Source organism: Diabrotica undecimpunctata, chromosome 9, assembly GCF_040954645.1.
Source record: "Diabrotica undecimpunctata isolate CICGRU chromosome 9, icDiaUnde3, whole genome shotgun sequence".
NCBI lineage: Eukaryota > Metazoa > Arthropoda > Insecta > Coleoptera > Chrysomelidae > Diabrotica > Diabrotica undecimpunctata.
Genome location: NC_092811.1, coordinates 96,324,973 through 96,397,061, shown reverse-complemented (window position 1 = coordinate 96,397,061; position 72,089 = coordinate 96,324,973). Strand labels below are relative to the sequence as shown.

The following is a 72,089-nucleotide window of genomic DNA, read 5'->3' as shown; positions in this document are numbered from 1 at the left end:
GAATAAATGTCGCCCCAAATATGGGATAGCCTGGGACTCTAATTGGATGGAGAATATACAAAGTCAAATATGAAGTGAAACAAAGGATAGAAATATAAAAAAATGCAAAAGGTATAAAAAAATCCTTACTCTTAACAGAAGTACTAAATCACTAACATCTTAAAGCTGTCCTTATTTGTTTATTTACTTCGTCAGATTGATTCCTGTATTAACATCGATCTGGCGAAAACCAAGCTTTTAAATGTATCATCGGGAAATTTTAGTACTGTTATGTGAGTATACTTACAAAAAAATACGGTAGGCATAGTATTGGCATAAATTAAATTTTAACGACAATTGTAATATCTTTTTTGTCTATTTGTAGTGGTTAAGTCACTTGATAAGATAGGAGCCTGAAACTGGTCGTCGTGAATGCAGTAATAAACCAGTTGTAAGTATTCTTTATTCTTTTTTTATTTGGTATTATTTTATATATTATACATTTTATAGTTTATATACTTAAATATTTTAAGTTTAAAAACTTAAAACTATCATTAAATGAGATTTTATTCTCGTTTTATTAAGTAGTTATAACTTTTCAGCTTCGAAAATGTTGCTAAAACGTTATGATAAATTTTTTAAAATCATTTTACGAAAATAAAATTAAAAAAATAGTATTCAAAGCATACATAAAATCAAAACTCTTTTTTTCTTTCAATTTTTTAAATTTAATCCCATATATTATAACTTTAATTCCTTCAGCCGGAAGATTTTTAATCCCTTTTCTCAATCTATTGGACTCACTTATATTAAATTTTTTACGATACGAGCAGTATTAAACAATTTCATTTAAATACGAAGTCTTACATTAGCTACAAATATATACTATTCATTTTTCCTTGTCCTAGATGTAAGCAACATAAAAGGACATTTCCATATATTTAAGCTAATTCGTCACAAATTACACTTTTTAGACCACACTCCATACGATAAAGAGTAACATAAGCTGCCTAATGCATACGTCATTCTCTTAAACATGACCTTCAACAACACCAGTAATTTACATCTTTTATATCCAATATTAAATAATTATAGAAAAAAATTTTTAAATCCCAACACCTGGATTGCTGTTATCATTTTAACATCATCAAAGTTTTTTAATCTTTTGGCTGTAGTAATACTATGTTTAACTAATATTGTTTCATGGTACATTGACATTTTGTTTTTGACACCGTTCATGGGTATCTTATCAATCAGTTACCAGCTGAAGTCCGTTTGAAGAGGTTTACTCTCCGGACACTGGAACTCACTTAAGCATGGGTGTATGTTACCTGAAGTAAAATTTAATTAAAATATTAAACATCATATAATATTATCAACATCATGTACAATCTTTGGTAACACATTTCATTTAAAAGGGTTTTTACCCAAATATTTTGGTGGCTCAGGCATGGTAACCTGTAAGTATAACCATTTTGCTTTTTCTTAACCTTAGTCAAAATTTTAAACCACGTTTGCTGTAATTAAATGGTTTATACTTATTTTAGGTATTTTAACCCGATTATGGAACAGTTGTTCCGAAAACGTTCGTGTTTTTAATGTTGCGCTTTTAAGGGTTTTTATAAAATAAAATATACCCACACACAAAGATTAACCTCTTTTTCTTTTTTTCTTCTTTTTCTTCTTCTTCCTTTTCTTCTTCTTATGTAGAAATGACTGCCTGTTTTTCAATTTGGCTCGAGTAAGTTGTTGTTTTATCGTTTTCGTGGTCTTCCTACTGATCACCTTCCTATTGGGGAACTGTCTCTTGCCGTCTTTACTACTTCGTTTGTTGTCAGTCGGCTTATATATATATATATGATTATTCAATTCTACTCTTCTATTTCTTACTTAGAACTTAGAATAAACAACATACTTTTTGGCCACAAAGGCCAACATAAATATACATTTAATAACACGTGTGGACAAAGGACATTGAAAATAATCGACGTAAGATGCCTCAACTCAGTAGATGTACGAAGCGGCCATAGCCTAGTATTATGTAAAATAAGAATCATCCTGAAATACTTCACACCCAAGTGAGCAGCGCCAACACAAACAAAAATCAAAGTCGAAGGACTAAATACGGAATCCGCAGAATAATTATATAGTAAAAGAATATCAAACAAGATCGCTGGGAATGAAATATTAGAACTCGATAAAATCGAGGAAAGCTGGGAAGACTCAAAAATAATATAATTAACGCAGCAACAGAATCACTTGGAGAGAGGAAAGTAACAAACACTAACAAATCAAAAAAGAAAACACCATGGTTTAGAGAGGAAGTGAAGACAAAATGTGAAGAAAAGAAAAAAGCCCTTTTACAATACAGAACACAACAAACACAAAAGGCATATAACCACTATAACCGAATTAGAAATAAAACGAATACTTTAGGTAGACAAATAAAAAAGAAATACAAAAAGAAATATGGAGAATGATCAGAGGACAAAGGAAAGAGATTAATGAACTAATAAAAACGAAACACATTCAAAAGGAAACATGAGTAGACTACTTTTGATCCCTATTTGCTAAAGGTGACAATAATGAACCACCAACACCAGAGGTGACGACGAACGAAGAAATAAATATTGAGGAGGAAGAGGTAATGGAAGCATTAAGAAAATTGGAGAATAGAAAATCACCAGGAGAGGACAGAATACCAAACGAACTCCTAAAGTATGGAGGACTAGATCTGACAAAACAACTATTTAAACTAATGCAAAAAATAATAGAACAAAACAGAATTCCTCAAGAATGGAGATCAAGCATCCTAATACCTCTCTTCAAAAAGGGAAACCAATCGGACCTGAAAAATTAGAGAGGAATTAATTTATTAAACATAACACTAAAATTAACAACCAAAGTGATAACAAATAGCTTTAATGAAATTATAACACTAGCAGAAGAACAACAAAGAGACAAGTGCAAGAGAAATCATTAGAATGCAACAAACCGGCATATATAGGTTTTGTTAACCTTAAGAAAGTATTTGATCGGGTCAAATTAAAGAACGTTATCCACTTATTGTACGGAAGAGAGATACCTCTAGGAATACTCAAAACGATCGAAAATATTTACCAAACCAACGCAATAAAAGTAAAAGTGAAAGAAGATCTAACCGACCCTACTGAAGGTGGCAATAGGATAAGACAGGGAGATTCCCTAAGTCTTCTATTGTACAACCTGATTGTGGATGAAATAATAAAAAAAAAACTAAAAAATGATACCAAATGAGAGAAAAACAACTTAAAATAATCTGCTTTGCAGACGACGCAATACTACTCTCTCAAAGTGAAGGCGATTTACAACGTATGCTGCACCAATTTAATATATTCGCCAGCAAATTTAATATGTTATTTTCCCCAAAAAAGATAAAATGCATTGTTACAAGAGGAAATTTACTCAGATGTAAATTGGAGCTCGAAGGTCAGATAAACGAACAAGTTATGGAGTTTAAATATCTAGGCATCATATTATCTAGCTACGGAAGATCGAAACTGAAGTGGAAGTTATAGTGAATAGGGCATGCAGAGCCGCAGGCTGCCTGAATGAAAAAATATGGAGAAATAAAAATATCGGGAAAGAAATTAAAGGCAGAATTTACAGAACAGTCATCAGACCAATAATGACATACGCAGTAGAAACACTACCTGACAAAAAGATGTTATAAACAGCAGAGATGAAAACACTTAGAAAAAGTGATGACAAGACACTATGGGACAGAGCTAGAAGTACAGATATACGACGTAGATGCAAGGTGGAGAACTAGGTATGAAATCGAAGAGTAGAATGGAACGATCATATAAGCTGAATGACGATAAATAGAGTAGTACAGATGGCAAGAGACGGTTCCCCAATAGGAAGACGATCAGTAGGAAGACCACGAAAATAATGGAACGACAACTTACTGGAGGCACATTAAAAAACAGACAGTCACGTCTACATAAAAAGAAGAAGTTTTTGACCGTACAACCCGAATGATAATAAATCTATCACGAACCACAATTTCAGTTTAGGGCGATATGATCGCAGAGTTTAGGACTGTACAGTGGCTTCCATAAACATATCGGCAATGACAGAGCTAATAGCGAGCTTATTACAGGTTCAAATGCTGGTCTAAAGAATCTGCTTTAAAGATTTGCCAGAATCAAAGGCTTGTCACCAGATGATTCCGCAAAACAACAAGAGAGTATTGCGAGATAAACTATTTATCAACATAAGAAGGTAAATAGAGACACATATCTAAACTTACACAATAATGACTTAAAGGAGGTCATTAACGATGAAATCAAGATAACGAAATTTGAGGATTCAGGAATAGGTACGACCAGCATGAGGCTTAAATTAACAATGGAATAAGTGGACATATTTTACTCCGGGATTTTAAGAAAAATTTATGAAAATAAAACTTATTCACCCAAAACATTAAAAGAGGATAATTAATCTCAAGTAGTCAAAACAACAAGAATAAGATGACAATAAGAAGTAAAAAGGATAAAAATGTAAATACGGTTACGTGTTTAACTAGAGTCTCTCACCATTATCCTATACGTATTTCAAGATTTACCTCTCATGAGGGAGACTTGTAAAGAACAAAATGAACAGAAACGCAATATAAAAGGATAAGTTATAAGCCAAGAATATAATTTACACAGAAAGAAGAAAAAATCAGGAAAAGAGCACAGGATCAGTAAACTGTTAATCCTAAATAATTGGCACTTTATTATATAAATCTTTATCTAAAAAAATACATATGTAATATCTCCACTTTTTAATTATTTTGCAAAATATTTTATCTGCTATCTCTAAAGTGAATTATTTATCAACACATACTTAATTGTTTTCATTCTGTTGCGTAAAAACGAACAATCAAAACAGTTCAAATAAAAAACTATAAAAAATATTTTGGAATTGAATGTAATTTTTAAATAAATGTGTGAAACTTGATTTTTTTTTAATTGTAAAATTGCAAAAATAACATTTTCTACAAAAAATTGGTTGCAAAAAACATTTAAAAGTGGTTTTTATATTGCCATATTTTTTGTATATGGATATTTTTCTGCGAATTTCAATACGTTATTGTCTTTGCTGAAATTGTAGGTAGTTACGTATATTTTGATTTTATTATTTATGAGTATGTGTACAACAATCTACTTTATCACAATGAAGGTAATTTAAAAATTGATCATACCAAAGCTAAAAGTAAAGTACCTATAAAACGAACGTTATATGAAAAAAAACCTGAAGTACAGAAGTTATTAGAGTGTTATCAATAAGGAGAATAAGGAAATCTAATGATAGATCCCTTTAGATTTTTACTAGGTGGACTTTTCTACGAAACAGGAATCTCCTTCTTCTTCCTCAGCTTTTTCCTTTTCAGGAGTCGCTTATTCTTCGTAGCCACTCATTTCTGTCCAACAGGTTTTCTTCATCTAAACCTTTCTCTCTCAAGTCCTCTGCCATACAGTGCTTCATCTTTTCCTCTGTCTCCCTCTACCTCCCCTTCTATCAACTTCTAACAGCTCTATCATTTGTCCCACATAGTTTTCATCTCTACGTCTAGCCTGACCAAACCATTGAAGTCTCCGTTTTTGAATACTTTTTGAGACTCTTTCCCCAAATAAGTCGTTTCTGATCCTGTTGCTTCTAGTCGTACTCCATATAAACAGTAAAATTTTTATTTTATCTACCTCCATCTTCTTTTCCTGAATATTCTTTACCACACACTCTTGTTTATCTTTCTTTTTCTTATCATTCTTTTTCCTCCCAATCACGAATACTCGGTTTTAAACCTGCTAGCCTTAAGTCCTCCCTCTTCAATATCCCTCTTCAACATCCTAACTTATTCAACACGTCTTTGCTCTCCTTTTCTAACTCGGTATTATCAGCAAAGAGCATGCACCAAGGAGCCCTCCCTTACTTTTTCTGTCAGTACATATTTAACAAGAATAAACAGGTAACGGCTCAGTAAAGAGCCTTAATGTAAACCAACCGTTACTGGAAAACTTTCTATCAATCCAACCGCAGCCCTTACTTTGGCGTACGCTCCCTTATCTTCTTCTTCACGTGCCATCTCCGCGACGAAGGTTGGCAATCATCATGGCTATTCTGATCTTATACATATCCCTTAAGAGCCTTACGTACTTCTTAGGGACCCATATCTTTCTCATACATCTCTATAACTCTTACTAATGAACTGTGTAGTATGCCTTCTTAAGATCTGTAAATATCAAATAAAGATTTATTTTCTTCTCGCTGTATTTCTATATCAACTGTGTCAAACCAAACAAAGCATCTGTTGTCCTCCTTTCTGGCATAACTGTTCTCTTATCCATATTTCTCCATTTAACCTTCGCTCTACAGTTATCTTCCAAATTTTAATTGTGTGTGATATTAAATTTATCCTTTTATAGTTCTTAAAGTCCTAAATGTCCCTTTTAATCTTATACAATGGTACCATTACACTCTCTCTCTCCACGAATTGGGCCTCCTTTCTTTCTTATATATCCTAGTCATCATTTGCCACAAAATACCAACACCTTCCTCTCCGAGAGCTTTTCAATCCTCCACGGGTATTCCATCAGGTCCTACAGCCTTATCATTCATTATTATATTTAACTCCTTGACAACTTTATCTCTCGCTATCCCCGGTATTACATTTTAATTTGGGATCCCGCACCCTCTGCTCGTTCTATGGCGTTCTTCATTTAGCAACTTTCTAAAGTACTCATATCATCTTTGCTTTATTTTAACCTCGGTTCTTAACACTCCTCCATCCGCACTCTTAATCTACCGCATATGAGTCAAGTCCTTTGATGACTTATTCCTTGCTGGCATGAAGGCGGAATAATCAGTTATAATACAATATTCAAGTACCATATGCAGATACTGTATGACAGTAGGTATAAAAGTAGGTATAAAATTAGATGCCAAACCACGCTGGAAAGCTCACGTCAAAAAAAAAGTAAAGAACTAAATATAAGATATAAAAAACTGTATTGGATGGAAGAAACTGTACTCGGTCGATCTATAATAAGTTACTACTTTACAAACAAATATTAAGACCTCTATAGACTTATGAGGGCCCACTATGACAATATGCTAGATCAAGCAATATAACAATAATACAAAGATTCTAAAAGAAAATACTGCAAGACACTGTAAATGCTCGTTGGTAAGTGGCAAACAGTGACCTCCATAAGGACCTACGAATCGCAACTGTGGATATAATCATCAAGAAGATGACAGGAGTAACGACTTCATAGGCACGAAAATATTGAGGCAATCCAGCTCCTCGATACTACTGGGCAACCTAAAAGACTGAAGAGGACAAAGTCTTTTGAACTAGTTTAAGTGATAGTGAAAAGCAGAGTACAGTGCTTGTGCGGATCTACATGTTAGAATACTGCACATGTTAGTTGAGATTAGAGAAGCTATAGTGTAAGCTCCTAATTTTAAGGAACAGTGGCAATTTAGATTGAATTTAAATTACTCATTGGTCACTTATGCTTATACTTTAATAGTAATACTCATCATCGAACAGATGATTATTAAAAAAAAATTAATTTAGTTAGTATATTTTACAATAAGCAAGGAATAATTATGAACTTAAAAGTTATCGCAAGGTAGGGTAAACAATATCTGGAGTTGTTTTAATATTTCTTAATAATTTTTTTACATTTAATTATTTTACATGCATTCGAATTAAAATTAGATTAACCTGGCGACTGTCTGGTGAAATTTTCTGAGAGAACCTGTGTGTTGGGGTAATTATCACCACATTTTTTTTATTTATAAAATAGAGAAAATATTTTATTTTTACATGCAACCTTAAGCTTTTAAATCATGGTTATATTGTTATATAATTTTTTTCAAAGTTAAATAATCTAAAAAAATTTCCATTAAAAATTCAACGATTTAAAAACTATACTAAAATTTAGTTTATATTTAAACCACTACCACAATTTTTGTTACCAAAATTTTTATTAGAGGTATAAAATAAAAAAAAATTTTTTAGCAAATACAAATTTGGCATAATTAACAATTATTTGCACATTTAGATATACAAAGAAAAATGTCACATTTCACACATTTTTTTGGCACTTTCTGTTCTTTCCACGGGGAAACCACACTCCACATCTAGATGTCGTTCGTTGTTTCTTGTTTGGAGGTTCTTCACAGTCCTCTCCGCTATCATTTCTTTTTAGTTTAGCTCTTATGTCTGATGGTATTCTTTGATTGTTACCTCTTTTTTCAATATGTGGTTTAATTAGTGCCAAACCAGGTTCTTTTAAAAAAATCTGCGTTTTAGTTTTTCAGTTGGCTTGTTATGTTGATAAATAACAACTATTTATTCCTGCATTATTAAGCAGTGAAAAAAAAAGTTAGAGGCCATCGCTTGCTATTACGAGACACATTATATAACGCAGACATTTCGTCAACTATATCTACGCCACCTTTTGTGTGATTATAAAAGTCTATAATCTCAGGTTTATTTGATTTGTGGTGAAATTCTGTATCATGATGAAGTGAAGAAGCTACTAACACTATTTTATTTTTCTTCGGGACAAAGGACACCAAAGAAATGTCTTTTTTAAATCCGAAAATTGCGTGGTTTTTAGCTCTGTTTTTGGAATTTAAAAAGATTGTAGGTATTTCCCTCTTGTTTCTACGAATAGTTCCAACAGATGTTAACCGATGTTCATTAAGCAAATGTTCCACTAGCGGTATGCTGGTAAACCAGTTGTCGAATGTAATGTTGCGATTAGTACCACGGATTGGATTTACAAGCCTGTTTACTACATCAAACTGTCTATTACTAAATTGAAAAGGTCCTTCAGGCTGTGAGCCAACATATACCTCTAAAATTGAAAATGTAGAATGTTTTGGCATCCACTAAGGCAAATATTTTAATGCCATATTTGGACGGCATATTGGGGATATATTGTCGAAAGAAACAACGTCCCCGAAAAGATTCTAATTTTTCATAGATCGTCAAGTATCGACTAGGAATAAAATAATGTTGACAATTGGATACAAATCGATCGAAAACAGCTCGTATAGCTGCCAGTTTATCTACTCTTGTTCGTTTTTCTTTATTTTCGATATTATCGAATCGTAGGCACTTTAAAATAATATAAATCTTTGCAGGGACATTGTTAGCCTGAAAATGTCAATTCCTATTCCATCTATAGCCCACAGATCCTCCAGATTTAACCTATTGGCTTTATAAATACCTGATAGATATAATAATCCGAAAACTGCCCGAATTTCTTCTGCGTCCGTAGACTTGGTGATATATTTATGTTGGTCATTATAATTCTGAGCGACTAAATTGATTTTTTATTAGTGCATTGGACAATATCTTCTACAATAATATTATCCATGAATAATTCCCAGCAAGAAATGGGCAACTTGCAATGTTGTGCATTATTTCGAACACCGGGAAGTAAAGTTATTAAATTTTCTTGTCGTGTTCTAACCGATTTATTAGGACAGTTCTTTGTCCATTTTGTTTTCCCATCCCGTCCGATAAAAAACTTAGATTGTCTTACTTTATTATCTTCAAACTTATTGTTGTCTTGAGAAGAATCTTCTGACGATGATTGATTTTCCTGATTAGAACTTCCAGGCTGACAATTTTCCACTCATTGAAGTTGGTTTTCTAAAACATCCTTACTGGGACAAAGGCTAACCTGCTGAATTACATTTTCAGATTCGCTTTCTGATCCTAACTCTGATCAGTTAATTCATCCTGCCAAAGCTTCAAGAGAGCTTCTTGTTCTTTCTCCCAACTACACATATTTCTATATGTCTGAAATTAAGAATATCTAATCAATTTTCAGTATTCCTACCAATTAAATTACGTTTCTGTTAAAAAAATAAAGATAAATTGTGCTAGTATAAGAACTTACCTGTTAATAATTAACCAGTGATGTGGGGTTAAAATTACCCAAAAACTAAATATTACTGCACTTCAACTGTGTGGTGCGGTTAAAACTATTTTAACAAACGCTAATGAATGACGTGGGTGATTTTCACTCCACAACACAGTTGCCGGGTTAAGGCCAAAACGTGATATTGTTAAAAAAATTAATAAACGAATAAGTGTGAAATCTTATTGCAAAAAGGATGGTAACCAATATCCTGAGAAGACTTGGTACATGAAGAAGAATGGTGTAAATACTCTAATATATTTCTTTATTCTACGAAATTGAAAATAGTTTTTAAAATAGAAATTTTTGTTTTTTTTTTCAACAATTCTTATTTTCGAAACAACCTAGGACTAATGGTTCTTTATAAAAGTGCTAATATAAGAAAAACATTTAGAAGAACCGTTGTAACGACAAAATGTAATAAAATTTGCTATGAGACGGTTAGAAAAAAATCTCTATAAACTATATCGAATAATAAGATAAGAAGTCTAATTAACTAGATTATTAAAGCAGATTATGGACCTATGATGACAATAGATAATGTAAAATACCAACAAGACTATAAACAGAGAAAGCGAAGACGACGGCAAGGGGAAAACTCAGGAAAAACTACGTGTATACATTTTTTTATTATAAAAACTGTTTTTATTTGGATACGAAGGTTTCGTTTGCCAAATAGTGACCTATTTTTAGCGGCTCTTGTTCCACCACTGTAGGTCCGCGTTCGGATCACAGAAGATGAATGTTAAAATTGCTTTAAGCGGTAATGTCTATATAGAGCAATTAAAAAATTTTTGATTAAGAGACTTTAGGGAAATAAATGTGTAGAATGAGTCGGCCAGTTTTTCATATATAAACGTTCGGAAGGCTCAAATTATGGCATCCTGTTCAAAGGCTAATGATTTTAATGTTTTAATGTGTTAATGCTGTCGATTAACTATCATCTAAATGGAAGTAAAAGTTTTAATTGTAGCTTTACTTTGATAAGTATACAGTGTGTTCACAAAATGTGAAACCGTGTATTGTCACATGACTGAATTATTTTCTGAGTTAAAGCTGTGACAGGTCGATTTTTAATTTTGGTTTTGAACCTTTTTGAAAAAAAATCTTTTACCCTCACTATCTTAGCAGATGTGACGTTATGGATAATTTTTTTAAATAGAAACGACATATTTTTATCTAAAAAATTAAAAGTCTATATATTCTGAGTATAACCGTACCAAACTCATCACATTCAAACTTCAGTATACAGGGTGTAAAGGAAACCAGTGCTCGTATTTATTAAAACTTAATTCTTCTTCTTCTTCCTATGCCGTCCACATAAACGGAGGTTGGCGACCCCATTTCTAAAAGTTTCTCTTTTTTTTTTCGCAACGTGGAATAATTCGTCTACAGTCATGTTTGTCTAGTTTCGAATATTTCGCAGCCATGACTTCCTCTTTTTACCTACAGTCGGTTCACAATTTGTTGATAGCTCACTACAAGTTTAACCCTAATTAGAAAACTGAAATACAGAGAGGATAGGTAATACGATATAATAGTAAAAACCAACCTAAAACTGACGGTTTAAGACGTTAGGTTAGGAATATATAATAGAATATATCTGAAGGAATACAATACCTTATAATCCTATTACGGGGGTATTTTGAATGGTTAGAGATGAACGACCAGTGTCGTAGAGTATATGATTGAAACATTTATTTGAACTAAATAAATATATTTTTTAAATTGTACTTATGTAAATTGTATTTTTTAATAAAACTTATTTATTTTATTCAAAAATAAAAAGTTTCTTGCCATTTATAAAAGATACATTTATTTAATTAAGGAAAAAGGCGCCAAATGTCGCCTGGCAAAATTTCCAATGTGTTTTAAATGTATCCATTATTTTCGAATCCGGAGAAAACTAATAAATATTTTTGAAAATTTAAACGCAGAATGGAAGATTACATTATTACTCAGGGCAGAAAGTCCCTGAAAACTTCTACAATGTTTATTTTAATATGTTATGTAACAGGGGTGAAAATAAAAGAGAAAATATAGTATAATTTTTAATTGAAAATATTGCATGCAAAAGAAACTGTTTATTTATTCTAAAAAATATTTTATTCTGCCTTTAAATTTTTCAAAAATGCTGTTTAGTTTTCTCAGGATTTGAAAAAAAAATGGATACATTTAAAACACATTGAACATTTTGACAGGCGACATTTTGCGCCTTTCCCCTTTAATACCTTACGATTACAACTATTATTACTTACCTTATATAACTACGATTAGAAAACTATCGAAATTCAAAATAAATAGGATCAACTTCGGAATCCGAGTCATCTTGAGGGTTAATAATTAGCGGTTGTGTCTCTACGGTCGCATCAATTATGTTATCAAGATCCCACATTTTTTGTCCTTCTTCTATTACATGCCTTACTGCATCTTTCCAGTTTTGTTCTGTAATATGTTGTAAAGAATCGTATAACAATTCACGTACAGCTTGTATTTTATATAACGTATTTTTTCTAGCCACATAACTTTTCATTTGTGCCCAAATGAGTTCAATTGGATTGATTTCGCAGTGGTAGGGTGGAAGTCTAAGGACTGTAATGTTTCGCCTTTCCGCCATTTTGTCGACGAAGTATTCCTTGAACTTAGATTTGTGTTGCCGGGCAATTTTTAGAAGTTCTGCTTTTACCATTCCATCTTCGTAAGGCAGATACTTATTCCGCAGCCAGTCAAGAATATCCTGTTTCTTCCACGCACTCGTTGGAAGTCTTTCTACTAGTCGTGAATGATAAGGTGCATTATCTAATACTATAATTGAATTTGGTGGTATGTGTTCAATCATCTGCTCAAAATACTCTTCGAAAACATCAGCTGTCATCTCCTCGTGATAGTCTTTTGTGCTTTTGGACTGAAATTCCAACAAACCATGCTTAACAAATCCTTTTTCACTGCCAATGTGAGAAATTAATAATCTACTGCATTTACCAGAAGGTGGGGAGATACCAGTAGACCAACCTTCCATAAAGGCTTGCCTGGAGCTTAATATATTTTTATCTGACCAAATTTTTTTTAGAGTATGACCTGAGTTTACCCACGTTTCATCCTGGTAGAAGATGGGCCTTCCTTCAGCCCGGAATTTTCGTATGGATCTTAGATAATTTCTTCTCCAACATATTATCTCCTCCCGGTCAATCAAAAGTGATTTTCGGTCTGATTTCTCCCACCGGAAATTTAATTCTTTTAAAACTTGCCACAATTTAGTTCGTCCGATATGAGGCAAATCCGGGTCGTCTCTAACTTCTTGTAAAATTTTGTTTAGGTTTGGTATTTCTTTTTTGAAAAAAAATCCATGAATTTTCCTTCGAATACCATTTTTGGCAAATTCATCAATTTCAATAGGCTTTTTCCCTCTCTTTAAGTGTTCGTTTGTGTTTGGGTTAGCTATACCGTGTTTTTTCTTTCTGATTGGAACCTATATATAGTTGACTCTCCTACGCCAGTCATGTTGGCACAACTTTCGACTATGTTGCGAACAGTGTTTGTGGGATTCTGAGAAACCAGAGCATCGTGAACATTCAGGACAATAGTCTTCTCTCTTGGTGAATAGACAGACTTACTGACTGTACGCAACAGTACCGGTGTAAAACTTGATGATGTTGATGATGAAGCCATCACAAACAATCCAACAAAACGAGCACGACCGAAAGGTACCTATATGTTCGTAGGTATATGGAATAAAAAATCACTCACGCACTGCATATAATTCGCAAAAGAAATATTCGAGACGCTAATTACTGCCGTAGACGCAGACACACCGACGAGCCGTAAATTACATGCGATCAAAAACGTACTAAACAAAAAATTGTTTTCGTTCGTAATAACTTCACCCTTTTAAGTTAAGTTTCGAATATAAACTGAACAAACGAGGCACGTGGTCAAAGCATACCCATTATATTATTAAAAATCTGGGGAATTCCATCCTAATTATCTTGCAACGAATAGTACCTTCGGATATGAATTCCAGCTTTTCTAGTAAAGTGATTAAACGCGAAGATTAGTATTGAAATATCCAAAGAGATAAGGTATTCTTATTTACAAAATTGTTAATGGTTAAATTCTTATTTTTATTAATATAATATAATTACATAGCATTAGCCGTGAAAGTTTTAATTGTTTTTTTGCTAAATATATTAGTATTAAAATATTATTAATATTATATATATATAACAGTATTAAAAAATATTATATTATTATTTATTGAATAAACACCTCAGGAACGCCTATGGTTTACGACCGTTTTATGCTCTCAACAATTTATGAACGGAGAATATTCCCGAAATGCTGGAATGGAGTGGCCTATTGTTGTACGATACAGAAGGTAGATTCTTTATCTATTAAAAATAACCAATTCCATTCAAATTATAATGACTTTGTAATGGGCTTTAGATCAACAATACAATAAAATTAAGTAGTAACGACTGTACTCAGTATATTACCAAAAATCAAGTGGGCTGTGAAGACATGTCAAATTCCTTAGCAACCAGAGAGTAAGTTCGTAGTTACCATTGGATATGTCAACATTAAATTAATTTGTTGCGTCACATCAATTTAGTATGCAAGTCTGCACTAGTATTTTTTTGATAAATTTTACCTTAATAAAAATTATTTGAAATTACGACGGTGCTGTCAGAAAAACAGCGAATAGAAGTTTTGATGATTTTAGGTTACAGCGATCGTAAAAGAAGTATGGCGGAAGTATGCGGTATCTTTAATGAAAAATATCCTGATCGAGTACCAACAAGTAAAGCGACGGTAATCAAAATATTGCAAAACTTTAAAGATATCGGCAATGTTAGAGATAAGCTCAAGAGTGTTAGACCCACTGGTTTCGATGACAATCAATTAAATGTATTACATGAAATTGAAAAAAATCCTCATTCTTCAATTACAACTTTAGGAACTAACAATGAGATCTGTCGTGGTGCTGTTCATGAAATTCCAAAAGGCCAAATTTTATTCATATAAAATTATTATACGTGAACTCAATGAAGACGACTTTGATAGACGCATGTAGTTTTGCGAAAATATGCAAGAATTGTGTAATCGAAATAACAGATTTGAATATAATGTCTTGTTTTCAGACGAGGCCACTTTGTGTTTAAATAGTACTGTTAATAGGCAAAATTGTCGTTATTGGGCAACAGAAATTCCCAATTGGACAATGGAAGTTTATACCCAATATCCCCAAAAAGTTAATTATGGGCTGGGATTGTTAGGAATACCATTGTAGGACCGTATTGTTTTGACGGTACTGTGACGGGTGAAAGGTATTTAGAGATGTTGCAAACCTACGTAGTTCCAGTTTTAACCGCAAAATTTCCAGATATCAATAATCCAGGTCAAATAGATCCGATCATTTGATTTCATCAGGATGGAACAAGTCCACATTATGCTATAGTGATTAGAAATTTTCTAAATGAAACTTTTCCTAATCGCTGGAATGGACGACGCGGCCACATTGAACGGCTTGCTAGTTCGCCAAATTTGAATCCCATGGACTTTTCTGTTTGGGGTTATTTAGAAAGTAAGATAATATTATGTAAATCGGCCTACCAATTTGGTAGACCTCAAACAGAGAATTCGTACTGAAATTCAACAAATTACACCAGTGATGTCGTCAAACATAACCCAAGACTTTATTGAACGTCTTGGATACTATCAACTAACCAAGGAGCTTAATTCGAGTATTTGCTGTAATTATTTTATTCGTTTGTCTTTAATATGAAATGACTTCTTTAATAATTTTCTTTGTAAAATAAATTTTTAATTAAATTGTAAGAAATACGAGCACTGGTTTTCTTTACATTCTGCATACTAAAGATTGAATGTGATGAGTTGGGTACGGTTGTACTTAGAAAAATATGGGCTTTTAATTTTTTAAATAAAAATATGTCCTTTCTATTTAAAAAAAATGATCGATTACGTCACATCTTCTAAGGTAGTGGGGGTAAAAGTAATTTTTCTCAAAAAAGGTTAAAAAACAAAAATAAAAATCGAACTGTCAGAGCTTTAACTCTGAAAATGATCGAGTCATAAGATAATAGACCGTTTCCACACTTTATAAATGCGCTGTATATGTGTTACTACCCAGACTTGAGTAAGTATTTTAGTTTCTTTGCCATTTTTTTAACATTTTTATTATAAACAAAGTTATTATTCTCCAAAGTCAACAAAAACCCAAAAACATCCTTAATTTAATTATCAAAAGAGCTAGAAGCTTTTGATTCGCAGAGAAATTAAATAATATGAAATTCGAGAAGCAATGGCTATTCATAAAATGGCTTACCACTAAAATTTACATTTAGAGAAGTAAATTCTTCTGACAAACAACTCCGGCACTTTTCCTATGTAAAAGTGATTTCAGTTAAATTGGCTGAAACTTTGCAAAGAGGTAGATTTGGTCATGCTGATCAAAAGTTAGTACGCCAAGACTCAGAAATTAATTGCTTCTTAGTTACAAACGTTCAAAGTGTCTGTTTTTAAACCTTTTGAATCATACATATTTTTAAAATATTCGGAGTTTCAGTAAATACGTAGAACTAAAATGACGTGTCATTTTAATCAATTGGTATCAACCTCACATCAGTCCTCACAGACACTTTGTCTAAGTGTGCGTTCATAACGAGGCGCCGACCCTCGGTCGGACCATAGGATGGTAAAAAAATGGTTCATTTCGGAAGAGATCTAATTTGTATTCTCCATTTCTCCCTTTGCATTCTCCTCTTCTATCATAGTACCATCGCCACGTAAAATAAACGCATTACTTTAAAAATTCCAGTTCACCGTCAAAGCGCAGCGCCCAGTCTAGAGTCAGGTATTGGCTCATGGACTTGGACCATAGTATTTCAGATTCCAGCTTAGTATTTTTTCGATTCTTGTCCCTATTATAGTGCTAGACGATCGACAATACGAGGTGCCGAGCACCGAGCCTCGCTGCGACCAAATAAATGCATTTTATTTTAAATTCGAGCGTTCACTTCATTGTCATAGGCCAGGGAAATAAGCAAAAAAAGTACCCTGTTTTTGACACTCGTCCGGCCAGGCAAACGTTTACTGTTCTGATGAGACTTATTAAGTCGAAATACGTATCAACAGATACATAGACGCTTTGTACGTGAAATCACGTATGTATAAAAAACCTTTTACTTCTTTAGTATCTCTACGATTTTTTTCCTCCTTCTATATTTTTATTTAATATTTCAAGAATTATGGCAGTTTATTCCCAGCAAAAATATAATTGTATAACAAAACTTTGAGACTTTAAATAGTCTCTAACATGTTTTCAAAACTAGTTTTCATCGGAAAGCTAAATACCAATTTCAAAACCAACAAAAAACATTTAAATTTATTGTTCATTCTACATCTACATTCGATAGATTCAAAACAGTTCGTTGCCAAAATATTTACCCAAACTTGCACCTTACAAAAATTTTAAAAGTTTGTCGCCGAGTAAAATCGAAACAAACAAACCAAATTCCGAAAGTAAAGTAGACAAAAGGAGCAATCGGAAGTCAGGAAGTTTCAACACTTTTTTCATCCGATATCACGAGACAACGGGTGAATGATTCGAAAAGTTTGGGACTCAAATAGATTTAGGCCACTTGATCACAATTTTATAGAATATTGAAGATTTTTTTAATGGTTACAGATCTGTCAAAATAGCTTGTATACATGGGAATAAAAATTATTAAAAATTAGGTAAGCCTTATTGAAAACGTCTCATTGTCCGTCTGTTTATCCGTCTGCCTGCCTGTGTGATAACTGTTCAAAGAAAAAGCTCGTAACAAAGGAGAAAAATATAATAAAATATGAGTATAAGATGAAAGGCAACCGTATATAAGTATATACGTATTTCTGACTATATATATATATATATATATATATATATATATATATATATATATATATTATATATATATATATATATATATATATATATATATATATATATATATATGTATATATGGCTGGCATAAGTATATAAGTTCCTATTAGTGTCAGAAAGAATCCAATAAAATTTAAAGTCAATAAGTCTTATTTTCTTCTTATTTCAACTATTTCTAATTCTTCGAGAAAATATACAATACCGTGCTGCAATTAATAACAGAGTTATGTTCCTAATTTTATACCACCAATTTGGATTTATTAATAAAGACTGTTCCATAGAACAAGTATTGTGAATACTTTTCAGATCATCAGCCAATAATACTGGAGCTTAAGATAATGAGGGATTAGGGGCAGGTGCATAATGAGGATATTTTACCTTTACTGCCTAAACTTAAGTGGACAAAACAAGATGAAGGGAGTTTTAAAAGTAGGAACATATTCAGAGGCTAGAACATTATGAGCCAGGAAGAATTCTCAAATTTTACGAACTCTCAAAATTAGGTTGATAAAGAACTTAATATTCCTGATACTGAGGTACAGATGTGAATATCTTAGGCCCTACTACAAGCATAAAGAAGAAACATAGTGGCTACTGAAATGTTCTGTCATAGAAGAATGTTGTGAATTTCGTGGACCAACCACAGGAAAACTAATTTAATTTTAAATAAAAGACACAAAAAACAAAAAAAGACTTATACAAGAAAAGGAAAGGCCGAATCACGAGGAATATCCCCAAAAAGATGTATCGACCAAATTACAAGAATATACAATAGACCTATGCATTAGTTAAAAGAAATGTTCAGAAATGGAAGAGTACATTTTTTGTACTTTTTCATTAGTTTTCTAGCCATATACTCTAGGTCTTCCTTGTCTTGAGCAATAAAACCTGGTCATCTGCATAGTGCAACGTGTATGTATATATATATACATATATATATATATATAAATATATATATATATATATATATATATATATATATATATATATATATATATATATTGAATAGTATGGAAGATAAACAACAACCTTGCTTCAGTCTTTTTGTTACCTGAAAACGATTAGAAACCTTATTTATAAATGTTGTTATATAGATCTTTAATAGCGTCGATTAGTGGAACGCCGATACTGGTTTTCTTCAATACTTCCCACAATTTCGCAACAGGCATGGTGTCATATGCTTTTGTTAAATCTACTAAAAGTAAATGCACTTCTCTTATTTCCTTTTTTAAGGATAGATGTAATCCATTTCATTAGGCACATGCAAGTGCCTATTGAAAACTTCTGTTAGTATCTCGAATAGTTTTGTTGGTTCCATTTTTTATTAACTCTGCATATATTCCCTCTGGACCTGGAGCACGTCCATTTTTCAACAATGATACAGCTTTTTTAGTTTCTTCGATGTTAATTGTTGGTGGCTCTTCTTGAATCAGGACTTCATGTTGTTCGATGTTTTTGTATTCCGGTCTTTCTTCTACTAGCAGTGTTTTATAGTGTTTTTCCCATTTTCGGGCTCTATGGAGTGTATGGCTATTTGTTCTGTTTTGTTGGATCTGATGTTTTTTATAAACCTCCAGGATTCTCTTGATTTGCGGCCGCCAATGTACGTATCTAATTCCTGACATTTTCTCTCCCAGCTTTGATTTTTTGACTCTATTATCGTGGATTTAAATTTATTTACCATTTCTTTATATTCTCTTTTGTGTTCTTGATCCTTCTCTAGTACTATCGTTGTCTACACTTGTTAGATTGTACTGCAGTTCCACTTTTACTGAGTGATTTTCATTTAGATTTTTATTTTGTTGGTGTTTACCATTTCCGCTTAGACGTAGTATCATTTTGGCTTTTACTAGATGGTGGTCACTTCCACATTCGGCTCCTCGAAACACTCTTACTTTATGCACTTTTATTTTAGATTTTTGTTTCATTATTAGGTAATCAATTACTGATCTAAAGTTCTTTGTAGGCTAAGTCCATGTGTATGTATGTATTTCCTTATGTTTGAAATACCCATTCATAATCCTTAGTGAGTTGTATTTACACATTTCTATTAAGTTACTGCCATTGTCGTTTGTGTTATTTTCTCCATATGGTCCTATTGTTTTATCGTTTATTTTTCTATCAGTTCTTGCATTGAGATCACCTAGTATAATAGTTTCCCTTGTTTGACCTGTTTGAGAAATAGTTTCATCTAGGACTTCATAGTATTTTGTTTTTTCTTCTAGGCGTGCATCATCATTCGGACCGTATGTGCCTATTATTGTTATTTTTGATCCTTTCAGGTTGAGGTTGATCTTTATGATTCTTTCGTTTATTGCTTGCCAGTCCGATATATTCTTTAGAGCATGCAATATAAAAGACATAAATGGATGGGTGACAAAAGTTAAACAGAAGTGAAACGAACACATTAGTAAAATGGCAGAAAACAGGATAGTAGGAATAGCGCGAGGTAAGTCACCAAATGGACGAAGAAGTATTAGCAGACCAAGAAAAAGATGGTGCGTTAATTTAAACAATTTAGGAGGCTAATATTGAAGAAGAAACAGACTTTAAATCCTACATATAAGACGGAAGAAGAAGAAGAAAATATTTTATTGTTCTACTTAACGTTGCTATGCCTTTATGTGTACTCTTTAAAGTAACAAAGATTATTTTTCGTAACTAAAACTAACGATGTATGTAATATGATAATGATGATGATGATAGTGTGTTTGGCATGGAAACTAGTCCTTTTCCCACAGATTTTTGAATGATTTATGTTATGTTTATGAATTAAAACTTGACTGTACCAAATTTATATTATAATATATCCGGATGAATATAAGTGATTACATATGAGTTCGTATATTGATTTCTGATTCAGTGACAGTAGGTGGGTTATGTTTACTGGAAGTTGCACATTACTTTTAACCAGGTTTTCGTAAAATGTAGATGAGAGTGCTTTATTTTTAATACATCCAAACAGAATGTAACAACACACTGGGAAATATTATCGCATAAACACTTTCCTGATTCTATAATGTTTAATCTAGCCAGGTGAGCAGGAACAGCACCGTGACTAGTTTTTAATCTTGTGATAGTTGCTGCTGATCGTTTAGATATATTATAATGAAAATTGTGTGGTGGTAATTCTGTTAGGGATGGTAACGTAGGATGAATCTTGTAATAATGATTATTTGAAGTCTTCGCCAATATTTTTCATCTGTCTTGCCAGTTACAATTTATTTTTTTATTATAAAAATTGATTAGATCTGATACTGTGTAAATATGTTCTTGTATACCTGAATGAGTAGAATCCTTAGCAAGCTCGTTTACCTCATTTCATTACCTTTTATCCCGGTGTGACTTTTTGCCTAAATAAATGTTACGTCTTAGTTTCTCATGTTTGCTTAATATCACATATCAGCTCACATGTCTTATGGTTTAACTCAGTATTATTAAGTCCACTAAGAACTGACTTAGAGTCTGAGATGATTACATTATCTTGTAAATTTGCGTGCTCTAAACAATCCAGAGCTTTCCTAATAGCTACCGCTTCTGCAGTGTAAATAGAGCAATGTGGAGGAAGCTTTATTTTAAGTGATTTGTTTTTGAAAGGAATGTACACTGCAGACCCTACCTTTCCATCGTTCTGTTTAGAGCCATCTGTGTAAATTATAGTTTTATTAGTGTATTCACTCAATATGGAGTTCAACAACTTGTTATTTATTTGATGTGAATCTGAATATTTCGGAAATATAATATTTGATTTTTTGAAGATCGTATTAAATTCTAATTTATAGAATGGTATAATAAAATTTGTTGAAAGTGTAACCGGTAAATCATTGGTTTCATACATTTCATACATACATTGGTTAATACATATTTTGTTGCTAATAAATTTCTACGATTTTCTAATGGAATTTCATTACTTTCAGCAAGTAACAGAGGGCATGGTGTTGACTTTATAGCACAATGTTTGTAATACTATTTTATTGTTGAATATCCGATGACTGGACTAACTTCAAATCTCTAACATCGATGCAGAAGTAGACTATTTTATAGCTATTCGGATATTTTGGTATGAATACGATTTACTTACGCTAAGTGCACCACTAGAGAAACTCAACGGTACAGATCTAATAATAAAGTGATTTCTACGAGCCGATGATCCACTGTTAGGATTTTTTGGAGTAAGAAGCAAATAATTTTGAAACATTTATTGCATTTAACTGAAACATTTTACTGAATTTCGAAAGATATTCTGTTTCTGATTCTTCTTTGTATCTATAAGAATAGGTTAATTTCTTTATTGATAAAAGTTTACCATGAGATTTGTAGAGCGTAAGGGATGATACACAAGTTTATAATATTCTGTAACTTTTTCAGAGCATGTGTAAGTACAGGGTGTTCATAAACTCTCCTAACAAACGAAGACCAGAAATTCCTCAGATAATCTTAACACAATTTAACTCAATTCACCTAGTCCGAAAATACTTCCTAAGGGAGTTAGAGCTCTTTGAAAATGGCGCCTTGTAATTGTTTTTTTTTTTTAATACCTTTAGAACGCTTCTATTTCTTCTTCTTCTTAAGTGCTCTGTCCGTTGCGAACTTTGGCTATCAACATTGCAATTCTGATCTTGTTTGCCGCGCTTCTGAATAGTTCGACCGATGTGAGCCCGAACCACTTCCGCAGATTTTGGAGCCACGAGTGTCTTCTCCTGCCTGGCCCTCGCTTACTGTCTACTTTCACCTGGACAATCAATTGCAGTAGACGGTACTTATCGTGTCTCAATATGTGGCCTAGATATTCAAGCTTTCTTTGTTTGATTGTGCTCACGATTTCTTTCTCCTTTCCGATTCTTTGGATTACCTCTATGTTGGTGACATGTTCGGTCCAGGATATACGAAAAATGCGTCGGTACACCCACATTTCGAATGCTTCTAGTTTTCTAGAAGCATTTGAAATGTGGGTGTACCGACGCATTATTCGTATATCCTGGACCGAACATGTCCTTCTGACATGACTTCTGATATGACTTCTGACATGTCTTCTGACATGACATGACCGAACGCTTCTATTTAGAAAAACTAAAACTAGTACGATTATTTATCCTCCAAAGCAGAATCGATTTTATCAATTGCGAATTTCTAATACCGATTATACGCATCCATTTTGGGTAGGTCAACGGTTATTTTAACTTCTTTCTTTTTTGTCTTTACCTTTTAGCATTTGTGATACTAGTTTATTAAATTTTCAGGTATTCTAGTTCTAGAAGGTACTGTTACTTTAAGTCGATAGGATATACCATTTTCCAGAAAATTCGATTTGAAAATTTTTCGTTTTTTAGTTATGAAAATTATATTAATATTTTTTGCCCTATAGTTAGTTGGCCGTGAACCTGTAAACCGAAATTTAACCTACGTTTTTCATTGTCAAATTGTATTCAGTTCGCAAAGTTTATCTTTTAGTTTTTTACTTTGGATTTAAATATAACAATTTTATTTCAATAATAATGGTTTTACTAATAAGGAATATGCTGATATACGAATCGGCGTATTCCGGATAAATGTATGGCAAAATTAGGTGTAACGCTCGAGCAGCACAACGTAGATACCCTGAAAACTTTCCCAATCATGATCCCACTCACTCTTCATTTACAGTTTTTCATCAACGATTAAGAAAAACACGTTCAGTGGCTCCAAAAATAATAAAAAAGGGCGACATGATGATATAACAGCAGCACATGAACATGTTAGTTAATAAAAGATGAGGAAAATCCAGAAATTAGCGTTCGAAGAGTATCTGTTATATATCCCACAAGTACAAAATCTTCCGGAGGAAATATCTTACACAACGATAATTTATATTCTTTTCATTTTACAAAGGTACAAGCACTGCTACAAAAAGATTTTCCCGCTAGTCAAAAATTCGCTTCTTCTTCTTTAAGTTCCATCTTCTATCGAAGGTTGGAGATGGTCATGTCTATGCGGACTCAGTTGACTGCCGCTCTAAAAAGTTCTGCACTACTGAATTCAAACCATTTCCTTAAGTTCTTAAGCCAGGATATTCTTCGTCTTTCCACATTTCGCTTTCCTCGGATTTTGCCTTGCATAATAAGTTGTAATAATGCGTAAATTAAAGCTATCATACTTTTTATCCAGATCTTTTATTTCCTTACATCTTTCGGAGAGCCACTTCCCTTTTGCCTCTCGAATTTTCTTTCTCATGTTTCTCTGAATTTATTCGTATTTATTCAGGTCTTTTGCTTTATGTTTTCTACTGCTTTATGCTTCTACTGTCATCCAAGGTTTTGTTTTTTCTCCAAGTGGTTTAATGGTTTCTTTTCCAACTGACACAAGGGCGTGTTGAATTTTTCCCCATTTTTGGTGAATAGTTAGAGTTTCCGCATTATGTTCTTTGACTTTCCTTAAGTTCTCGTTTATTTTAAATTTCGTTTCCGCATATGTGTTGTCTTGTTTGAGACGTCTTGTATCCATGATTTTCTTGGTGTTAGGGCTGTTGACCTTCTTTAGTTTCACTCTCATCGACAAAACAACCGGGTTGTGATCGGAGCATATGTCCGCTCCTGGATAAGTTTTAGATGATATTATAAAATTTCTATATCTTCTGTTGACGATAATATAATCTATTTAATTTCTAACTATTTTGTTGTTATTGTCAGCTGGTGACCTCCATGTATATAGTCTACGTTTAGGAAGTTTGAACAAGGTATTTGTAATTATAAGTTCCTCATTGACACAGAAATCCACAAGCCTATCGCCACGTTCATTCCTTTCCCCGAGTCCATATCGCCCCACGCAATTCCTCACTTCTCCTTGGCCCACTTCAGCGTTCAAATCGCCCATTATAATATTTATATCTTGTCTTTTAGTTAGCCTTAAGACATTGTCGATTTGATTATAGAAGGCTTCTATGGTGTCTTCATCCTTGTCTGCAGTGGGTATATATACTTGGATTATATTTATTTTACGTTTTAAATGAGAGTTTAGAGACAGCATTAATACTCGATCAGAGTGGGGAACAAAGTTACAAACAGCTTTCTGAGAATTCTTATCAACTATAATGCCAACTCCCTGTTTGTGCTTGGAGTCGTTGTTTCCAGAATAATAAATTGTTCCATTTTCCTGACTCAGGCCATTGTATATCGCTAAGGCCCAGTATGTTAATTTTCATTCTGCACATTTTCGACATAGCGTTATCCAATTTGCCTGATTGGTATAAACTTCTTACGTTCCATGTTCCGATTTTCAAGGCTATAGAGATATTCTTATTTGCTTGACAGGGATTTACCTTGATGATGACCTGAGAGGCACTGTTGTCTAAATCTGATTGTCCTCCTCTGCCGGATCTTGGATTCCGAGCTCCATGATCATTAAGTAAATTATCCATTAGTGGATCCATGATGATTTTTACTAAGGATATCCTTACAGATCTTTAATGCGGTAGTCATCCCCTGGCTTTCTACATGCCAATGCCGTTAACTAATTTACTTCTTTCGCCTTCGGAGTTAATTTCTATTCTCCAGGGCAATGAGTGCCCTACCACGTGTCGGTTCTTCCTCCCGTAGCTGTTGACCAACATGTGGGGGATTACTTATACCGGTAATCGTTCGTTTAATTTAACAGCTCTAGTATCCAATAATATACCGATCCAGAATCATTTCCCTTACGCTCTACCTTGGTACTGATGCTGCTGTCTAACAGAGTAGGATATTTGAATGAAAACTTTGGTAGTTAGGTGGGAGAATGGGTTTAGGACATAATTTCTCCCAGGTACCAGGTGATTGGGAGATAATTATGGCTGACGTGGGCAGGGTCGCATCCCTGAAGTAGATCTATCTTCTACCGGGAACGTAAAAGAGTATGTACCCGCTTCCCTAAAAATTCGCTAGATGATTACAAAATCAGAAAAATCAAAATGAAGATTTTTTTAGATACATTTTGTCTTGCGACAAAGCTACATTCACAGAAAATGGAATTTTTAATATAGATACTGCATAATATTATTCGTACGGTGACACTCCCCACATTTTTCATGAATTTAAGCATCAGCATAGGTTTAGCATAAACGTATGGATAGGAGTAGTTAACGATTATCTACTTGAGCCTTTGGAATTGCCTGCTTGTTTTCATGGTGCTGATTATGTACTTACATTTTCTGCAAAATGGTTTACCTGATTCGTTAGATGATAGAATATCTGAAAATTTAATAATCTAGTATAACAAATGCTTAAAAGTTAAAAATAAAAAAGTTATGCGTTCAAATACCCGTTGACCTACCCAAAACGGACGCCTATGACCGGTACTAGAAATTCGTAATTGATAGAATCGATTTAACTCTGGGGGATAAATAAACGTATCAGAGCTCTAGCTGCCTTACAAAGCATTTTTGGACAAGGTGCATTGGGTTAAATTGTCTTAAAATTATCTGAGAAATCTCTGGTCTTCGTTTGTCAGTAGAGTTTCTGGACACCCTACCCTGTATACTAATAGAGAAAAGGCAGAAAATCAAGAATCCAAAATATTAAAAAATATATGGTAATAAATAAATGAAAGGCTAGTAAAAATTAGGATGAAGCTAATGGAGATGACTTAGTGATGAATTCGAAATTAATAATTAATCCAGATTTAGCCGTAGGGCTAAAGGGAAAATTCACTCATTCCAGATACCTACGGTGTCAAAAGGATTAAGCTCTGGTGGGACTCTTATCGTGTTATCGAGCCCTAGGTGACTTGGTATGATGGAGTATCTCCCAAAAATTTTCGTACACATCTGGACGTGGCGAGTACAACTTTCTGCATGGCATTATAAAGATGTTCATTTAGACCCAGCTGTTTTATGTTTGCTAGGAGGTTTTTGGGAGTAACACCAGTAGTAGATAGAATCATAGGTACTGTCTGGGTACTTTCCATTCTCCATTGTCTCCTGTTTTGTATTTCTAGATCTATATACTTGGCTATCTTTTCGTGTGTATTTAACACTCAAATTATTGGTATTAAATATCGCCACATCAATAAGTGTTGTTTGCCTAGTAAGTTTATTAACTAGTATGAGATCCGGTCTATAAGGTGCCACTGGTTGGTCTGTGAGTACAGTGCGGTCCCAGTATAGCTTGTAGTTGTCATTTTTAAGTATTCTGTCAGGGACGTATTGATAGTAAGAAAGATGGTTGGTTTGGAGAAGTCCCAGTTTGTCAGCCAGTTCTTGGCGGGTAATTTTTTCTACTGAGTTATGGCTTTATAATTAGTACCAACAACAGCCTGGCAGCCCCCGGTAAGATGCTGGATGGTTTCTTGGGCTTGGCATCCATATCGGCACAAAAATGCCTACTTAATTAGCGAGTATGGCACTATAGATGAAAAACTTGAGTCATTTCGGGGAAAATGCGGTTTTAAACAGTATATTCCTTCCAAACCAAACAAATATGGATTAAAAACCTTTGCCTTAGTTGACGCAAAAACTAGATATACATTAAATCTAGAACTATATGTCGGTTTACAACCAGAGGGACCCTTTCATTTAAACAATGATCCAGTTAGTATATAGAAACTATCTCTCCAGCTATTCGCAACCGACGCCAAGAAGTGGCTGGAACTTCAAGTGAACTTCCAAGAGGTAATCCCGAAAATATGAATATTAAAAAACGATGTAGTTTTTGTGTTAAAGACAGAAGACTCGTTAGTTTTGGCAAATATGCAAAAAATTTATTTGTTGAACACATTCAACAGTTTCATTGCCCTCATTGTAAATTGCTCTCACAAAATGTTTAAAAGTGCAACTCATAGGATCAAGTTTGACAAATAAATCTTATATTTTAATGTTTTGTACCCGTAATAAAATAAAAGTTAATTTGCATGAACCCTTGTTTTATTTTTCAGAATTCATGAACATCCATCATTTATTAATTATTTTGGAGGGTTATATTATTTATTGGGCCCAAATTACATTTTATTGTTTAAATGATATTCATAAAGAAGTAAAGCTAGATAATATACCAGTATTGTTTTGATTTATTTGTATTTGTATTTGAATTAATAAATTATTGAATCTTGGGTCTGTCAGACGCTACTACTGGTGTTCCGATATGGAGCGCCACCAGTACAAGGTTAATTGTTGTTGATCATACAACTCACTAGAAAATTGGCTAGTATAAAAAAATAAACTTTTTATTATAAAGATAAAACTGATAACCATGTTCAAAGACGAAAAACAAATAAGCTTTTCAACAAATGCTTACAAATACAAACATTTTTATTTTTGCCTTTTCTGTTTTAAAGTTACTGAGGTATGTAAATGCCATGTCCTATTCCTGTTAATACTATAGAAACTTTTCTCCCCAACAAAGCAATCCTTTTAATACAAAAATATCTTTTTTACCATATTCTGCTTACAGGCATCTACAAAACGCAAAATAATAAAGCCCATGCACCTGGTTGCTATAACATCAAAGTATCTACATCTAAAAATAAAGAGAAATCTCCAAAGTATGTGAAGTGGAACAAAATGCAATCGGTTATCCGTCGAATTACATCCAATTACACATGCGTTCTATTTCGGAGCATTTCGTGGTGCATTTAGAGGAACAATAATTGCAGCAAGAATGCCCCACAAAAGCAGACGCGTTTTACTTAAAGCCCAAAATAAATTGTCACCGTGCAGACATCCTGGAAGTATACAGAGTTGAATCAGCCAGATTGTTAGTATGAAGGTCGTTCAAATATCTGTATTACTTTTAAGACATTTCACAAAAATAGTTGCAAATAATGAAATCCTTTACGGTTATATAGTGCGTAAGATCTATGTATGTATAAATACCTCTATCGTTTCTTTATAACTGTTTTATAAAGTGCGTCACTGGCTTTATTTTTACGTTTTAAGTAATTTTTTTTTATATTTAAATTAACGTGCTTGTGACAGCTTCGGCCATTAGCACGAGGCACCGTGGATACAATTATATATAAGGTACAATTACATATTATAATATACTATAGTTATATATTATTTAGTAAGTTTTCTAGCTTCAGGAACTGGATAGCTGTGATAACTTGGCTCTGGTTCGATAATATATCTGTGATGTCGTCCTTCGTGCCCAGTTCTTGGCGTCGTTTATTGTAATGAGGGCAGTCCACAAGGATGTGTAGAACGCTTACTGGAGATTGGCAATAGTGACAGATCGGCTTAGGTGTAGAATTCATTAGGTGACCATGTGTAAATCTGGTGTGACCGATACGCAATCTTCTAGCAACAACCATCTCATTTCTAGTTACACCAGGGATAACGAACCGGTCAATCGTCTGATCTATTTGGTGTGATGTAGTGGATTGTTTCCAATGATTCTGCCAGTAATTTCGTACGAGTTTTGGCAAAGCAATCGGCGTTGTCGTTACCCATAATCCTGATGTGGGAGGGAATCCATATGATAGTGATATGGATGTCGTGGAGTAAAATATTTAAATACGTCGTTTTCATACATTATCTTATTTCTTTTATTTAGTTATGTTTTATTTCACTAACCAGTTATACTGTAAAAGATAAAAACCAAAAAAATTTCTGTTATTATTTTATCTTAACCTTTACTAACAACCCTCTGTTACCGCAGTTATGCCAACGATGTAACCACATTAAGTGAATTCTGAGGTACAAACAGAAAGACGTCACTCCGACAGAACAGTCCCTCAGGCAGGTCAAAGGACCTACAGTCGCGAAACCTAAGCATCGAGGTCACGTGCAACAAGTGTGAGCTCGGTAGCCAGACCTTTCGGGCACTCAGCCGGCGAGTAGAATAAAATTTATTTTGCCGATTCATCGTCTGAGTGACCGAGCAAACAAAATTCCGGACATCTGTCTGGAACACATTTTTGGGACAAGAACAAAGTCAAGTCAAATAATAAATTCTCAGTCATAGAGAGAAAAGCTTGTCTAGCTACCCCTTAAATTAGATGACCTAACCACACAAAGTAAAACAAAGGATGTTCCATTACCCAAGGCATCCAAAGTAACGCTCAGTACAAAATCCTTCCCATTCGTTATGTCCTGCGATGGAGAGGGGTGGTTGTTTATAGCTTGGGGGTCAGATAGGTACTGCTCCATTAAGGGGTGTGGCCGGTTTGATTTTCTGATCTATTGGAACACACATGGAGCTGGAGTTTGTACAAATTGTGTATGTATGTATGTGTGTGTGTGTGTGCACGATACATTAAATCAAATAAAAGAAAGTAGAGAAAGAATAAATAAGAAATATGTGATGAATAATAGTTATTTGAATCTAAAGATCTTCTACGTACATGGAAAAATACCATATAGAATCACGGACGTTGGAAAGTACAAGAAGATTAAATCAGAGCAGGTTGACCAGTAAATTGCAAAACATTTAAGGAATGCTAAAACGAAGTCATAGATTGCTTTCAAAAATCTCTGAATCCACATGAAAAGGGAAAACAGACACCAATGCATAAATGAACAACAAATCTTGGTTTAGTAAAAAGTCAAGTCAAGTCAAAAAACGTGCAGAATAACAAAAGAAGAAGCTATCTGTTATACAAAAGTCCCTGTACGCGAGAACAACGTGCCATCATCATCATCTTTGGCTCGACAATCCTCTGTGGATCTTGGCCTGCTCTAAGATTCCTCGCCATTCTGTTCGATTTCTGGCAACATGTTGCCATCTTCTGATTTTTAATATCCGTAAGTCGGTTTCAACTCCATCTAACCACCTAATTCGCGGTCGGCCTTTGCTTCTTCTTCCTACAGGTTTTCCTGTGGTTAGCTTTTTAGCAATCGTATTTTCTGGTATTCGTATTATGTGTCCAGCTCATCTAAGTTGCTGTGTTTTAATGAACGTTATGACATCTGGTTCATCAAATAGCTGATACAATTCAAAATTATATCTTCTGCGCCACTGCCCTTGGTCGTTTATAGCTCCAAATATTTTGCGGAGTATTTTACGCTCAAATATTCCCAAAAGTCTTTCATCTTTCTGCGTTAGAGTCCATGTTTCTGCTCCATATGTGAGGACCGGCCTCAGAAATGTTTTGTATATAATAATTTTAGTTCTTCTTTGAATGTTTCTTGAGTGGAAATGCTTTTGGAGTCCATAGTATGCCCTATTTGTAAGATTTATTCGTCTTTTGATTTCTTCGCTTGTTTTATTGGTAGCAGTCAATAGAGACCCAAGGTATGTGAAGTTGTCAACACGCCCAAAGGTATGACTTCCAAAGACTGTTTCTCGTTCCACATTTGCTATCGGATCCTTTGTAACCAACATGTTCTTGGTTTTGTCTTCGTTGATGACTAGACCAACCTGTTTCGCCGCTGTTTCCAATTCTAGGAGATATTGCTCAACATCTCGCTTGCTACGCCCTATTATGTCAATGTCATCAGCATATGCTAAGACTTGTATTGATCTATTGTAAATAGTACCGCCGTCCCAAATTCGTGTATCTCGGACTGCCTTTTCTAAGGCAATATTAAATAGGAGGCAAGCCAGAGCATCCCCTTGTCTGAGTCCATCCTTTATCTCAAAGGATCTAGAATTCTCTCCCTGTATTCTAACAGTGGCTTCTAAATTAGACATTGTCATTCTCGTTAGTCGGATAAGTTTCTTTGGTATACCAAACTCATGCATTGATTGGTATAGCACTGTTCTCCTGACACTATCGTATGCGGCCTTGAAGTCGACAAATAGGTGATGGGTTTCAATATTGAATTCTAATGTTTTCTCGAGAATCTGTCTTATTGAATGAATCTGGTCAATTGTTGATTTTTCTGGAGTGAATCCAGCTTGATATTTACCAACTATGCCCACTGTGTAAACTTGCAGCCTTTCGTCGAGAATATTTGCTAGTATTTTGTAAGCAGTTGTTAACAGGGTTATACCTCTATAGTTGTCACACTGGAGCTGGTCACCTTTTTTATGTAACGGGCATATCACGCCTTGAGACCATTCACAAGGCGTGGTCTCATTATTCCAAACAAGAAGTAAAAGCTTATGCAGTGTCTGTAGTAGGGCATCGCCACCATTATTGTAGAGCTCACTGTAAATTTGATCAATGCCTGGTGATTTATTATGTTTAAGCTTTTTAATGGCTTGGGCAACGTTTTCGATGGTAGGTAGTCTTTCATTTGGGTTGAAAGGATTCCAATCATTTCGATTTGCTAGGGTGTTATCTGCTTCTTCGATATGATGGCCATTAAATTTTGCATCGAAAAATTCAACCCATCTGTTTAGGATTGAGGCCGTATCATTTAGGAAGTTTCCTTCTACATCCTTACAGCTCCTTATTCTTGGCTTAAACTCTTTGCGCATTTTGTTTAGATTTCTGTAGAACTTTCGAGTTTCATTTTGATTTCTTAGGCAACAACGTGCCATCCACACAGAAATTGTAACGTTATAATTCTCATCTCATCATACAGAAACCGATCCAAGGTAAACGTGGTCCTGGTATAAGAAGAACATCATGGCTTATAAACGTCATATAAAAAACAATGGTACGGAAAATCTATGACATCATTATTTGCTTCCAATAAAGTCATATTAGAGAATACGTCATGGAATAGTCACGGAACTATAAGTTGTTTGAGGAAAAAGTGGTGTTGTTTCCTATATTTACACGATAATTGAATAGCGTTTTTCTATTAGGAAGTAAGTCTAGGAAGCAATCCTTCCATAAAATGGGGAGATAGTAATCATCAGAAACATATCGACCCCTGCATAGAATAACGTTGTAACTAACATTTTTGGCGATTTTGAGTTACAGTGTTCTTCTTGGATAACTTTTTACGTTCTATCTGCCAACATGGTCGGTGTGGCTGTAACTGCATAAATAAGAAAGATTCCGAATGGAATAATACCGTAAATATAAAAAAAAGTTGAATTATTTGTAGAATAACAGAGTAACTACAGATACGACGTTGAACCAAATTAAATTTTCGTCGAAAAATACTGTATCGTACCATAGTGTATCAAAATAATTCTCATATTTCAAAAACTACACCGTAACTGTTGTTATAATTTTTTTTTTACAATTTTATTCGCCGCATTGGCTGCTAAGTTCCGATAATTATGCAGGTAGATACTACACGTCGTGTATCAATATTTCGCGGCATTATTGTGAGAATAGTAGGGGGAAATAGACAAGACAGATCTTGATTGTTTCCCGGTCACGGTGTTTAGTTTGCAGTTGAATAATACACAGTGCAGGTGTTATTTTTTAAGAATCATGAGCAGGCATCAACGTAGTTTTCGACTGATACAGTTGGCGTTGCAACAAACAAGTTAGTATTTTATAATTTTCTAAAAATAAATAACGATAACAAGGTTAATTTTTAGAAGGTCCCGTAGAAGAACATAATGGTACTAAAGACGTGGAACTTGGACAAGCAAGTTGTTCTTTATTTGTAAATACAGGTAAATAATTTGTTCTTATATAAAGTGGTTTAAGTTAGGTCTACATTAAATATTCTTTTTATTGTTCTGATCTTATTTTTAGGAGATGAACTAATAACTTTTAAAAAAACGTTAGAGAAACTAAATAAAATATTTGATGATTTTGAGCAAAGTGAAATTAAAGAAGCTTTTTCTCCTGACGTTTCGGAGTATATTCCTTCATCATCTGGTAAATTTATTGTTTACTTAGTCATAAGTTTTTTAATTATTTTAATTATTTACAGAATCATCAAAAAGTTCTACTCTACATTAAAATCATTCCGGTTTGGGTGATTACCTCCGGCGGAACAATAATAAATCGACATCGCTATTTATAGTCAGTTCAATTTTAAACGACATATTAGGGCAAGTCGTAAGTATTAGCTTAAAAAGTATAAGAAGGGGACGAAAACGTAAAGCTAATAGGACGGAATCTAAAGATGTACTTCGTAAACAAAAAAACCCAAAGGAGAACAATTTATAAATAAAAAAGGTAAAGTTGTAAAACAACGACAACTTAAAGGTGGTTGTATGGACAAATGTATCCGAAAGTGCCAAGAAAAACTGAATATTACAACAAGACAACAACTTTTTAAAGAGTTTTGGAAAATGGGAGATCACAACCTTCAGACCCAATATATTAGTCGTTTGGTTACTAGATACACAAGAACTCGTATTTTAAATACTACCATTGAATCTCGAAGGAAGTGGACATTTCAGTATAAATTGCCTATAAATGATAGCCACATTGTGGTATGTAAAAAAATGTTTCTTGTTACGTTTGATATAACCGATAGTTGGGTGATGACAATGTCTAATAAGATGTCAGAGAGTGAAGTTGGTATAATTGTTGAAGATATGCGTGGAAAACACACCACTCCGCCACAACGAGTAGCAGAAGAAATAAAAAAAACTGTTCGAAAACACATATCGTCTATTCCAGCAGTAGAGTCACATTACCTTAGAAAAAAAAAACAACAAAATTATATTTTAAAGAGAAACTAAATATTTCTAAACTTTTTGATTGTCTGCTGCAACATTAAGACAGTACTGTGAGATATTCAACAGTGAATTTAACATCGAATTTTTTAAACCAAAAAAAAGACCAGTGTGTCTTCTGTCATGTTTACCGAAATGCACGTGAAGACGAAAAAGCAGAGATGAATCTGAAGTACACTAACCATATTGCTAATAAGACTGTTGTAAGACAACTTAAGGAAAGGGATAAAGAGATCGTTAAAAATTCAATGGAAACTATAGTTGCTTGTTACGACTTGCAGAAAGTTCTCACCACACCTCAGTCGGAACTGTCAATGTTTTACTGTAAACGAAAATTATGCGTTTATAATTTCACAATATTTGACATAGGACGCAATGAAGGATTTTGCTACATGTGGGATGAAACCAGAGGAAGGAAGGGAGCTAACGAAATAAGTAGCAGTGTTTATAATTTCATTGCAACTAATGTTTTAAAAGGATATAACATTTTTATATTTTATAGTGATAATTGCGGAGGACAAAATAGAAACAGAATAATATATGCGATGTATTTTTTTGCAGTTGAAAAATTTTCTATAAACATAACGCACAATTATTTTGAGGTAGGTAATTCCCAAAATGACGGAGATTCCATGCACGCCTTAATAGAGCGACGTAAAAAAAACCAAACAGTTTTTATTCCCGAACAATGGATAAGCTTAGTAAGATGTGCAAAAACAACAGGTAAACCGTATTTGGTAACTGAGCTGCACAAAGACAATATATTTGATTTTAAAAAACTTATGACAACATTTCCAAATTGGTATATAAATGAAGAAAATGAAAAATGGTCTGGAATATGGTGAAACACATAAATATTTCTGAAACAAATCCTGGCGAGGTGAATATTCAATATGATTTCATATCCGATAAAAAAATTAAGTTAAACTTGCTACAGAAACCTATCTCCAGGAAACAAAAAAGGTTATCAACTTCTAGTAACGGTCTTTCTAATCTACATCTAGCATATTCATCTTATCTAGGTATAACAAAAGCAAAATATGATGATCTGCAGAGTTTATGTCGAAGCCAGTGCATTCCTGTCACTTACCACGATTCTTTTAAAAATCTCCCAGTTGATTGCAAAAACATTAATTAAAACAGCGATATGGAAGATTAGACATAAAATAAGTATGTTAATTTTAAATTTAATTCGAATTTATATTTAGTTTGTAATAAAATTTGCATTTTAAAAACTATCTACTAACATTATTCCTTAACCTACGAGTACAACAAGCAATAATTTGAAATTCATATTAACTTTTCCGATGAGAACATCGTAAGTGCAGTTACAAGATTATTCGATGAAACTTTATATTTATATCAAAAACTGTATCTGCCACAGTTCAAAAACATATTCTCTAATAAAAAAAAGTAGACCTTATTCTAAAAGAGAAGTTCAACATTTATATAACTACTTACTACTTACACTGAAAAAATGTCACATACATATAAAAAAAGAAATCAAATAAATTGGTATCTTTTTTTATCATTTCTGAAGAATATCATAAATGCTGATTACAACGTTATTCTTTGCAGGGGTCGAATATTTTCCGAAAAATAATTAGAAAATATATTTGTTACAGTCTATTGCTTAATTTAGTGATAAATATAGTGGTATTCCGTTTTCCAGTTCTGCGGATATTTCAATTTATCTCGCCTTTAAAGGTATAAGTATCGAAAGTGCGTGGTTGGGAAGCATTCATCAAGTGCCGTCTCTGTCGACGGAATGCTCAATTTAAACAGATTTCAGCTCGCTATTTTCGGACGGACTTGTCAACACCTAAACAATTTTGAGAGAACTATAACAATCACTCAGTTTCGAAAAGGAATAAATTTGGTCGAGCGTCGAGGTTGAACGACTCTGCGTAAGTTTTCTTGTTTTCTGTTTCCGTTTGTAATGGCGAGAAGGAATTGAAATTGTTTTGCAGAACTTGTTAAATTTGTAGCAAATTCTCGGCTGTAGCTCATCGGCAAATCGTCGACGTTCTGTTTGGGAATGCCGCTAGGAATGGGTTTAGAAACTAATAAGAATTTCAGGTGGATACTTCCAGATCGATTACATTTGAGTGACTGTGGTATATCGGTTTAGCTTAGCACTACATTGTAGTGTTGCAAACGTTCTATATCATTTAATATTAAATAATACAGTTCCAATAAATACACAGAGTGTTTCTCTTATTGTATATATAACTTTTGCTATCAAAATTACTTCTATCTACTACTATCCTCTAGGACGACCGGTTTTAAATACTAAAATTTGCTAATAATCGTCAGTCTCCGGACAGGTTACTTAAATGCTAAAATTAATAATTGCAACTACTAGGGTTGTATAAGATATGCTATAAATTAAAGAATTATGTAAGAATTATATATGCATTGTTTTAAAGAGTATATAAATTGTAGTTACATGCCAATAAAAGCATGGTAGATGTATATTTTATGGTATTCGCTGATAGTTATGAAGCCCTTCAGGAGTTAATGAACAGAATCACCAAAGATTCAAAGTGAGTCAAAGATCCATACAGATCCGTGATCCGTACGGAGAATCCGACGATATAAATATCAAACGGGGATCCGATAGGGATGTATACTATCACCCTTGCTGTTTAACATATATTCTGAGGAAATCTTTCAAGAAGCAGTCGAAGATGTTGGAGCCGGAATTTGAATTAAAGGAGAATGTATCAATAAGATCAGATACGCAGTCATGAAGCCCTCCAGGAGTAAATGAATGGAATCGCAGAAGTGAGTCAGATATATGGACATTCACTAATCATTAAAAAATGTATGATGATCTGTAAGAAGAAACAGCAAATTGAAAGAATCAGTATGAATAGTCAACCAATGGAAAAAGTAAAAACGTACACCTACCTTGATACGAACGCCAATGAAAATTGGGACCATTCCATAGAAATAAAATGTAGGATAGAGAAAGCAAGATCTGCATTTCAAAAAATGGCTAAGCTATTCAAATGCCATGATTTATCAGCATCCATAAAAATCAGGTTACTACGATGTTATATCTTCCTATACTGTTGTACGGAGTTGAGTCGTGGACTCTCATAGACGCTACTTGCAAGAAAATTAAGGCTTTCGGAATATGGCTTTATCGTCGAAACCTGAAAATATCCTATACCGACCACATTACTAACCAGGATATTTTATTAAGAATGCAAAAATAAAAAGAGTTGTTAACCACAATCCTCCTCCTCTATCCTTTATCGTTCGTAAGGATGTGGTGACGTTATGGTATTTGACGAATAATTGCTATCCATTTTTCTCTCTCCTCTACCTCAGACAGAGAGTAACCGGTAGCCCACTTTATTTGGTCTGACCATCGGAGTAGCGATCTTCCTCGGGTTCTTTTACCATCTACCTTGCCTGAAATCACCAACCTCTCCATGTCTTCCATTCGTTTGGTAATGTGTCCAAAGTGCCTTAATATATTTTGGTTGATGATTGTGGTAAGCCTAGTATTAATGTCGAGTTCTGTCAATATTGAGGCATTTGTGCGATGTGCTGTCCAGGGTACGCGCATCATTCTACGATATACCCACATTTCAAAGGCCATTATACGTCGTGAGTCGGACTTTTTAATGGTCCAAGTTTCTGACGCATAGGTAGCGATAGGAAAGATAAGCGTTCGTACTAGGCGCAGTTTCGTGTTCCTGGTTATGTCCGTATCTTTTCAGATATTAGTAAGTTTGACCGTTGCTGATCTGGCCATTGTAAGGCGTCGACGTACCTCTTCTTCGCATCTACCATTGTTTGTGATAACAGACCCTAAGTAATTGAAACGGCTTACCACTTCAAACTCCGCTACGTTTCGTATTTCCGGATGGGTATTTCTAATTCGATCGATTATCATTACCTTGGTCTTCTGTACATTAATTTTAAGTCATATTCACGACTAATAGTATCTATAGATAAAGTTACGTTGAGATGGCAGTGTACGGATATAGGATAACAGCGTTGCCAATTCTACTGACATTGTAAGTTTTGCTACTTTTGTAAAATAAGCAGGGCCAAACTCACGGTAAACTAAGATATGTTTAGGTAAGCAAAAGTTGTTAATAGAAAATTCGTGAATGAAATAAATGGTAATAATTCCTAAAATGCTTTTATACATAATACCGCAGTTAATAGGGAAAAAAATATGAAAAATATTCTACAGGTTTTTTAATGTTCTAAACGGTAGATAAGGAATAACTGATGATAATTCCTTGAAGAATTACAGCCAATTTTGCTTTGTTTATTTTTTAAAGAAAGATGAAGTTTGGAAAAAATCATTTTTTTGCCTATTTTGTTCCTCGTGCATTTTAGGGAAAAATGTTTCAAATAAATGTTGCAGATCTTAAACAGTTTTTTAATTTTTTAGTTTGTAAATTAAAATACATAAACAAATGACTGAGATAATTGCAAAAAACCCCTAATTGAGGCCCCTAGAACACAAGGGTGTAAGTGCAGTTGCTTATCACTTAGCAACTGATATCTAACAACAGGCACGTACTTTTGGCTTCAAACTTTCTACATTAACAACAATAACACCATCAAAAATTACATGTCATTGAAAACATGCTGAAAACTGAAAAAGTGCTACCTAGGTTTTTAAATTTATATCGAACTTTGAACAAAGATTTTTCAAAACTTTGTTTTTGGCACTTACACCCCTTGTGTTCTAGGGGCCTCAATTGTGCACTAATTTATTAAATGTTCATAACTTTATTTTTTGCATAATGACGTCTAATATAACTACTTGAAATTATGTCGATTAATGAGTTATTTAAGTGTGCTACATTTCAACCAGATCAACTAAATATTTTATTACCTTTACTGAGAAAAGAATACCCCCGAAAAACAATTTTCAATCATCTTCATTTTCATAATCTAGTTTATCTTCAGAGTCATCGTTTAATGAAATTCTAATAGGTTCAATGTCATCTTGAATGTTGTCTACTGTCCAAAAATTATTCTCCAATTTTATAACATGGTTGACGTAATTTTTCCAATGTCCATTGTTCTGTACTTTATCATAACCTTCATAAATCAATGTTTTAACGTCGTTTTGTTTGAAACTTGAATTCTTAGAGGACACGTACCGTTTCACTTCACTCCACACCATTTCTATTGGGTTCAGTTCACAGTGATAAGGCCGAAGTCTTAAGATATGTACATCTACGCGGCATTGTTCGTCACTGTGATTCCTGTATTTTTCACCAATACAATCAATTTTGTATTTGTCATAAATATTTTTAAATACATTAGCAGTTTCCAGAAGTTCATTTTTTAAGTAATCTTCTTCAAAATAAATGTCCTTTTCATAGAGCCACTCCTTAATTTGACGTTTCACCCAATATTGTTTGGGAAAATTTAATTTCCTAGAGTGATAAGATGCATTGTCCAAGATAATGACATTCTTTTTATTTTTTGGGAGATTCGGTATTAACATCTCTTCAAACCATTTTTCAAATAGATCTCCGTCCATCTCTTCATGGTAATCTTCAGCACCTTTTTTGGCAAGAAAAGTGATGTCATCACCTTCAACAAATCCGTCTTTGTTTCCTGCATGGACTAAAACAAATCTTGGTCCTTTTCCGGTCGGAGTTTTTAAACCTGTGGTAAGTCCATTTACGAAAGCCTGTCGGCTATTTTTTATTGTTGTATCTTGCCATACTTGCCCATTGGTTATTCCAGTATTAACCCATGATTCGTCCATATAAATGATATTGGCTCCTTCGTTCCTCAGTTTCTTTATTTCCCGGAGATAGTGACGCCTCCAAGCGACTATTTCTTGTTTTTCTATTAATATTGAATTTCTACCTTGTTTGCCATATATAAAACCCATGTCGTGCAATAGTCTTCTCAACGTACTGTTACGATAAATATACTGGCCTAACTTTTATGACTAATTATTCTGTTTTATTGTAGAAATTTCGGTGGAAGTCTAGATTCAAATTATGGTGAATTCTCCAACTTGATGTTCTCGACTATTCCAGTATATCAGGATTTCGTATATAAATACAACATTTTTATATGGAGAGACAGTTAATACTCAAGACCCGCGCTCGCGAATTTGTACGTACGGATATAATAAATTATTGTCAGATAAGTTAATATAAATAAAGAAATAAATTAAATCCGTAAGTGTTATAAATATTGAACCTTTTAATAAATTCACAACAAATGGTGTCAGAAGTGGGATACTTAGATAAATTGCGAAAATAAATTACAAGTGAATATAAAATAAATTGTGAAAATGGCTACGATTTATGAGCTCACAGTGACGAATTTAAGAAGACATCTCGAAGACAGAGAATTAGCTTCTACCGGAAAAAAAGCTGAGTTAGTCCAACGACTAAAGAACGCTTTGCTAGAAGAAGGACTAGATCCAGAAACTTATATATTTGAAGACAAGCATGATGCTGTCCTCTCGTCGATTTCGAAAGTTTCTTCTGATGTAGCCAAAGTTTCCGGCGACATCGCATCATTGGAGAACAAAGTATCCGGCGACATCGCTTCTTTAGAAAGCAAAGTTTCTAACGAGATTTCTTCTCTGGAAAGCAAAGTTTCTGCTAACATCTCTAAAATCACTTCAGAGATATCTGCTCTTGACGATAGAGTGTCTTCGTTAAAAAACCAAGTTGCTGCCGATATGTTGGCCTTCGAAGAAAAGATATGGAAAGAGATGGAAAGGAAGATGGAGGAAACAGGGACAGCAGAGAGAAGTAACAATCCGATTACAGTGGAGATAAAAGAAGACGAGACGAAATGTAAGTTGGAGACACGGCCGAAATTTGAAGGAAGTGGAGGTTCTATTCATGTTAAAGTCCCAACTTTCGACGGAAAATCATCATGGAACAACTACATGAAACAGTTCGAATCAGCCGCAAGAGCAAATGGATGGTCTGAAAAAGAAAAGGCGATAAACCTGACTATCGCTCTTCGAGGAGATGCCTTAGATGTGCTTCAGACCATAGCCGTAGAGGAGACCGATGATTTCGAACAACTGAAGAAGAGGTTAAATATGCGATATGGCCACGAACATTTGGAACATGTATATCAGTCGCAGCTTAAAAATCGTAGACAGAAGAAAGATGAGGCTCTTCAAGAATATGAGGTAGATATTGCCAGATTAGTACGATATGCTTATCCAACAGCTCCCGAAGACATGATGGAAAAATTGGCCGTTCAAACGTTTATTGATGGTCTTCGTGATCATGAAATGCAGAGAACACTACGATTAGCTCGTCACAAGACGCTGGTTGATGTTTTATCCGCCGCCCTCGAATACGAGTCAGCTACGCAGGCCTCTGGCGGTTACAGTAAAGTTAGGACTGTAAAAGAGGAAGGAGATGAAGATAAACTTGACCAGCTCTTTAATTTGATGAAAAGCATGACATGCAAGAAAAAGAAGACCATAAAATCAAGAAACTCACCATCAGGAAAACCAGAACGAGTCAACCTTAGGGGGGCAGCTTCGACCCGGAACTCTTCCAAAGACCCTCTTATACTAATAGCTTCTTTGAAATATCGTGAAGATAGTGTATATGTAGATGGAGACATAAATGGTAAAAAGCATACGTTGTTGGTGGATACCGGAGCGACCAGAACCATTATACGCCCGACAGTTATAAACAGCCGAAAGAAACTGTTACCAACGAGGTTGCGACTTCGGACCGCTACAGGTGAAAATGCCAACATTCATGGAGAAATCCAGGTACAATTGGGGATTGGAGCAGAAAAGTTTGTCCATACTGTTATAGTTGCTGACATCGAAGAGGATGTTATATTAGGAATGGACGTAATGAATATGCATGGATTCCAATTGGATTTTAAGAATAAGGTAATCAAAGTTGGCAACGAGGAAGTATTTCTCCATCCACATAATGACAACACTGTGCAAGCAGCCATTACAGAAGATACAGTCGTGCCTGCGAGAAGCGAAACGATCATAGTAGCGCGACTACAGGGAATTGTAGACGAAGGGAGACCTGTTATGATGGAGCCTTGGAACCACGACGATGAGGTTGGCCGTGGAATCATAATTGGAAAGGAATTGGTGACTTCGGCTAAAGAAATTCCTGTGAGACTTATCAATGTCAACGACTACCCAGTGACCATAAAGAAAGAGACAAAAGTAGGAACTTGTGTACCTGTGACATCCATAATTCGTCAGGCGACAACATCTGATAATTCCAACGACAAATTCGACCAAATGGTTGCAGTTGCAGGACAGTCTCTAAACCAGATGAAGAAAAGGAAATTAAGGGAATTTCTTCGGCAGTATCGTGATATTTTCGTACCGAAAGGAGGAAAGACGGGAAGAACTACCGTTGTTAAGCATAAAATTGATACTGGTAATGCTAAGCCAATTCGTCAAACAGCTCGACGATTACCACAGGCGAAAAGAGAGGAAGCTGAAACGATTGTTCAGGAAATGAAGAAAGACGGGGTGATAGAACCTTCTACGAGCCCATGGGTCTCTCCGGTGGTCCTGGTTAAGAAGAAAGACGGAACGACGAGGTTCTGTGTGGATTACCGTTTGCTGAACAACGTTACCAAGAAAGATAGTTATCCTCTGCCTCGGATCGATGACACATTGGACACATTGGCTGGAAGTAAATTGTTTTCCACTTTGGATTTGAAGTCTGGATACTGGCAGGTAGAAATGGACCCAGTAGATAAAGAAAAGACAGCCTTCACCACAGGATCTGGATTGTGGCAATTCAACGTTATGCCATTTGGACTTTGTAATGCTCCTGCGACATTTGAGAGGCTTATGGAAAATGTGTTGAGAGGGTTATCTTGGAAAACATGCCTGGTTTATTTAGATGACATAATCGTCTTGGGGGAGACATTCGAAGATCATTTGAGGAATTTAGAAAACGTTTTTAATCGACTTAAAGCTGCCCAATTGATGCTAAACCCCAAGAAGTGCCAGCTATTTCAAGGTAAAGTCAATTATCTGGGTCATATAGTCAGTAAAGAAGGAGTGGCCGTGGATAAGGGAAAAATCGATTCCATTAAGGAATGGCCAAAACCAACTGACAAACATCAAGTGAGAAGTTTTCTTGGATTATGTACTTACTACCGGAGGTTTATTAAGAAGTTTGCAGATATCGCTAAGCCATTAACGCGACTTACAGAGGAAGCAAGAGAATACCGCTGGGATATAGACTGCCAAAATGCCTTTGAGACCTTGAAAAAGCATTTAATAACAGCACCAATTTTAGGGTATCCACTGCCAGAAGGAGAGTTCATCTTAGATACAGATGCAAGTAATGTGGGAATTGGAGGAGTGCTGTCTCAGATTCAAGGAGGACAGGAACGAGTCCTCGGATATTTTAGTAAAGTTCTTTCAAAACCTGAGCGGAATTATTGCGTCACGAGAAGAGAACTTCTGGCAGTAGTGAAATCAGTAGAGCACTTCTATCAATACCTCTATGGAAGAAAGTTTCTAATCCGAACCGACCATGCCGCCCTTAAGTGGTTGATGCAGTTTAAGAATCCAGAGGGTCAGATAGCCAGGTGGATCGAACGACTCCAAGAATACGATTTTAAGATTGAGCACCGGGCCGGAGTTAGCCACAGAAACGCTGATTCTCTTTCCAGAAGGCCATGCTCAGCAGAGTGTTCCCACTGCAACAAAACGGAATCCAAGGAAGCAGCAGTGCTAAGAACGACGATTGTCAACGACGACTGGACGCCTACTAAGATCAGGGAAGAACAAGAGAGAGATCCAGTTATACAGAAAATCCGAAAATGGAAAGAGGAAAACCGTCGACCACCTTGGCAGGAAATATCAAACCTATGCTCAGTAGTTAAGACGTATTGGGCCCAGTGGGACTCATTTATCATCGAAGATGGCTTGCTTAAACGAGTCCTGGAAAATGATGACGGTTCAGAGAAGAGAAGACAGTTGGTGATCCCAAAGAGCAGAATAGCCGAAGTACTTCGTCAGTTACACGACAGTCCATCGGGAGGGCATTTTGGTGTAAGGAAAACCCTTCAGCGAATTCGGGAACGGTTTTATTGGATGAACAGTTCCGACGATGTAAAAGACTGGTGTAAGAAATGTACTATTTGTGCCACGAGTAACGGGCCTTACCGAAAAAGGAGAGCTCCTATGAGACAATATAATGTTGGAAGCCCGTTTGAAAGAATAGCTTTGGACATCGCTGGGCCATTTCCAGAAAGTGAAAATGGAGGCAAGTACATGCTGGTAGTAATGGATTACTTCAGTAAGTGGGTCGAGATTTACGCACTTCCAGACCAGAAGGCCGCCACCGTTGCAGATAAGTTGATCCAAGAATATATCAGCCGATTTGGAGTGCCTTTGGAGATCCATAGTGACCAAGGCAGGAACTTCGAAAGCGATCTATTCCAAGGAATATGTGATAGACTAGGCATGAAGAAAACAAGAACTACAGCATATCATCCGCAATCTGATGGTATGGTAGAACGGATGAATAGGACAGTTGGCAAATATTTGACAAAGATGGTGTCCGATCATCAGCGAGACTGGGACCAATACCTTCCGTTCTTCACAATGGCCTACAGATCTGCTGTTAACGAATCAACAGGCCAGACACCAGCGAAAGTCCTATTCGGACGCGAAATGCGACTACCTTGTGATCTAGAGTTTGGGTGTCGACCTGGAGAAGATGTAGCAGGTGAAGATTATGTGATCGAATTACGAAGAAGAATGGACGATGTACATGAGTTGGTCCGTTCCCACCTTCAGATCGCTAGCGACCGAATGAAGAAACGGTACGATACACAAGCCGAAAAGGGTTGCTTTAAGAAGAACGACAAAGTATGGCTGTATAATCCCAAGAAGCGAAAAGGTTGTTCTCCCAAATTGCAGCAGTTTTGGGAAGGTCCATACCTCATCATGGAGAAGATCAACGATGTCATCTACCGAATAAGCAAGATTCCGAGGGGAAAGCCGATGATAGTACACCATAACCGGTTGACATCTTTCGAAGGTGACCACGACGTAGATGAAGAAGTGGAAGTAAACCAAGTCCAAGATGTGTCTGACCTCACGTTTGAGGAATTCATGGGTGCCTATGGAGGTACCGGTAAAGCGAGACATGGTGTTACCACTGAAGAAAAGCAAGATCTACTCGCGCTCCCTGATGACTACTCGCTGGCCCTTACCATCCCGGCCAGTATCAAAGACGCACCAGGGTTGGCATCCGTCTTTCGAAGGAAGTTTGGTCGAGTTGCAGAACTTCAATGCCAAGTGCCAGCTCCCGGTAAAACCTTGAAACTCCAAGATGCATCACGTTACCTTTTCTACCTGGTAACAAAAGACACTACCCATGACCAACCTACCTACCGAGATGTATGGGAAGCCTTACTTCAATTGAGAGGGCACGTACTAGAGTCCGACGTGCAAAAGTTAGCCATGCCAAAGTTGGAGTGCCGCCAATTAGATTGGAGGGTTATCCGAAATATGGTGGAGGAGATCTTTAAAGACACCGAAGTCCAGGTGTTAGTCTGTTGCAATCCGCATAGTTACTGGTGCGGAGAGAAAACCGTCCCTTGTCATTTTTATACAACTGGAAGTTGTAAAAGAGGGTCCAGTTGCCGATACCAGCATACAGTTCCGGTTCCAGTCCCGACAAGGTTCCAGGAGGAACCATCTTTTAAGAGGGGGGCAATGTTACGATAAATATACTGGCCTAACTTTTATGACTAATTATTCTGTTTTATTGTAGAAATTTCGGTGGAAGTCTAGATTCAAATTATGGTGAATTCTCCAACTTGATGTTCTCGACTATTCCAGTATATCAGGATTTCGTATATAAATACAACATTTTTATATGGAGAGACAGTTAATACTCAAGACCCGCGCTCGCGAATTTGTACGTACGGATATAATAAATTATTGTCAGATAAGTTAATATAAATAAAGAAATAAATTAAATCCGTAAGTGTTATAAATATTGAACCTTTTAATAAATTCACAACAGTACTCTTGGAAAAATTCGGAAGATGCTCCATTTGCTTAATTTTTTCTAGTACTACGTCAAGGGTTGGAGGAATATTGTCCATAAAAAAACCGTGCACTACTTGTCTTATTCTAGACCGAGTTGCTTCATCATATCTATTCTCACGACTATTCAAATAACCGGTTCTTTTTTTTCTTATAGGAGTTACGAGTGGACCATTTTTACTTTCACTTCTATATCGGAATATCGTTCGCTCAGAGACTCCAGTCATAGCAGAAACTTCCCGCACTATTGTTGATACACTTTTATCATTATTACTGTTTGATAAATAGTTAAAAACATTTAACACTATTTTTTTGCATTCACTATTTAACAAATTACCGTTTTTGAATTTTATTACACTCGCGGCCATTTTGACACTGACGCGATACAAACGTCTGATATCAACTGAAAATTCTTTTAATGACTCTCAAGTATTTACCTGAATTTATAATTGCTGGCATTAGACAATAATTTTGAATTTATAAATAGGTATATTTTTTTAATTCTAAATTATTTTTTAATGTCTGTAACTGTAAATGCAGGTAGAGAAAGTGTGTCATTAAAAGGACATTAAGATCAAAAACGGATTATACAAATAATTATTTCATTTCCACGAATTGTAAACAATTTTGAACAGAAGATATAATTCCGAAAAGACCAGATTTCCGAAATATAACTTTCTATTTTTAAAATACCAACAGAAAAATTATATAATTAAAAAAATGTAGTATTTTTCCGTTTCACATTCATAAATATTTCCGAAATTATAATTCTTTTATAGGAGCCGGCCCATAACGTACGATTGTAGGTACGATTAAAAACTGACAACAATGTAGTTATTTCTGGCATATAGAAAGTACAGGCCTATCTCTGGAACGCTGCCATCTGAATGTGAATTTATCTATAGTCTGTTCATGATGTATTCAAGGTCATTTATTGATAATGCTAGAACTAAAGTGTCATCAGCATAGCTGAGATTGCTGATTTTTCGGCCTCCGACTGATATTCCTCCTTGCCCTCAGTCGAATACAATGCGTATGATGTGTTCGCTATGTATATATTATGTATATATATATTGAATAACGTGGGAGAGATAATACATCCTTAACGAACACCGGCAGTTTAAAATTATCGGAGTATATGTTGTTGACTCTTACATTTCCTGTGTTGTTGATATACAGTTGTTTTAGTAGGTATATTAGATGTTCGGGGGTACCCATTTCTCTCAGTATTCCCCACATTTTATGCCACTTTACATTATCGAATGCTTTCGAGTAGTCGACGAAGTACAAATATGGTTCTAGATTAATTCTGTAAATTTTTCTATAATTTTTCTGAGATTGAGAATTTGTTCTCGTTTCACTCTTCCAGGGACAAATCCACATTGTTCTTGTGGGATCTGTGGTAGAAGTATTGATTTTAATGTCTCGTTAATTATATTTAGCAGAACTTTACTTGCGTGGGAGATCAGGTCTATAGTGCGGTAGTTATTACAGTCAGTTGGTGAGCCTTTCTTATAAATGGGTATGAAAGTGAGCTTACACCAATCATCTGGCCATTGTCCTGTGTTCCAGATTTCATTACACAGTTTGAACATTACTTTAATTCGTATGTCTCCCATTTCTTTAAGTGCTTCTGTCGTGATTCCGTTTTCTCCTTGAGATTTTCCAGTTTTTAATTTTTTTATTGCGGTTTCTATTTCCGATTTCTACTGGATTCACGTCTTCATGGTTACTATGAAACAACATTTCACAATATTGTTTCCATGTCGCTGCTATGCCCTCTGGATTGGTGATGATCGTTCCCAAGTTATCTTTAATTATCTGCATTTGTGGTTTGAACTCTTTAGTTAAGTATTTTACTTTAACAAACAGTTCTCTAGATTCTTGACGGTCGGCGTGTTCTTGTAGTTGTTTGCATATTTCTTTAATATGATTATTTTTGTCTCTTCTACTTGGTGATTTTATGAGTCTGTTTACATTTTTGCTATCTTGTTTTTAATTTCTGTTGGATTTGAAGCATTGTTTCTAATTTTTCTTCGTTCTTCTACTAGATTCAGTGTCTCATCAGTCATCCAGTGTTTTCTTTCCTTGAGGTTTCTTTGGGGTTTGTAATATTTATTGCGTCTATAATCCACGTCTTTGTATTTTCCTTTGTTTGATTGGGATCGCCAGTAATGTTTGGTGTATTACTATGTCTTAGTGTTTCTTTGTATTATCCAGGCTCTTTAGGTATATATTTAATTGTTTTATTTGTTTAGATTTTTTCACGAAATTTGATTCGAAATTAGGATTGTAACAGTTTATGGTCTATTCCGCAATCAACCGCTAGTTTTGTCTTTACGTTGACTACTGAACTTTTCCATCGTTTGCTGACAAGAATATACTCTATTTGGTTTTTATATCTCCCCCCCGGTGAAATCCAAGTTGATAGTCTTCGCGGATGATGCTTAAACATGGTGTTCATGATACTAAGTTCAGTGTCGATGACAAATTATAATAGTCTTTCTCCTCTCTTATTTCGTTCACCTATTCCAAACCCACCAAATATTCCTTTCAGCAGATCTTCTGTTGTTGTTTTGCCTATTTTTGCGTTCCAATCACCCAATATTATGATATGTTCTTTTTTGTGTATATTAGCGATGTTACTGTTTAATAACTGGTACATATCTTCCACTTTTTCATCTGTTCCATCGCATGTTGGCATAATACACTTGTAGTATATGGATCTTTGTTGGCTGTCCATCGATAGTAATTTTAATTAGGCGGTCATTTATTGGAAGGTATTAATATACACATTTTGCCAGGTTTCCTCTGTAAATGTATTGCTACGCCTTTTTGGCCGGTTTTGTTGGCTCCCGGCATGAATATTTTATGGTAGTTGGATTCCCAGTGACCCTGACCTTCCCAATGGGTTTCTGAAACTCCACATATGTCTACTTTTTCTCTCATAAGCTCTCGTTCTATGATATGTAGTTTTCCTGGTTCTAACAAACCTCTAACGTTCCATGTGGCTATACGGTGTTTTGTACGTAGTTTTATTTTTGGGTTTCCAGTCACCAATTTCGCAGATGTAGACTGGTTGCCCACATCCATCTGCCAGGTCGTCCATTTTACACCCGTCTACCCGGACTCGACGTGGCGCCGGTTGCTTGCCGGATCGCATAGCACTTTCTTACTTTCGTTTGTTATTTCATAACGTTCTCTGGAATATGTAATCAAGTGGTTTTCCGTTTCCTGCTTGATCCCTATGCCGTTGACACATTATTGGTTTATCCGCCTTCGGAGCCGATTTCTCAACTCCAGGGCAAAAGCCGTTGGTCAGTAAGTGGGAGACTGCTTATACCGGCAGTTTAACCACAATAAAAACAGCCAAAATCGAATACCTCGTTCACATCATAAGGAATAGCGAAAGATATGGGTTGCTGCAATTAATTATACAAAGAAAAGTAGAAGGAAAACGAAGACCAGCAAGGCGAATTATGCTGAAAAATCTACGTACCTGGGTTAACACAACAACCACAAGTCTTTTCAGAGCAGCAGTTTGCAAAATACAGATTGCCATGATGGTCGCCAACATCCGAGATGGATAGCCACTACAAGAAGAAGAAGATGCATAGAAGCATACTGAGGTCAATGCAATAACAAAAAAAAAGAACAAACACACACATTAAAATAATTATTATTGATGCACTACATTTATATGCTTTATAGACTTCGAAAAAGCATTTGATAGAGTAAGACACGACCTACTATTAGAACGTTTGCAAGAAGTCGGTTTAGATGGAAAAGACATCAAATTCTTAAAAAACTTGTACTGGAACCAAAACGCCAGAGTTAGGATCGAAGGTTCCACATCCGCAGAAGTAGAAATTAGGAGGGAGTTAGACAAGGATGTGTTCTGTCGCCTCTGCTGTTTAATCTTTACTCCGAGTTTCTATTTAAAGAAGCATTGGAGGATTCCAAAGATGGAGTCAAGGTGAATGGCGTAAATATCAACAGTATCAGATACGCTGATGATACAGTGTTAATTGCGGATTCCGACGTAGGTCTACAACGACTCATCGACAAGACCAACTCGACCTGTGAGCAATTTGGTATGAAAATAAACATTAAAAAAACCAAAGTGATGTCAATCCGAAAAAACCAAAACGTACATCAACCTTGCACAATAAATGGGCACATTTTAGAACAGGTCAATAGATTTAAGTACCTGGGATGTTAGATCGATAGCAGCCTAAATCCTGATCTAGAAATAAGATCGAGAATAGAACAGGCCAGAAAATCTTTCGAAAAAATAAAAAAACTGCTTTGTGATTCTCGAATAAAACTCGAAATTCGACTACGTTTATCAAAATGCTACGTTTGGTCGACTCTTCTATATGCAGTTGAAACGTGGACCCTAAAAACATCAACCGTAAATAAATTGGAGGCCTTTGAAATGTGGATCTACCGGAGAATGCTCAAAATTTCATGGACATCGCATACCTCAAACGAAGAAGTGCTGCATAGAATAGGCAAGGAAAGAGAACTTTTTAACACAGTAAAAGTTAGAAAAACATCATACCTAGGCCACATACTGAGAAATAATAAGTACCAATATGCCCAACTTATAGTGAAAGGAAAAATCGAGGGAAAGAGAGGCCTAGGAAGGAAAAGACTATCGTGGCTCAGAAACATCCGACAATGGACAGGGCTAAATTTTGAACAGCTAATAAGAACAGCTGAAGATAGAGAAGATTTTAAAATTGTAGTAGCCAACCTCCATTGAAGAGAGGGCACTTTAAGAAGAAGAAGAACTACATTTGGAATTGTTTTTGTGACCGGAAGAAATGATTTTAATCCTTAACTGGGGAGGTGAGGTCATATTGACCTAGATACGTAAACAAACTTGTGCTGACAAGTTACTTATTCACACACCGCTTCGCACCACCGCCACCAGTAGCTTCCTATCATTAGATGCTGTACTTACTGCAGGTCAGTAGCTTTTTGTTTCTCTGTACATTCACATTAATTTGTGATATTTGGGGTCAGTGTAACCCCATATCCCTGATAACAGTTATTTTTTTATCAGTTACTGTTTAACAATAATGACTGGTTTTTGGAGTCTTGGAAGTATTTTAAAATCAACGGATCTGGATTTTAAGGAGATATTCACTAAAAAACTGATGGACAGTGGTGATGAGGACAGTGAAAGTGAAAATGATTCAGATGAGGACTGGATTCTCAGCAATCATGAAAGTGACTTTGAGCAATCTGCTGATGAAGAAGGTGACCAAAGTTTATTTGTTAATAATACACATTAGAGCGAAGACGAAGCGAGTAATGTTGAACCAACTGAAGATTTGTCAGACTCGATTATTCAGTCAGCATATTTTCGTGGAAAAAATCGTTACAAATGGACTAAAAAAGCTTCAGCTGCTAATGTCAGAACAAGAGCCTATTATACATTTACCAGGTGCATGTAATGAGGCGAGGACTCTAGGAGATGCAGATCGTCCCTTAGAGTTGTGGCGACTATTATTTTTAGATACACTTATTGCAAAAATTATGACATACACCAACCAATAGGTACATTTATATAGAAATAAATTAGAATAGACCGGAATTAGCTAATGTCGATAAAATAGAACTTAAGACATTCTTAGGTCTTTTATTTTCAACCCAGATATTATTTTCTCGCTTAAAATGGCTACTATTGATGAAAATAAATCACTAATATTAGGATTAAAATCGTAAGCTGTTGGATGTGATAATATTTCTGCAAATATGCTACAACTCTCTCTTTCTATTACTGATCCTTATATTACGCACATTATAAATTGTTGTTTGGAGATAGGTTATTTTCCGGACACATGGAAATACGCCTTGGTAAACCACTGCCCAAATCAAATAAACCTGAATCACTTAATGATCTTCGCCCAATAAGCATTCTACCGGAAATGTCAAAAATTTTAGAAAAGGTTATCTACAGGGTGTTTCAAAAAAAGGTAACCCCGTCTCTAAGGTAGGTAAAAAACTAAAAAATAATTGGGGTTTGCTTAGTAAAAAATTTTTGTAACGCCATCCGTTTTTAAGATACAGGGCGTTGAAGAAAAAAAAATTTTACGCATTTTTTTACGATTTTGCCGAAACTACTGGCAACATTGTAATGAAATTTTATACGAATATGTTTTGAAAGCTGATACATCTCATGAATTTGTTTTTATATCTGATTCTCATAGAGGGCGCTAGTTACACGGATCGTACTAAGTATTAGTCAATATAACTTGTTTAAGAGTATAATTATTAATCAAAATTTCAAGTAAACTTAAACATCATTCAATTTTACACGAAAAAGGTACTCTTGGTAAAACTCGATACTGTGTACCATTTTCGGAATATTTTGATTTGAAAATTATGAAGTAATAATTGATGCTGGTATAAAATAGTTAGTAATTAAACAAAACTCACAAGAAGAAAATTAAATTAATGACTAAGAACATAAAATAAAATTCTATTATAGTAAGTATTCAAAATGCCATCCGTTTTCGCGAATACACAAGTGTATTCTTTTTTCTAAAGATTCCATTAACCTTCTAAACGGTAGGAGATCAGCTATGATGTCATTAAATTGACGTTGAATTCTTTCTTCGAATTCTTGGCGTGAATTTACCTCTGTAGCATAGACTTTTTCCTTAATATACGACCAAACTGCTTTGTCCAAAGGGTTAAAATCGCATGACCGAGGAGGCCAATGAATCGGAGCTTCTGCACCTCTACCAATCCATCGATTCGGTAAATGATTACTCAACCAATTACGACACCTTCTATCAAAGTGTGGTGGAGCTCCATCGTGTATATAAAATAAAGATACATATCACCATTTAAATTTCCAGGTAGAATATGATAACCTATTAATTTGTTACCTAAAGTTGCTGCCTAAACATTAACTTTAAATGATAATGTTGGTAATGTGATACCCTTTTGACTCGTGGATTCTCATCACACCAGTAGTGTGCATTATGGGAGTTAAACATACCTTGTCGCGTAAAGGTGGCCTCGTCCGTAAAAAGAATGCATTTTAAAAAATTTGGATTGTAGGCTGTCCTTTGTTGCAATGTTTCACAAAAATCCACTCTAACCGGTAGATCATCTGGCAAGAGCTCTTGGACTTGTCTGTAATGATAAGGATGTAATTGCTGTGCTTTCAGTATGCGTCATGTACTTGAAGAAGAAGTATTTGTTTGTCTTGCTATATTCCTTACTCTAACTGTTGGATCTTGATCAAGTAAATTTAAAATATTATTTTCTTTATTAATTGTTTTTGTTGTTCTTGGTCTACCAGAATTTATTTTATTTGGTCTCACATTCCCAGTTTCTCGACAACGTCGTTCAACGGCTCTAAATGTTTTTTTACTTGGTAAGTTTCTTCTAGGAAACTTTTCTGCATAACGTGTCACAGCTGCACTAGAACATCCTAAACATTCGCCTAAGGTTAATAACATGTCAGTGTATTCAACATTTGAGTACATTTTGATTTGATTTTACAAATAACAAGGTTTCAAAACTCTAATTATTGTTGATTTATCGTCATAACAATCAATAAATGTCAGATTTCCATGGCACACTTGGAGAAAATAGAGGTATACCTATTAGAACTTTATCATTACTACCAGCATCAATTATTACTTCATAATTTTCAAATCAAAATATTCCGAAAACGGTACACAGTATCGAGTTTTACCAAGAGTACCTTTTTCGTGTAAAATTGAATGATGTTTAAGTTTACTTGAAATTTTGATTAATAATTATACTCTTAAAAAAGTTATATTGACTAATACTTAGTACGATCCGTGTAATTAGCGCCCTATATGAGTATCAGATATAAAAACAAATTCATGGGATGTATCAGCTTCCAAAACATATTCGTATAAAATTTCATTACAATGTTGCCAGTAGTTTCAGCAAAATCGTAAAAAATGCCTAAAATTTTTTTTCTTCAACTCCCTGTATCTTGAAAACGGATGGCGTTACAAAAATTTTGTACTAAGCAAACCCCAATTATTTTTCAGTTTTTTACCTACCCTAGAGACGGGGATACCTTTTTTTGAAACACCCTGTCTACACAGATATACGATTATATTTTTAGAAAAAATGTAGTTACGTATGTACAATCAGGCTTTAGAAAAGAGTTTAGTAAAACGACCGTGCTTATTGACTTAACAGATAATATACTTCGATCATTTGATGAAGGAAAAGAAACCTCAGTCATCTTGCTTGATTTTTCTAAAGCTTTCGACACTGTTGATCACGCTCTTCTGTGTGCTAAATTAAAACATTTTGGATTTGATGATACCTCTTTACAGTTTTTCAAATTTTATTTGGTAAATCGTTATCAAAAGGTCATAATCGATAATAATTCACCAGAATTTGCATCTGTCACTTCAGGGGTGCCTCAAGGTTCGGTTCTTGGTCCTCTTCTTTTTCAATATATATTTCCGACCTGTATAAATCTTTAAATAATTTGAAATTGCACTCTTTTGCAGACGACACACAACTGTATTTCTCTTTTGAACCTAACTCTGTAAATCAAGCGTCATAAAAAATAAATCAGGATTTGGAATCTATTTGTACTTATTCCACTAGACATAAACCTAAACTTAATGCTAAAAAATGTAATTCTTTGTTATATTGTTCAACAAATTATAAAGCCACTGTTCAGGATAACTTAAAACTAATTATAAAAAATGAACCTCTAAAAAATGTTAATAGTTGCAGAAACTTAGGAGTCATATATGACTGTACGCTACGTTTCCAAGAGCATGTCACCCTTTTAGTAAAAAAGTGCTATTTAGTTATACGTCAACTGTATAGAAGTCAAGGCATTTTAAACTTTAAAATTGCGTAAGCTACTTTGTGAAACTATGGTAATGCCCATTCTGAATTATGGACTCTTGTTATTTTATCCTTGCTAGATCAAGTTACGAAATTAAAGTTGTAAAAAATTCAAAATAATTGTTGCCGATTTGTCTTTGGCATAAGAAAATATGATCGTGTATCATGCAAAATAAAAGAACTTCAATGGCTAACCATAGATAATTTATACAAATATCACCTCGCCTCATTGATATATCGACTTATTTCGTCGTCAAATCCTATTTATTTAAGGAACAAATTAGTATTTCGTGGAGGTGCTCATAATCTATATCTGCATCTGTATATTATCTTCTGCATCGGGGTTGTTGTTTTAAGTATGTGGTTGGAACACTTCCTCCAGGTATTTCGCAAAGACTGTGACCTTACCTTACGTTGAGTTTAATATTTTATCAAAACAGAATTAAAACTATGTTCATCAACAAATGTTACATTGGACCTTCTAACAAAACAGACTTTAAAATTTTGAGCATGTACCAAATGATAGAAATGGATATAATGACTGACATGTGTCGAAATGAAATACCAAACTTTTCTGAATTATTAATTAATTATCAAAATTAACTTTAGTTGAAAAAAAAACTAAAATATGACAATTAGCTGATCCATACAACTTATGTTTATATATAAACCTTTAAATGAAACCTTAAAATGAAAACAAATCTTAGTATATTGAAGATAAATATTTATTTACAAAAATTTAACAAAACTACTTTGCTTCATTGGTTGAATATTTTCTTTTAAGTTTTTAAGAAAGTTAATAAGAAATATATTTTTATTTAGTGTTTTACCGAGTCTGGTGTTTAATAAAGCTACCCGTAATAGTTAGACTACGTAGTTTTCTTGTATCTTTATATATCTCTCTCTTTCTCTCTCTCTCTATCTCTGGTGTCTTCCCTCGTAGTGAATCAATTACTATTTAAATGGGAATAAGCCACAATTAAAGGTTAAAGTACGTTTATTGACGTTTCAATTTCCACTTCGGAAATCGTTCTCAAAATACAAACATTAGTTTTACACTAATGTTTGTATTTTGAGAACGATTTCCGAAGTGGAAATTGAAACGTCAATAAACGTACTTTAACCTTTAATTGTGGCTTATTCCCATTTAAATAGTAATTACTTTAAAATTCCACAAGAAAATAGCTTCAGAACAATATCGTAGTGAATCATAAGGCGCTTTTTGTGTTTCTTAATCAGCCAATAATTGAAGATGGCTGATTGGCTTGATCAGAATAAGTTCAAGAACAAATAGAACAATTAGCCAGATTTTCATTTAATTTATTTACACTTACTTATACTTAGGCTTCATATCTTAGCCATGTTTAATTTTAGAACATATATACAAAAATAAACAGGTTATTCAGTAGTTACACAGAGATGATGTAATTGGGACATCCTTTTTAAACCTAAAGAGAATCGCTGTTCAATCCGCATTAACCGATATTAAACTCTTCTAATATTAAAACTTCCGTTCTTTCTGAAAGTTTTTCATTGTTCGAAACTCAAAATATATTTTTACAAATTACAAACTATATTATACTTTTATCAACTAGAGCAAAGTTGGATTTGCTGCAATTTCGGTACTTGACAAATTTTATAAGTTTCTTTGCACAAAGTTGTGTCAACTCATTTTCAATTCTCCCTAATTAATTAAAAAACTTCCCAATTTCCCGATCGCAGCTATATCTCGCTCGTAAATTCGCTGTCACCGAATAAGATTCCTTTTTTATCGATCCGTCTACCTTTCCAGTTAAGGGATTTTTACAAAAGTTCTAAGGGTAACGAGATTTAATAACAAAGCTTTTAATTTTTTTGTGTATTACTTTTTTCTTCGTAAAAGTAACGTTTCCAAAATAAACTATGTAGCAGCAATAGATTGATCAAATGTTTCCTGTTTCCTAACAAGCCTATAAACGACTTTCTGATTAGAAACGATAAGAACTGTCCCTAAGAATTAACGGCGGCTGAACTCACCACAGTCGACAATTCCATTAAAATAGGTCAATCCCCTGGACCGGACCATGTGCCACCAGAGGCGATCAAAAATACTAGTTAATAAATGCCCAGAAGCTACAAGAAGGGCACTCAATGAGCTGCTAACAAGACAAGAATTTCCAGACCAGCTAAAACTAGCTAAACTTACACTGATACATAAAAACCCGGACGAAGCTAATTCGTACAGGCTTATACGTCTATTAGACTGTCTGAGAAAACTCTACAAAAATTGCCTAGAAGGTGAACTAAGTAAAAGAGAGACTATTTCCAACCGACAATAAGGGTTTAGAAAAGCTAAATCAGCCATAGACGCGGTAAAAAGTTTAACTGATACTGTAAAGAATACAAAGAAAAGATGGGCAATACTGGTTATGTCTGATGTGAAGAATGCCTTCAACTCTACCAACTGGGCACATATCATAACAAAACTAGAATCAGCACGAGTGTCAGGATACCTTATCAATATCCTTAAAAGATATTTTACTAATAGATACGTAAGAGTGGCAAAAAATACAGAACAGAAGTTAACAGCCGGTGTACCGCAAGGCTCCGTATTAGGTTCAATACTCTGGAGTATATTATATAACGGGGTACTAGAAATCGACTATAATAAAAATACTCTAGCCATCGCATACGCAGATAACCTGGCGATACTAGTCACGACTTACATAAACTGGAAAATCGAAGATAAAGTCAACACATGCTGAAAAAGATGACTTTTCAAATTGATAGTACTATTATAATGACTACAAACTCTACAAAATACCTGTTCATATACATCGACACAGGCCTAAGGTTCACGAAACACCTGACAAATGCAGTCCAAAGGGCGGAAGAAAGAACAGAAACCCTACAAAGGATCATGCCAAATATCGGAGGCCTAAGTAGCCAAAAACGAAGAATGTACCTGCAAGTGGTACAGTCGACCCTCTTATATGGAACCCCCATTTGGGCAGATGTACTAAATTACAAAAAGTACAGAGACATGATAAACAGAGTCCAGCGAAAGCCCCTATTAAAAGTGAAAATTGCATACTGGACTACTTCAACGATGGCCCTACATAGCGGGGCGGGTACGCTCCCCATTCACCTTCTAGCGAAAGAACGGCAGATGCTCTATAACTCTCGAGACGACCACCTACCTCAGGTTAGAGCCACCTTTAGAGAACAATTACTAACAGAATAGGCGGCACAGACAGACAAGGCACAATGGACCAAAAAATTAATACCCAATGTGATACGAATGTAAGTTCAAGCGAGTAATTTTTTATTTTATGCAGTTTGTGACCGGACATCTTCATTTTCAATTTAGGCAGCGCACCCCTAAGTTTCCTTCACTAACTGAACACGTACGGGGGTGTCTTGACAAAGAATGGGTGGTTTTAGTTGAAGGCATTCGTTTGTAGGACCTCTTCTACACAGGAGGAAATGGGCTACAACATTTCTACCCTCATCCAAAAAAAAAGTAGCAGCAACCTAGAATAGCCAAATCAAATATATCTATATGGTCAGATAGTTTCATACTCGTCATGTCCTTAAAAAATATGACTGGGAAGTCTTTGTAAAATATATCAATCGGAGACTGTTAAGTGAGCCACAAAAAACTTTGCTCCATTTAAATCTCCAGGAGATAATAAAATATTTTGTGACCTACTACAAAAAGTTAGACATTTTTTTGCCCATTCTACCAAAGATCTCTAGAGCTAGGTTATTTATTCAGACAGTACTAAGTTCAATACCAAAGTCTTGGACAACTGTAGGAGTAGTATATACACAAAATAGGCAAATAAGACAACAACCTACCTAAATCCTATAGACCATTCTGGCTTACATCAAGCAATCATCATTTTGTTGAAGGCAATTGAAAAAATGTTAAGAATGAGCCATCACCGTCAAGAGTGAATCTGACGTTCTTTGTGTCCACGATATTTGTAGGATTCTTCTGTAATACCAAAATTCAAAGGCAGCCAACTTTCAGATGCACTTGTCTTAAGGTCCATGCTTCCAAGCCACAAATAAGAGTAGTGAATAGCTAACACCAAAGCATCCTTAGATGTAGTCCTAACCTTATATCCCGACAGCAAGTAAACTTTTTAAGTTTAACGATTGATGCACGTGCTATTTCAATACGTGTCATAATTTCTTTAGTTTGGTCTACATTCGATGGTATTTATGTTCTTAAGTATTTGTAGATATCCAAGCTCTCAATTACAGTATCTTCTACAATAAATTGTATGTTTGCATCTGCTGATTTAGTTATGATCATGCATTTCGTTTTTTCAAACTCATCTTTATTCCGTATTCATGACAGTATTCATTAAGGCGTTAAATTAGGTTCTGTAAATCATTTCTATTATCCTTCATTAATACTGTATCGTCTGCAAAAAGCAAGTTATTCAAAACTTCTTTATTGATAGATATCGAATCTGAGAACGCTTCTTTAAATACCGCTTCACCGTAAACATTGAAGAGTAGTGGTGACAGCACTCAACCTTGGCCGACTCCTCTCTGTATTTTGATATCTCTGGTGTTCTGGTTGTTAACTTTTACCTTGGCAGTTTGATTTCAATATAGATTAGATACACTTTTTATCACGACTGTCAATATTTTTGCTATTTCATATATCTAAAAGCTTTCTATGTTGAACCTTATCAACTGTCTTACTAAAATCTACAAAGCATAAGTACATGTCTAATTTAGAAAGTGTTTATTAAGCCCTGGAAACGTGGCTGGGCTGTTAACGTTATAGCAAACATCAGCTACACAATTAGTACTTAAAAATTATTTAATAATAGGTGATTAAAAAGAGTAGAAACATCTAATTGTTCTTATATGGATGTCGTTTTAAAGATCTAAACCCACAATATCTATGCTCTCTCCTCCAACGAAGTGGGTTTGGTTGTGTGGTGGTTGGCATTTTGGCACCCAACGTGAGGCCTTGAGGATTTTCTTCTTTGGTACTTACTTCTTACTTTGATATCTTGAAATTAAGAGGATTGAAATTGGATTGAGAATATTTTGTAGAAGTAAAGTTTCTATTATTGTCAAAGTGTTGGTCATTCAGGTATTTGTGTTTCATTGAGGTTAGATGATGCAGCTGATATCGGTAATGCCCGATTTTCAGAAATAACGGTTTATATGACCCATCCATTAATTTAGAATTAAAAAAGCAGGTTTTCGTATAGGCTAGCGATTATTAGATTTAGTAGTATTTTATATTTAAGTAAAATATCGCTAGTTTATTTCATTTTCTGGGATTCAACAAGGTTTTTGTGTCGGATTTGGGATTTCGATTTCGATTCGATGAGGGATTAATGTCTGATTTGAAACCAATGAGCGATTAGTTTAAGTGCAGTATAGTGAAAGGAGTTTTTTTTTATTGGAGTTGTGCTGAAGGCACGTGGCCCTCCTGAAAACTTAAGGACCTTATATGTGTTAGGGTTTTTTTGATGGGCAAAGAGTTCGGGCTGAAGGATTATCGTAGAACGTTAAAGAGTTGGAGCTGATAAAGAATTGCTTTGCACATTTATTACTATAGTAAAGGTCGTTGGAATCTTATACTTAACAATCATTTTTAGTTTTCTATGTGTAATGTAAATCGTTAGGTACCACAAGTGAATATAATTATCTCCTTGAGACCTAAAAATCATTACTTTCTACAACAAAAACTTGTTATAAATAAACTATGATAAACCAAAATAGTAATATGACATTAAAGCATGTTTTAGTTCTTTAGCGAACCTCACAAAAGGTCATAACTATAATTTTAACCCATTATTGTTATCTCCAAACTGTATTGGATACCATCAGTAACTAAAATATAACATTAAACGTTTTCCTTATGTACTTTTAATACCTCTTTTAGTTGCATGTGGCTTGCAACCTTTAGAACATTAGAACAGATTAAGAACCTCCACTTCCATTTAATTAAAATGTATCGGTGGTTGAAGTGGAATTTACGAGAGATGACTTTACCACCAGAATTATATCTGACCCGTTTCCCCACCTACATTTTGACAACTTCACTCTTAAAGCATTCAGAAAAGCAAAATGATTCCGCGTCAACGTTTCAAGGTTAGGAGATCATTAACACTGATAACTTCCCGACAAGTAGGGTGAAATTTTTAATTAAAAGTTTCTTGAATCATCGAGTTATTGCCAGTAATTTGTAAACAGTGATTCGATAAATCTAGGTAGCAGAAGTGAATGATTTAAGTAATAACAGAAGAATTTGCTATAAAGTGTACTTACGAGAGAGAAAAGTTGGCAAAACAAAAAGGTACTGTATAAACAACTACCAAAAGTATGAAATTAAATTAAGAAATATAAATGAATAAAATTAACGATACATGTTTTAGTATGGGAGTTAAGAGTTTGATAAGTTTAAACTTTTTTCTTAAAATATTCTTCACTGGATATGATTAGTACTACTTTCGAATTTTAATTGAAACGGTATTAAGTGTTTGTTATGTTCTGTAGCCATGACATTTATATGCGACCTTTTCCTCTCTCTCTCTCTGTCTCGCTCTCTGTCTCTCTCTCTGTCTCTCTCTCTGTCTCTCTCTCTGTCTCTCTCTCTGTCTCTCTCTGTCTCTCTCTCTCTGTCTCTCTCTCTGTCTCTTTCTCTGTCTCTCTCTCTCTCTCTCTCTGTCTCTCTCTCTGTCTCTCTCTGTCTCTCTCTCTGTCTCTCTCTCTGTCTCTCTCTCTGTCTCTCTCTCTGTCTCTCTCTCTGTCTCTCTCTCTGTCTCTCTCTCTGTCTCTCTCTCTGTCTCTCTCTCTGTCTCTCTCTCTGTCTCTCTCTCTGTCTCTCTCTCTCTCTGTCTCTCTCTCTGTCTCTCTCTGTCTCTCTCTCTGTCTCTCTCTCTGTCTCTCTCTCTGTCTCTCTCTCTGTCTCTCTCTCTGTCTCTCTCCCTGTCTCTCTCTCTGTCTCTCTCTCTGTCTCTCTCTCTGTCTCTCTCCCTCTCTCTCTCTCTCTCTCTCTCTCTCTCTCTCTCTCTCTCTCTCTCTCTCTCTCTCTCATTATTTGCCCTTTTTAAAAGTTTCTGGTTTCTTATTCTGTCTTTCCATGGTATGCGGAACATTCTTTGCATGGTTCACATTCCGAAGACCTCCAACTTGTTAATAGAGGGTTTTTTTAACGTACATATCTTTATGCCATATAACAATATGGACCATATACAGCATTTAACCATCTTGTAGCGGAGAAAGAAGGGAAGATCTCGGTTACATAGAAGCGGCTTTATTTAATGAAAGCTTGCCTTGCTTGTTCGGTGTGGCATTTTATTTGTTGTGGAGGATCCCTTTGGTCACTCACCATCACTCTCAAGTATTTGAATGTTAACTTGCTCGATTGGAGCATCAGTTGTACTCTCCAAAGTTCTTTTTTTTATTTTTTCTTATTATACAATTAGTTTTTTCAGCATTTATCTTTAAGCCATATGTTTTTCCTACGATATTTGTCTCTGTCTGCCAAGTGTCTCTGAACAGCACAAGAGAGAAAATACATCCTTGTTGCACCCCTCTTAAAATTTTAAATTCCTGTGTTCATTGATTTCTTTAAACTCAATCGTGTTTTTTAATTCCAACAGAGATTCTGGATAATTCTTATATCTTTCTCGTCAATGCGTAAAACATTTTTTCGTAATCGAGGAATGTGATGATTATATCTTTTCGTTGGTCCACGCAGTTTTGTACAAGCGTATTTAAGTAGAAACCTGCTTCACGTGTACCCAGTTAGCTCGTAAGCCCAAATTGTGTCTGGCCGCTTAGCTCTTCTAGCTTTCGTGTGTGAAGGATGCGAAGAAATACTTAAATTAAATGGCTTATGAAACTGACCAGTCTGTGGTTTTTGGTTTTGCCTAGGCATCCTACAAGATGGCACGGTGCACCTACCATTTTATTACACAAAAAGGGTGATACAACAGACCTCGATAATTACTGACTCATAAGACTATTAAACGACCTTTACAAATTATTTACAAGAATAATAACAAAAAGACTGAAAACTAAATTAGAAATTTACCAACCTAGGGAACAGACTACGTTTTAGTTATAAAATATTGGCATAGATTATCGGTAGTCCAAACTGATCGCGAATATGTACAATAATGCAACCATGACCTTAAGACTTAACAAAGATATAGAATGTATAAAAATCAATAGAGCGCGTCAAAAGAATTGCGGATTTGGCTGCAACAAGCTTAAGACCGACAAGACTGAAAAAAATTAGGGGAGATCTATGTTCAACTTTGGACGCAGAAGGCTGGGTGATGATGATAAAGTTTAAATAAAGTCAAACCGTTGAAATGTGTCCAGTACTATACACTAAATGGCAAAAAAAAGGACCACCCTATAAATTTCCGAAAATAACAATTCACTGGAAGTTTTATGCACTCTTTCATATTGCCTCTTAATTTAGATATTTATTGCGATCATGGTGCTTGTGTTTAACAGTTTTGACGTTTATGTTGTTGTTTTCTGTAGTCGCTGTTTATTTTCTAAGTTGAAAACATTTAGTTAAACAGTAATTTAGATTTTCAAACGTGGATTTCAACTAAGTGAATGATTAAGATATGGTGTTATCTACAGTAAATGTTACTTGAATTATTGCATTGCTAACAGACGGAAAAAGTTAAGTTTATGTATTCGAAACTTTAGGTATTTCGAGAACTACAGTACGGAGATCTTTACATCGCTTTATAAAGACTGGTACATACTCACTTCGATCTTGTTCCGGTCGTAGAAGAGTTACCTCGCAAAGAGATGATCAATTTATTGTGATGAAACTTTTACGAAATCGCCATTCCACTGCAATTGCTGCAAGAAACCGTATGAAGCAGGTACAAAATGTAAATGTAAGTGAAAGAACGATTCGATGACGCCTTAATGAAAGAGAACTAATGACAAAAAGGCCAACTATTGATCCCGAATTACAACCCAGAGACTGTAGGAATCGATTAATTTTTGCTCGACAACATTAACACTGAAATAAACAGGATTGGGGTCGAATTCTCTTAACTGATGATTTGCAGTTCTGTTTGAACTCGGCGATGGCCGGGAGGGGGTTTGGAGATGGAGAAATGAAAGATATGCCCAAGCTTGTATGTCTCAAAGAAGAAAATTTGTCGTTGGTGGTGTCATGGTTTGGGCTGGAATCTCATTTGAAGCTTGAACTGACCTTATTTTCCATAAATGGCCCTCTGAATGCTCACTGGTATATAGAGGATGTTTTGGCAGAAGAAGAAGCAGTAATTTGGTTTATTTATTGGGGACAAATAGGAATTAATACTCTAGAATGGCCAGCCTGCAGCCGTGATCATCAAACATCTTTGGAATAAACTTCATCGTTGGGTTAGAAATCAACCATGCTAGCCAGAATGTCTTGCAGAACTTCAAAACATGCTTCTTGAAGAATATGAACGTATTCATCCAGTTTTTTATTTAAAATTTGTTCCTTTCCCTTCCAAATCGTAAGCAAACGGTTAGTGATGTTTTAGGGCATAATACCCGATATTGGACAATTTTGTTTAAGTTCACTCGTAATTTTGATTGTTTGTAATTCGTTTCGATATTACACTATGTTCTTTCATAGCCTTCAAATTAAATAAATTGTGCTAAGAAATAAAGCAGTAATGGCCATTTTTTGTTTTAACAATGGAAGATGTTGAGTTTACAATATGAAACAGTGCTTATTTCCAATGAATTTTTACTTTCGGAAATTTATAGAGTGGCCTCTTATTTTTTCGGTCAATGTTTGTTACCAGCATGTCGATGTTGTAATCTCCCAACAGTTTTATGGCTTCCGTAGTAATGCCATCCGGTCCAGGTGCCTTGCCTAGTTTTGCTACTTTTATAGCGTACTCCACCCCAGCACGAATAATGGAAGAGCTGGACAAATTTTCCATGGGTTAGTTAGTATTTAAGGAATGAAGCATAGTCTGTCCAGATATTATCTAGTTCTTTTTGGGTATATACGTAGTCTCCTTGATCATTCTTCAGACGAGTTTTATGGTTTTTTTGTAAAAACTCAAAATTTCTTTAATCTTTTTATGCTGTTCCCTAATTCCAAAGCTGTTCCCCTCTCTGTTTCTTAGTTCTTCTTTTCTCACGAATTCTCCCGTATTTTTGTAGTTTTTAATGGATAGTTTTTTTAACCTCTGCCAATCCAAGCCTTACATAAGTAGGTACTGAAAGTTATCGCTTGCTCTTTAGATAGAAATAGCATATTTGCTGCTGATGATAAGTACGTTAAGCTATGGTTAGAATTCATTTGAAGTAGAATCCATTTTTAATTAATACAACCCTGGTCAGCGTTACAGCTGGCTTAAAAATCAAAAACCATCGCTTCCATCCGCTCCTTCATCATCATGATCATGCAACCTCTTTTGTCCACTGCTGGACATAGGTCTCTCCCATTTTTTGCCACTCTTCACGGTTCTGTGCTTCTTGTTGCCATTTCTTGGATATTCGTGTAATGTCGTCTATCCAGCGTGTTGGTGGTCGTCCCCTTCTGCGTTTGTCTTCTCCTGGGCGCCAGTCAATTAGTTTTCTGGTCCATCTTGTGTCTTTCAGTCTCGCTATGTGACCTGCCTAATTCCATTTCAGCTTGGCTATACGTTCGACGACATCACTGATACCTGTTCTTTTCCTTAAGTCTTGATTCCTTATTTTGTCTTTTTTGTCACGCCGAGAATTGATCTTTCCATGCGCCTTTGTGCCACTCGCATTTTTATTGCTATTGTTTTTGTGAGAGTAAGATTTTCTGCTCCGTATGTCATAATAGGAAAAACGCATTTGTCAAATGTCTTCCGTTTCATAGCTATCGGGATGTTGCTCTTAAAGATGTCTCTTAGTGAACCATACGCCGCCCAAGCAAATATTATTCGTCATTGAAATTCGCAGGTCTGGTTGTCCTTGCCTATTCTGATTTCATGACCAAGATTCGCTCCTTATATTCGAGAATTATTCTTAAAGTCATCGAAATTAAAAAACGGCCTAACAGCTTAAATATGCACGATGACTCTAAAACACTGCCAGCAATTACACAGGCTACATCAACCCATCTCGCTCAGACCGTTTCCGCGCATACCGTTCTCGCGCATACTGAGAGTATAAAAGCAGCTACACAGGGCAAGACTAATCGTTACTCGACACTGAGGACTCGGCAGATTAAGATTTCAGTGCCGTTTGACGGTACTGTAGTTTGTATTTTCACAGAACAAGATACTGGTACGTCACGAGTGAGAGGAGTAGGCAGATTAAGACCCCGAACTTGAACGGAACTATATCTCTCTTGATAATTGCTCCAAAATGGGTGCCGAAACGTCGAGATTCAAATTCTCAACGCGTTTCTTCCCGAGACGTTAGTAATATTCATATTCTTCTTCTTGTAGTCCTTCTCCTATCGGAGATTGGCTATCATCCCAGCTATCCATACCTTATTAGCGATTGCTCTTAAAAGATCTACTGAGCTGCAACTATAACACTCTCTTAGGTTTCCCAGCCAGGAAATTCTTCGTCTTCCTATGGATCTTGCATTATAAGCCTTAATAACTCATATTTTGCACCTCTGGTAATGTGGCCTAAATATTCCAGCTTTCTTGTTTTGATCTGCTTTATGACCTCGCAATCCTTTTGTAGCCTTCTTAACACGTCTGCATTTGTAAGTCGTTGGGTCCATGGTATTTTCAAAATCATTCTATAGCACCACATCTCAAATGATTCCAACTTCTTTATATCATCCACTTTTAGTGTCCAGCTCCCCATTTCATACAACAAAGTCGAGAACACGTAGTATCTTAAGGCTCTTATCCTCAGCTCCAGAGGAAGGTCTCGATTAACAAACATTGTTTTCATTTTTTTAAACGCTTGTCTTGCACTTTCAACGCATGTCCTTATTTCTCTACTTTGGTCATTGTTTTCATTTACCCAGGTTCCCAGATATTTGTAGTTATTCACTGTTTATACTTGTTTTCTCTCGATGTCTAGCCTTCCTACTGTATGTTGTTAAAAATAATCATGCACTTGGTTTTTTAACGTTCATTTGTAGTCCATATTTTATACTGACTTGATGTAATCTATTTACTAAGTGTTGTAGTGCTTCTAGAGTGTCTGCAAAAATAGCGGTGTCCAGTATATTTATTTCCATTCTGGTCATTTCTTGTATTAAATTGTCTAATTTTTCTGTCTGGTACAAGCTTCTTACATTCCGTGTTGCAAGTCTTATTGGTCTACATTTGTGTATTCTTAGACGTGAAATTTTATTAACTAAACGAGGATTTTGCTTGCTATCGACCTGGAAGGCCTCATCTTTTACATGATCTTTTCTTTCCTTGTCGGATCTTGTTTTCCGGATTCCATGATCAGTGACGGTTTGACTGTTTTACGTATTTGCCATGATAGGGTTGTTCCGTTGAACCTTTATTGCAGTGTTTTCTCTTGCCTTCTGCATTCTTCTGCCGTTGACCAATTTATTGGTTCTTACGCCTTTAGAGTCGATTTCTCAACTCCAGGACAAAAGATTGTCCTACTACCTACCGACTCATCTGCCCGAAGCCTTTAGTCGGTAAGCAGGGGATTGCTTATACCCGCAATCACTCGGTTCCTATCTGCGTTAGTCATCAACATTCGTCTCAACTATATCTTAGCACCCAATTCGCGGTTGGCCTCTACTTCTTCTTGCTATAGGTGTTCCTGTCGTTAGCATTTGAACCTGGATATAGTGTAGGGAACAAACATTAATGCCTTCAAACGAAAATTATCTAATCTCTGAGAACCATTTTATAACTCCCTCTCACTGAAATTTTTTACATTTGTTTTATTTTGTTTCCTTTTTGTATAAATAAGTTTGAGTTTTCTTTCTGTTAAATAAATATCAATAATGATAATATCTGCATACCAAATTGTTTGTACATTGGAACCTCATCTTTTTATTAAAAATTGTTAATGTGTCAAAGTAATTATAGTAGTGTTTAAAATATATTTTTTTTTTCTAAGTTGACCTGCATAACCTTCGCTCACGGTCTGTAATTGTATATTTATCATTTTTATAAGTGACATTTATACTTTCATGGAATAAATAAATAAAAATTACAGAAAGTTAAATCACTACAATATTAATTTTTCAATATTAATTTTATTATTATGCTACTTTTCTATTCACTCTTCACTCAATATACAATTATGTTAATATAAATTAATTTTAATATCCATACTCTTGGGCATGGTCCTCCCTGTATAATGCATTAACCTCCAATTTGGTATAAAATTGACCGTTTATTTTGCCTGTAAAAAATCCTAAAAATACTATAAATTTCTTTATTACTGTATATACAGTGTCACATATATCGTTTAGCCTTTTGCCGTGGGTGTTTCCGAACGTGCCTTCACCTACGCATTGTAAATCATCCGGGGATTTCCACTTAGTCTTTCTACCAAATCGAATACAGAATATTGTTTTTTGGCATTCCATAAAGTTCTCTTTAAACTTGTTCGAGATATTCGAATCGTCGGCGTGGGCCAAGAATGATTTTCTTTTAATTAAAAAATACAGCAGACGCTGGAAATTTCATTATGGTCAGGTTTTTCGGTATATTCACGGTAGGAGTTTTGGGATATTTCTGGAACGAATTACCTCTTAACGTAGTTAGTCTCGTCGTATTACCTAAAGGTGTAATTACAAATTAGGCTTGTCAGTTAGGTATTCGGTATACAAAAAGAAATCGAAGTTAAAAGTGTAATAAAATACAAGGGTAAAGATTTAAATTAAATGGTTTAAAATCAATAAACAAAAGTATTTATTCGTCTTTGAGTGCTTATTCCAAGCTTTTTCTAGTCTATAATAGGCTCTTCATAGAATAGGCTGTTCTACAAAGGAACATGAGAGGAGAATACACTAGTTTAGTTGTGTTCTTTGATACGAAAATACATCAGGCATTCGACAAGATATGCTGATTTAACCATTAAATATAAAAAACACTTCTTAAAAATTATATTAATATCAAGGATAAAGAGGAGATATCTTCTTAATTAAGACGTCTTTTGAAAAATGGTTCCTTAATTTTTGATATCACTTTTATGAGTTCAATTGTCTAATTGTCTTCAATGAACACGATTGTCTAAAATTCACTTTTCTGTGCCATGTTGTACCTACTTGTTTCACAGCAATACGATAAAAAAATTAAAATTACTCCAAATATACAAATAAAAACAACAATAAAATAAAAGAAACGTTAGAAAAATGATATTTCTTTGATGAATTATTAAGGTTAGTTGTTATTAAGGTGAATGTTAGCTATCTTGAATATTTATAAATTTTGTTCAATACATTACAGTATATGTTACTTAACTGACCAGTGTCTGTTTTATAATTTAAAGTGTTTTTATTTTTGTTTATGTGATACATCTCAAGAAATAATCTACTTTTGTAGTTATCAGTCTGTGCCAAAATGTGAGCTTTGTTATAGTCAAGCATATAACCGGTATTTTCATAGTGCTCAACTACTGCACAAGTATTTTTTCCCAAGCGGCAATCACTTTTATGTTGTGTGATGCGTTGTTTTAGCCATTGTGATGTTTGGCCAATGTAGCTATTTTAACATCCTAGACACGGTATTTCATAAACAACATTACTTCTACATAGGGTTGGTACTGGGTCTTTGATTTTTGAAAATAGTTGTTTGCTGTTCATGGTATTATATTTAGCTATACTAATATTAGGAACATTTTTGAATATGGATATGATAGAATAAGTTTGACCATTAATAAAGGGAAGTTTTTATATTTGATTGATTTGTTGTTAGAATGATGGACGGGACCATCATAGAAATTACTGCTGTAAATCAGTTTTTTAAAACTTGTGTAAGATAGCCGTTATTACGAAAAATTGTGTATAATATGTCCAGATATTTTTGTAAAAGTGGTCATCAACAATGGACATTATCCTGTTTTTCATACCTAGTACGGTATTATATTTTTGACATGTGGTATGATTTGAATAGTAATTTATATATCTGCCTGATGCTGTCGACTTTTGGTACCAATCCAATGTCAAATATTGTCATTTGTTCTTATTACCCTTGTGTCTAAAAATGGTATACTAAGATTTGTCCTCAGTTTCAATTGTAAACTAAAGATGTTTATTAAATGAATTAAAAATGTTGAGTGTGGTATTGATGTGACACGATGGAAGTCCACATATGTTATCGACATATTTATATATAAATGGTAATTCAAAAGGTAATTGTGTAATCACATTATCTAAGAGATGAACAGTTACAATAGTTGCAAGGATTGGACTAATCGAGGAACCTATCGGTGTTCCAAAAATTTGAGAGCAAAATTTACCATTGCAACTAAAGTAAGTGTTGTTAAAAATGAACCTAAGGATTTGAAGAAAATTGTCTTTTGATAATGTCATGTAGTCTTTTATAAGGTTCCTTATAAAAGACCTTAGTCTTTTATAAGGTATAAGAATCAAATTGGATACTGTACGTAAAGTTTTAAATTCGATATACACACTATAATGAACGCGAGAAAACCAGCATAGAAGTGTTGTTTACCAAACTCAACGTCCTCAAAAAGTTAACGTCTGGACTGGCTATTTCGAAGACCACATAGTAGGTCCATTTTTTATTGAGGGTAACTTAAATAGTATACCTCGATTTGTTACAAAATCATGATTCTCATTCTTCCTGATGTAAATCTGGAAAAGTTTTGGTTCGATCAAGACGGCTGTTCAGTTCACAACGCTTGAATAATTAGGGAGTACTTAAACAATACTTTCCCGAATCGAGTTATCAGTGAAACAGGCGATATTAGGTGGCCTGCGCGATCTCGAGATCTTATACTCATGGACTTCTTTTTATATAAACATTTAAAAAACCGTCATCTACGATCATCTTGAGGCTAGAGCCCAAAATTTGGGTGAATTAAAAAAAACCGAATAAGAGATGTCTCCAATTCTGTTACAGCAGAAACTCGTACATCTGTCCGCAGAAGTTTTTATGACAGATTGGGATACTATTTAGCCGTAGAAAATCAAATATTTGAATTAATTCTGTAGGGCATACAGAATTATTTCTTATTTTATTAGGATATATTTTTTATTTTCAATAAGAGTACATTTTTTGTTTTATATTTTTAAAGAAATGCGCTTTTATTTTTAATTCAACCACAAAAGATTATTCACATTATTAAAAACCGATACAAATGTACCGCCTTATAATAGTCAGTGTATTTTTATCGGGTATATATAATTTCGGTTTACAACGTTCTTCGACGTCTTCCGATTTCCAATCTCCATCTCATTCTATCGTTCCATAGATCGTCTTCCAGTTCTCTTTCTCTGATTTCTTTATCAACTCCTTCTCTCCAACTTCTTCTAGGCCTTCCTGGTCTTCGCCTACCTCTTGGTTGCCATTCAAGAATTTGTCTTGGTATTCTATTCTCCGGCATTCTCCTTACGTGTCCGTACCATCTGAGTTGTGTCGTTTTGATGTCATCAACAATATTATGTGTAACCCCCATGATTTCTCGGACTCTCTCGTTTGTTATTCTGTCGCGTCTGGAGATTCCCGCCGAGCGGCGCCAGAAGTCCATTTCTGTTGCTCTAAGCATTTTCTCTGATCTGTCTTTTAGAGGCCACACTTCGCATCCATATGTTGTGATACTTTTTATTATGGTGTTGTATATTCTTCTTTTGTTGTCTTTGGAGATGTTTTTATCCCACAGTACGCTGTTTAGTAAGGCTATGCCTTTCCTTCCCTGTGTATTTCGTTCCTTAATGGCTGCATCTAATTTTCCGTCTT

The 72,089-nt window shown here is 34.8% G+C and overlaps 2 protein-coding genes across 2 annotated transcripts; both read right to left on the bottom strand.

The window, feature by feature from the left end:
* Positions 1 to 19,865: 19,865 nt before the first annotated feature.
* Positions 19,866 to 25,303, bottom strand: LOC140451247 (uncharacterized). The gene is made up of 2 exons (XM_072544985.1): positions 25,193 to 25,303; positions 19,866 to 20,234 (listed from the first exon to the last, which is right to left on the bottom strand). The coding sequence occupies exons 1-2, from the start codon at positions 25,301 to 25,303 to the stop codon at positions 19,866 to 19,868; spliced, it is 480 nt and encodes a 159-aa protein (XP_072401086.1).
* Positions 25,304 to 47,669: 22,366 nt separating this feature from the next.
* LOC140451246 (uncharacterized) lies at positions 47,670 to 47,990 on the bottom strand. The gene has a single exon (XM_072544984.1). The coding sequence runs from the start codon at positions 47,988 to 47,990 to the stop codon at positions 47,670 to 47,672; it is 321 nt and encodes a 106-aa protein (XP_072401085.1).
* Between the last annotated feature and the right edge of the window lie 24,099 nt (positions 47,991 to 72,089).

What these genes read in the sequence shown, in the direction of transcription:
- LOC140451247 (XM_072544985.1), bottom strand. Translation starts at nt 25,303, where the DNA reads ATGGATCCACTAATGGATAATTTACTTAATGATCATGGAGCTCGGAAT. An exon ending in CCTCTCAGGTCATCATCAAG is followed by an intron (nt 20,235 to 25,192) that starts GTAAATCCCTGT and finishes CATGCTCTAAAG; the next exon opens with AATATATCGGACTGGCAAGC.
- LOC140451246 (XM_072544984.1), bottom strand. Translation starts at nt 47,990, where the DNA reads ATGGGAGACATACGAATTAAAGTAATGTTCAAACTGTGTAATGAAATC.